Source organism: Eptatretus burgeri, chromosome 17 (assembly GCF_056783735.1).
Source record: "Eptatretus burgeri isolate ZD-2024b chromosome 17, Ebu_testis_v1, whole genome shotgun sequence".
NCBI lineage: Eukaryota > Metazoa > Chordata > Myxini > Myxiniformes > Myxinidae > Eptatretus > Eptatretus burgeri.
In genome coordinates, this window is record NC_140977.1 from 38,512,592 (window position 1) to 38,584,680 (window position 72,089).

General features: G+C 44.2%; 1 long non-coding RNA gene across 2 annotated transcripts; it reads left to right on the plus strand.

The window, feature by feature from the left end:
* The first annotated feature begins 35,918 nt into the window (after positions 1-35,918).
* Positions 35,919-60,153, plus strand: LOC147009807 (uncharacterized). 2 transcript variants are annotated; one of them, XR_015053097.1, is made up of 4 exons: positions 35,919-36,038; positions 53,412-53,569; positions 53,684-54,047; positions 59,431-60,153. It is a non-coding gene; the product is annotated as an uncharacterized LOC147009807 (long non-coding RNA). The 2 variants fall into 2 exon arrangements; XR_015053096.1 differs by lacking the exon at positions 59,431-60,153 and having other exon boundaries at positions 53,684-54,543.
* The last annotated feature ends 11,936 nt before the right edge of the window (positions 60,154-72,089 follow it).

Here is a 72,089-nt window from a genome sequence, read left to right on the forward strand (position 1 = left end):
TTGTGCCTTGTTCCCCCAGAGAGACTGCCTATCAATAGCGTCTGCCAGATCTGTGTCTATATTTTCGGAGGTTTTGTGAGTTGCTCTACAGGGAATCAAAGCAAATCTGTTAATAAATGGACGTTTTGAAAAAAGTTATAACGTTTGCGCGGATCCCAAACTGATGTACCATGTGACGTGTGCACAGTTGAGCAGGCAAGATGGCGGGTTATCTGCAATGCTTATTTCACGGGCGATTTAAATTTGCGATGTCTCCTGGGTTGTTCTGCATTAAGCTGCAATTCTTTTGTGGATAAAGTCAATATTTGAACAAATTCATTTTATTTCATTAACTGCTGCATGCATGGTGAAGACTGGCTTTAAAGTTAAAGGGATCCTCTCAGATATGCAGTGACAGCTTGGCCAACCGTTCCTTATCAACCATTTAATTGGATTGCTTGCATAAGTGCTTAAGCCACTTGTCGAATGCCTTGCAGTTGATAGCGGAACTGTGCTATGTCCTTCAAAGCGCATCATTCACTCACTGCGGACACTTTTGCCTGCTACATCACCCTGAGCAAATGGTTCATGTTCCATCACCCTGAGCGAGTGGTTCGTGCTCCGTCGCCTTGAGCGAGTGGTTCATGTTCCATCATCCTGAGCGAGTTATGATAAAACACCCGATTTCCGAGCCGTTTGCTGTATTCGTGTTTTCTAAATTACTGAGACAATTTTTTTTCCTACTCATCACATGCAGCTGTTTTTTTTTGAAGGTTATTGTTTGTGAACATATCCCTGAAATGTCTCCATAAATGCAACGTTGTTTTTCAGTGAAAGCTACTCATGGTTTTTGGGTTGTTGCCGATATCAGCCGTGTGTGTGTGTGTGTGTGTGTGTGTGTGTGTGTGTGTGTGTGTGTGTGTGTGTGTGTGTGTGTGTGTGTGTGTGTGTGTTCATAAAGCACAATTCTCTCTCTCTCTCTCTGTCTGTCCCATCCTTACTCTACCCACTCCCAATACAGTGCAGCACCTCTCTCTCTCTCTCTCTCTCTCTCTCTCTCTCTCTCTCTCTCTCTCTCTCTCTCTCTCTCTCTCTCTCTCTCTCTCTCTCTCTCTCTCTCTCTCTCTCTCTCTCTCTCTCTCTCTCTCTCTCCCTCTCTCTCCCCCCCCTCTGTCTGTCTCTGGACATATCCGGATAGTGGTTATGTCTGGACGGTGTTTGTCTCCAGACGTGTCTGTGCAGGATTTGTCTCTGGACGTGTTCGGGTGGTGTTTATGTCCGGATGGGAGTTTGGCCTGGTGTTTGGCTCCAGACATCTCCGGGTGGTGTTTGTCTCTGGACGCGTCCAGGTGGTAATTCACGCTCCACCGCACGACTGCCTTCCCTTCCTCTCACCGTCTTTCCTTTCCCCCAGCCCTCCTCTCTTTCTCCCCACTCTCTCCCTCAGCCATCTCTCCCTCTTCCCCCATATTTTTCTCCCTCCCCCATGTCATACTTCCATCAGCGAAGCAACGGGTGGTATTTGCTGGTAATAAATAATCTCTGTCTTTTGATATGAGTGGCCGGGCTGAAGTCTCCGGGTTGGAAGTGATGCTTTGATCTGAACATGTGTGGGACTCACGTTCATTGGAGATCGGGTGTGGGAGCATTTCGTCATGCTCCACACATATATATATATATATATATATATATATATATATATATATATATATATATATATATATATATATATATATATATATATATATATATATATATATATATATATATATATATATATATATATATATATATATATATATATATATATATATATATATATATATATATATATATATATATATATATTATACATGCAATAAAAATCCTTCGCAACACTGAAAAAAATTTATATTGCAGATTATAAAGGACTCCTGTTTGATTCACTACCATGGAGAAGTGGACAAATACTGAAGGAGCAAGGATCGTGACAATCTACTTTGAGAAGAGTTCATTTATTCATGCTCGAGGAGATTTCAAAATAATTTACAATGTTATATAATGTCCCGCAGGAACATAATCTTCTCATCTGCCAAAACGTTTGGTGAAACTGGCATTGCACAGGCTTTGCCCCCTCAAGGACCACCCAGAAGCGTCTATCTGCCGAACAAGTTACAATATTGTAGTCGTGCATGTAGCTGTTCATCGTAGTTAGACAAAAAAAACTGTCTCAGGCATTGAACATAAAGATGTCAAGGATGACTTGCATGTTTCCATACAAAATTTAAGTGGTTTACGAACTTAGTGATGTTGATATAACGAAGCAAGATGGCATTTTGTGAAACGTTTCTTCGGATGAGCGAGGATGATGACAGATTTACTGAGAGACTCATCATGTCAGATGAAGCTCATTTCCAACTCTCAGGTTATGACATCAAAGGAAACATCCGATTTTTCGCAGAAGAAAATTCTAGGCAGTTCCACCAACAACCTTTACACAATGAACTTGTCACAGGTGTGATGTGGCATTTCTTAGGTCATCGTCACAGGGCCAAAAAGCATTGTTTTCAACATCTAGGTTGCTGATGTAATCCAATGAGACTGTCGTTTCTCAGGATTTTTTTTGTATACCTTGTCGAGGCTCGTATGAGAGCTAACACACAAGGCACAGCAATGGGGGCAAGAGACAAGAGTGGCAGGAGTGGGAAGGACAAAACAGTGTGGAAAAGAGACATTAGGAGATCTGTGGAAGGGAGAAGGATGGGGCAGGGAACATGGGGAATACAAGATGGACATTACAGGGACTTTCAGGAAGGAAAGCAGGGAATTTGAAAGAGGTGGGTTTGAAGTGGATTAACGGGGGTAGAAAAGATCGAGGATTTGGATGGGGGACGATAAGAGGTGGTGGTGAACAGCAACTTTGAAGACCTGGAGGGAAGAATGGGATTGAACAGAGTGAGAGAGTTTTTCCCTTGCCCCTTTACACAGGGACTGGCAGATATGCTAAATATACGATATGCTAATATTCTCATTTTCTGTTAGAAGGCTCTTTTTACGTTATGAATAAATATGTCAAGTATTCATTTTCCACCTTGTCTAAAGACTCAGAAACTTTGTGGTTAGTGTCTGCACTGAGAGTTGGAGGTAAGTGGTTCAGTTTTTGATCATTGGCCCTATTTCATATGCTTCCCATATGTTCAAATCCCATTCACTACATGTATTTGTCCATTTTCTCCAAATTTTCTTGTAATTAAAAGTACACCGACGTCTACGCTCGTCTATCCTGCACGTGATTTATGTACAAGCATCTCTATGAACCTTCGATCACCATACAAAATACAATTTTGTACTAAACCTTTATTGAATACCGCATTAACCCTTGTAACGTTTGTAAATGATAGTCAGTTATAGTGAGACATATCCAACAAACCACACCAAAGTGGAGACAAAAGCTGCATAAAACCATGTATTTAATTATTTTCTCAACAAGAATGAGGTTCATGCGAGAGCAAGGTTAAATCGACAGGGGAATATTGGGGCAACAATTGAGTATAACCATGCGCAAGGTAATAAATGGACAGGAAAGGAAGTGGAAAAGAGAAAATGAGTTGAAGCACTGAAATCAGGAAGTAAGAGGGTTTGGGACAGGAAAGGTTAATGGGGGTAATAAATTTCATGGGTCAGGATGGGGGGTGACATGAGGTGGTGGTGCACTTTCTGCTTGAAACGCTGGAGGAAAGAAGGAGACAGAACGGCCTCTGAAAGACAGGTCCGTAGATGGGAGACACAAGAGCAAAGAATAAAGCAGTTGAGGTGTGCAGTTAGCTTGGATTTTGGAAGTTTGCCCAGGAGGGGGTTACTGGAATAATGTGCGCATCCTGGAGTTGCTGGAGAGGGTCGAAGGACTTTTCGAGCAGAGGGGAGCAATATCGGCAAATAAATGGTAGAGAACATATTGCAAATTTTCCAAATGTTTATTACTATTACTATAATTATGTAGCACAATTTGAAAACGTTCACACAAATGCATTCAACTTTCAATTGTTGTAACAGAAGCTCAAAACTCAAACCTCAAAAACCTTTAAAAATAACCGTTGATCTGGTGATTATCGAGCATTTCCCTTCACATTCTTATGATACAGGAGCTTTCTTGCTTTGGTGATTCTTGATCGGTTGAAAGGTGCATATATATTTATGTCACGTGTCCTCCGCAACCAATCAGAGTTCCTCAATGGCCGTCTCTGCAGAAATTTATTTGAACAATAACTAAAGCAAAAATATAGCATTTTATTAGAGGGGAGGGGGGAGAAAGATTATTTGCTTTTGTTCACTCATCGACATAATGTGTTTGATTAAGGACCAGGTGAACCTTTAAAGGCTTCCAAAAGACCTTTCCATATTTCGAGGCAAAGCACATCATATAATGATTGCAACACCTGTAGTTCATGGCATATTCACAAGAATCATCATCACAATCCATCCTCTTCACCTTGTTCATGCTGTTACCATGACCACCAATCTAATATCTCATCCAAACACAGTCTGTCAGTGAATGCTCGTATCTTTGATTTTTTCCACAGTAACCTATCTTTGCTATCCCACCCCAGCAGACGAAGAAACTTTGCTCATTTTCTTTGTTCGGGAGGATGGTCTTGTTCGCTAAGTCTTTGCAAATGTCACCTGAAGGAAGGCAATGGAAACATCTGAGATATTGTAGTTAAAAATTGTGAAAAAATAGTAATAAATGTTGCAATACGGCACTTTCGAAATGATGTAATCTGCCCCCAAAATGTTCGGTGCGCATACGTAGAAACCCCAGGAAGCTGTAGAGTTCGGGCTGCACAACCTCCCTGACAGATTGCTACCAGTGAATGGACTGTGTATCGACATTAGGTGCTTCTGAACACTGATGGGAAACACATTTCTGGGGCTTGTGTTTGTACAGGGTAAGTTTAAAATTATGACATTTAATATTAATCATGTTGACAGGAGTGGATGGGTGGGGGGAAGTAGGGGAGCTACGGGAGCTGTGAGGGCTGATATATATATATATATATATATATATATATATATATATATATATATATATATATATATATATATATATATATATATATATATATATATATATATATATATATATATATATATATATATATATATATATATATATATTGGTTCTGGCGCCACATGAGAAATTATACTACATTTTTTTTGCATCTATTGCTGAAAGGTGAAGTGTGTGTGTGTGTGTGTGTGTGTGTGTGTGTGTGTGTGTGTGTGTGTGTGTGTGTGTGTGTGTGTGTGTGTGTGTGTGTGTGTTTTATCCACAGCTGATGCTAGAACGTACCAACAGTAAATGGTACGATCCCGACACCTCTCAATCAAGGATATTTCTCGTATTCCTATATTTCCGTGAGTCCGATTTGCATTCAGGAACAGAACAATTATGTTTAACCACTTTGAAATTTCTACTCTTAAGTCTAAATGCTAAAAGAAATTGTGTTTAAATGACGATTTGAAATACAGATTTCATGCCGGTATCGGCAGGTTAAAAGTGCCGGTGAACAGAACCAAGTTAGTGTGAACACACATACACACACACACACACACACACACACACACACACACACACACACACACACACACACACACACACACACAAAAGACCTCATTTGGCACTCATACATCATTTCGAAAGTCTCGTACAGTATTATTGATGAAAGCTGCACAAGCTTACCTGCATCTGCATCTTGTTGCTGAAACAAAAAGGTAAAAACAGAGCTTGCATGAATAGCTTATAAGAAGGGCATTCGGAAAGTTTATAGTTTAACATAGAAAGCAACATCATTTGATTTCATTTGGTTTGTTTATTTTTCAACATACTATCAGTAGTCTTTGCCCAGCACTGATGCAAACCTGACTACACCTGTTTTTAGAGACTTCCTTGTCCTGCTTATCTCTCGAAACTACTTGACTGATGCGATCATGTGATCACTGTCGTCATCATCATGGATGCTTTTCCCCAATAAGATTTTTCTTCACCTTCAGTCCTGGGGCTGGTCGTGCAAGAAGGAGTGCAGAGCGTCGCACCGTTGGTGGGAAGATTGACAAAGCGCGACTCATTTTAGTGTCAACGTTAACTCAGGTGTGACAATATGCCAGCCCAATGCCACTCCAGCCTCATCGACAATAAGCACCTGTTAACTCCTTCTATATCATTAATTTGTTGTTTTGCTTCGTGAAATCCCCAAAACCCTCAGTTATGTACAAATTTGCAACAATATGCGAGGTTTTATTTTCAGTGACTATTTAAGTGCATGTTTCGACTCGTCTTTAGTTGAGGTCCATCATATAGTTTACTTGATGACCCGTGAACCCGTTGGGTTCCCATTGTGACAGCGGTTGATTAAAAAAAATCATTTCAAGAAAAAAAAAAGATAGCTCCATCAAACTATACAGCTGAGGTTGTTTGCATTGATCAAATTCTCCTGAAGAGAACTTGACTGAATCGGGAATTTATTTTTAAATAATTTTTTTTGTTGCCCAATTTGAACGAAACGTGATACTGCACACTGCAGGCGAATGGTGAGTAAGGTGGCACTAAATTTTTTGCGCTATCGTGTACCGTTTTGGCTGTATTTCGGGAACATACAAGATGAGAGTTTTAGTGGCATACATACAAGATGAGAGTTTTAGTAATATATTGATTATAGTCTTGTAGAAAGACACGCAAAATTTTGCGAAGTGTAAAAATGCACACCAGCAAGGTTTTTGGGGGGCTGAAATGATGCTTCATGATGTCCCCTTTCAGATTTTTATGTGTGCCCAGCTGGCAAGGTTGAGCATTTGTTTCTGTAGACAAAATAAAATATGTACTTTTTACATATTTACCCCATGCATATGAAGCGAAAAGTGGAGCTAAGTAATTGATTCATGTCCATCCGTCTGTCATGAGTTATCACAATTTGTCACTTAACATCACAAGTGGTCATCCGTGTTCTGGGAGCAGATTTTCAGACCTGCATGCTGCAGATACTCGATATCACCATGACTGCTATGCATCAATCACAGGAAGACGTGTAATATTTTCTCAGCTGCAAAGTCATCTGCAGACAGAACTCCTTCACGAATTGATGTTATTATCAAAAACCTTGCATCTGCTATTACCAATGACCCCCAAAGAATATAGAACTCAGTTGAGCGGGATGAGTTGTTTTCTCAGATGTCTTTGCAGAATATAGATACCTCTGATTCGAGTGCATTAAGCTTGGGGTTGGCGTAGCGGTTAGGGTGGCTGGCTTGGGATCCTAGGGTCATGAGTTCAAGCCCTGGTGGCTGCTGAATTAAAACCACATGGGGTTGTCTCAGCCTGTCATCCTTCTAAAGGCCGTGTCACACCTTGACGATTTAGCCAGCGTATGCCGACGTATGAAAAATTTGTCTAAAACGCTGGCACACATCGAATACGTTATGGGTAAGTTTTGTATACGTTAAGAGCACGCTGGTATACATCGTAGTACGCTGGCATACGTCGTAGTATGCCGAGCTCGTCGACAAATTTTAACATGCTTGAAATTTTTCGACGTATGCCAGTGTATGACTCACACATTCCGCATACACTGGCCATAAGTTGTAGGCACGTTACGCAATCGTTGACACACGTCGACACACGTTACTTATAAGTTACTCATAAGTCGAAACACGTCGAGGTAATGTTTCGCATACCCGAAACTTATGAGTAACGTGTTGTAGGCACGTTACGCGATCATTGACACACGTCGACACGCGTTACTTGTAAGTTACTCATAAGTCGAAACACGTTGAGGTAATGTTTAGCATATCCGAAACTTATTTCTAACCTATGAGTAACGTGTTGTAGGCACATTACGCGATCGTTGACACACATTACTTGTAAGTTACTCATAAGTCGAAACACGTCGAGGTAATGTTTAGCATACCCGAAACTTATTTCTAACCTTTGAGTTACGTGTTGTAGGCACGTTACGCGATCGTTGACACACGTCGACACACATTACTTGTAAGTTACTCATAAGTCAAAACACGTCGAGGTAATGTTTAGTGTCAGTGTTCCAGACTCCCTGTTTTTTTTTTGTTTTGTTTTTTCCGGCATAACGATGATGTTGACACTTCGATTTCTAGTGTGGTTATAATATAATATAATTAATAGGCTGCCGCTCAACGATTTAAATCATAACCGCACTAGAAATCGAAGTGTCAACATCACCATCATGCCGAAGAAAAATAAATAAATAAATAAATTAAAAAAAACAGGGAGTCTGGAACACTGATGCTAAACATTACCTCGACGTGTTTCGACTTATGAGTAACTTACAAGTAATGTGTGTCAACGATCGCGTAATGTGCCTACAACTTATGGCCAGCGTATGCGGCACGTGTGTCATATGCTGGCATACGTCGAAAAATTTCAACATACTGAAAATTTGTCGATGTAATCGGCATACCACAACGTATGCCAGCGTGCTTCAGCGTGCTTCAGCGTGCTCTTAACGTATGCAAAACTTACCCATAACGTATTCGACGTATGCCAGCGTATTCGGCAAATTTTTCATACGTCGGCATACGCTGGCTAAAACGTCAACGTGTGACAGCGGCTTGACACTTTGTCTCGTGCGGTTATGATTTGAATCGTCGAGCCGCAGCCTTTTAATCGACTACGCCATGTGATCGTCGGTGATACGCTGCCATGCGCTATGCATAAGTTAGACTATCGTTGGGCATAGGTTGTGACCGCCGACAACACGCTCAGCATTCGTTGACAAAAGTTATCTATATGTTATCGAAACGTTCTGTGTACATTTCCAATAAGTTATGCATACGTCTAACTCGTTATGAATACGTCCAAAACTGGAAAAAAAACATTAATAGTTCAGCGTATGCCAGCGTTTTACATACATTTTGATACCTTGCCATACGCTGGCTAAAACGTCAAGGTATGACAGGGCCCTTAAGGTCAGCAAAATGAGTACTGATAATACTCGGAGCATAAGCTGCATCCCTAACCAATGCTGCAATTAGGAGAGAGACACAGAGACAGAGAGACAGACAGACAGACAGACAGACAGACAGACAGACAGACAGACAGACAGACAGACAGACAGAGAGAGACACAGAGAGAGGCACACACAGACAGAGAGAGATAGTTAAGTGACATTGTTGACTCACCAAGATGTCTAGATATGAGTAACCAATGGGAAGAGCAAACAAAATCACATATTTATCACCAGTCCTTTTCATACACATGCTTGAAAGACATTTTGGAGAGAGTGTATTTGTGTTGAGAGTATGTGGATGCACTTCTATACTTTGTTTGCAGAAGTATATGACAAATACTTTGAAATTAGTTGCAGCAAATGACAGTGACCTTGTCTTTGATGTCATAAAGACCATTTCAGAAGAGGTGCAATGAAAGGAAAAATCAAGTTATGACACCTATGATGTCAGCGACTTCACTTTTGAGAAGGCACTTGAAGCTCCAAGCAGTTCACTTTTCTGTTTTATAAGTGGACTGGTTTCATGAGACTCTGTCACAAGGGAATCTCTCATTCTGGCCCAGGCAATCCAAAGGTTAATGATGAGAACCTTCAACCAACCCAAAATTGGGCTATCTGTAAAACTTCATCATCAATTTGGATGAAGAGAGCTGATTGACATTCTCCATGGCAGTGAATAGATACATTAACTCCTATGATGAAGTTCGTAGGTTCAGAAAGTCTGCTGCTATGGTTACTGCCCAAGACATAAATGCTTCCAAGGATCTGTTGAACATCAGAGGTCGAATCACTACATGGTTTGACAATTTTGATCTTTAAGCATTCACTCCCAATGGAAACAGAGAAACTCACTGCATGGCTGTGGAATTCACCCAACACTCAACTGGTATGCATGTTATAAATGCTTCCACACATTCAGCTGTCTGTATATTTACATTTTCATACTCCTTGATAATGGCTTTTATATTAACATTTAGTAACTTGGATTTATAGGATTTCCTCCCTTCTGCCAAGATGCCACATCTCTTCAAACAAGAGATGAACTCACTGAAACTGAAGGATCTTGCCCCGACAGTTTCATCACTTCATTGGCGAGAAGCAGCCCAATGCCCCTGCACTTGAGATCCATAGAGGTCTTCCACACCATCTTGTCATGCGACTGGAGAACAGTATCAGAGCTGCTCAATAATCTGATGTTGTATGGCTGGAAGCTGTCATTGAACACACACAAGATGATGACCCAAAGCCTGGTTTCATGGCTGGAACTGCAGAGAGAGGAGATATATATATATATATATATATATATATATATATATATATATATATATATATATATATATATATATATATAGAGAGAGATAGAGATAGAGATAGAGATATTGAGGTGTTGAGCAACGGAAGGCAACAAAATATGTTTGGTGGTTTGTCCACCTTTCCATCATGCATTGTTCTGACGACACTCATCCACCTCAAAAGGTCCATGCAACAACGTAGTGCAGAATATATTAATGTGAGTGCTGATGCGCAGCTGTACAAAGTAATGATGCAAGTTAAGTGGTCCTTTCCTGAAAGATGGAAGCATCTGATGCATATTTTGACATGCATATGTCCGTCCAAGAGACATGCATATTTCGATGTCCTTGTTGGATGCATTGGCACTCTAATGTGTCGCAGTGGCCTGGAGGAGATTAAGCTGAGCTGATATCAAAGCTGAGAGAGGGTGATTGGCTGCTCCATCTGTGTAATCTGCAAAGAATGTTACCATACCTTTTTGCAGCAGGTCACTGGAACTATGCTCACTACACTGAACAGCATCTTCTGAACATGACATCCCCTTTACCAAATAGACGTTTATTGGAGGCTTTTCGAAGAGGAGAACATGTTTGCTGCCATACTGATGGGGTGTGGAATCCTCTATTATTGGAAAAATTTGGAGAGCAGACATGCATATGCTATGGGAAAGCCAAAGGTGGACTTGTGGGAAAGGCCCTCTCTCAGGAACAAGTAGCTGGATGGACCCTGTCTCAAAGATCTTTTGCCTCTTAATGCCCAAACCGAGTAACTCGTTATCATACCAAATGGTAAAGAAAAGGTCATTGCTGCTAAGCTGCTCCGTCAGACAGATCTCAATCTGGAGCAACTGTGTGATGTCGATGGCCACGATGAAGACATTTTGAAAGCTGGCACTACTTTTATGCATCACCTGTATGGTGGCGAACCAACAAATGACCTCAACAATCTCAGGTATCAGGCTGATAGTAAAAATAAGGAACCCACCAAAATTTAATCGCTTCGGTCCACAAATGACTCTGCTGCAAACCACATCAAAAGAGCACATCTTCAGATACTGATGTGTTGTACAGCTGACAAGAGAGGTCAGGTATGGCAGCATGTGCTAGAATAGAGCATCGCTGCGTCCACATTCCGCGGGTACTCCAGTGGCCTCCGTTTGGCCATCCCCCAGACAGATGCTTGGCCCATCTCCATCTCTTTGAGATGCCGATCAACCTGCTGCAACCATGAAGCATGTGGTCGGCTTCTTGGCCCCCTCACCCTCACTGAAAGAATCAGGTCCATATTGTCCATAAGAAACATGTCCATATTGCTGCAGCTGATGCTCACGGACTATGCAGGTAACAAATCTCATCTGAGTCTCAGCAACCGCTCGTTGGACACAACATCCAATTGTGGTGAGATCATGGCAGATTGCTACACCTACTATTGGTCTGGTCACTTTTATGGTTACCATACCCTCAGAGTGGCTGGAGCTGGTGAGATGAAACCAACAAGCAATGAAACCAGTCTGACAGCTGAGGGGGTGTGCAGCATTGGGATTCTCATGTCTGTACTATTTGTGAACATCTTTGCAGCTGTGGAGGAACTCTGGCAAGGTTTTTGAAACAGCGAATGGCTTACCTTGGGGAGCTCTTTCATGGTTGCTTTATGCAGCTTTTTTGGTTAGAAGAGCATGGGAGGAGTTGATTTATAAATATAATTCTAGCCAGCTGGATTTAATTAATTAGGTGAGAGCTGATTGGTTATTCCCTCCATCCATAGGTGAGAGACGTGGGTGAGTACGTTTTCATTTATATATTAACTTGTATTGTTGTTTACATGAGGTAAGTGTTTGAGAGCCTCTGGTATGCATTTTTGTCTGCGCCGTCACTGAGTCACCAACAAGCAATGAAACTGGCCCGGCAGCTGAGGAGGTGTGTATCATTGGAATTCTCATGTCTGTACTATTTGTGAACGTCTTTACAGCTATGGAGGGACTCTGGGAAGGGTTTGAAACAGCGAATGGCTTACCTATCATAGTTGCTCATAGCTCTTTCATAGTTGCTTTATGCAGCTTCTTCGGCGAGAAGAGCATTCGAGGAGGCGATTTGTATGTATGTATATATATATATATATATATATATATATATATATATATATATATATATATATATATATATATATATATATATATATATATATATATATATATATATATATATATATATATATATATATATATATATATATATATATATATATATATATACACACACAGAGGAGGAAAGTGTGGGGGAATGTCGGGAGGAGAGTGTGTGGGGGAGGGGACTTGGTGGGGGGACTGTGGGGAAGAAAGTGTGGGGGGGGAACTGTGAGGGGGAATGTGGGGGGTGGGACTGTGGTGAAGAATGTGTGGGGGGACTGTGGGGAGGAAAGTTTGGGGGGAACTGTGGGGAGGAATGTGTGCAAGGGACTGTGGGGAAGAATGTGTGGGGCGGACTGTGATGAGGAATGTATGCGGGGTACTGTGGGGAGGAATGTGAGGGGGGACTGTGGGGAGGAATGTGTGGGGTGGGGCACCATGGGGAGGAATGTGGGGGGTACTGTGGGGAGGAATGTGAGGGGGACTGTGGTGAGGAATGTATGGGGGGGACTGTGGAGAGGAATGTGTGGGGTGGGGCACCATGGGGAGGAATGTGGGGGGTACTGTGGTGAAGAATGTGTGAGGCGGACTGTGGTGAGGAATGTATGGGGGGACTGTGGAGAGGAATGTGTGGGGTGGGGAGGAATATGGGGGGGGGTACTGTGGGGAGGAATGAGTGGGGTGGGGGCACTGTGAGGAGGAATGTGGGGGGGTACTGAAGGGAGGAATGTGTGGGGTGGGTTACTGTGGGGAGGAATGAGTGGGGTGGGGGCACTGTGGGGAGGAATGAGTGGGGTGGAGAGACTGCATGCATGCAGGCCTTCACCAAATAGCATTAGTTTTGATTTTTATGTTACCTCCTGGTTTTATATCGCACACATGGGTGAGAGGGAAAACGCTGCTGTTTGGACGTGTTTTATCGCCCGGTAATGCCCTGGTTCCATCCCTTCCCAACCCCTCCCCTCCCCTCATGCCATCTTACCATTCCCTCCACTCCTCTTGCGCCTCTTCCTCACACTCCTTATGCTGCATTCCCTCACCCCTCGCGCCGCTTTCCCTTCCCTTCTCGCACGCTATCCTCCTCCACCATACAACTCTCTGGAGGTCGAGGAGAGGAAAGAGTCAAGGAATGTGCCTATTGGCCAAATTAAAGTGTTTTTTTTGCAGTCAAAACTGCTGCTCGGATCAATTCAGTTTTCATAAAGCAATGAATCACCAGATCATGGCAGGATTTTGGAGAAGTACGAATGTTCACACTTATCTGTCTCACCTGGGTTCGTATCCAGACTCAGCTATAAACTGTCATCCCAGTGTTTCACAGGTAGGATGATTCATTAATGTGTGTACCATCTTTCGGATGGATGTTCAGCTGGGCGTCACACCTGCCGGAATCCCCCTTCCTCCTATTCCTCCCTTCACTCCCCCCTCTCTCACCCTTCTCTCATCCTTCTGCCTCTCTCACCCCTCTATCACCCTTCTGCCTCTCTCACCCTTGTGCCCCTCTCACTCCTCTCACCCTCTCACTCCTCTCACCCTCTGCCCCTCTGCCCCTCTGCCCCTCTGCCCCTCTCACCCTCCACCCTTCTCTTTTTTTTTTTTTTTTTTTTTCCTCTCTCTCTCTCTCTCTCTCTCTCTCTCTCTCTCTCTCTCTCTCTCTCTCTCTCTCTCTCTCTCTCTCTCTCTCTCTCTCTCTCTCTCTCTCTCTCTCTCTCTCTCTCTCTCTCTCTCTCTCTCTCTCTCTCTCTCTCTCTCTCTCTCTCTCTCTCTCTCTCTCTCTCTCTCTCTCTCTCTCTCTCTCTCTCTCTCTCTCTCTCTCTCTCTCTCTCTCTCTCTCTCTCTCTCTCTCTCTCTCTCCCTCTCTCCCCCGAATATTCCCGGCAGCGAAGCGACGGGTTGTATTTGAACATATATATATATATATATATATATATATATATATATATATATATATATATATATATATATATATATATATATATTTCTTCATTTCTATAAATATATATTTCTTCATTTCTATAAATATATATTTCTTCATTTCTATAAATATATATTTCTTCATTTCTATAAATATATATTTCTATGTGTGTGTGGTATAAGCGCTGGAATTGTGTCCCATATAGCGTTTGATGCACATCCTGGGAGCGCTAAGCCCCTCCTGCCACGCAGAAACATTATCTCTCGTTTCAACACCCATACCTGGTGTCATTAATTGTGTGTATCTACATATATATTTATATTTGTATATATATTTATATTTGTATATATATATATATATATATATATATATATATATATATATATATATATATATATATATATATATATATATATATATATATATATATATATATATATATAGTTGCGGTGCCGGTGCGTCAACCGCGAGCCCACCACTCTGACGGAGCCGCAAGTCGAGTCGGCCCGACCGATCACCCGGAATATAGATCGCCGCCCGGATAACTCCGAGGCCAACGGATCCTTGTGCAAGAAACGAAATACGCCAATGGGCAGACCACGTGGGGTAGGGTCGATTGCCAATCTTCAATTTACTTAACTACCCACGTGATCCAACTACCGGGGTATTCCACCCTCGACGGAACTCGTACGAAACAAACTGCTTAAGCGAGCCTGTCCCGTGCGCGATTCCGAGCGGCTTAATCGCTGAGAACCGTCGGTCCGAATGTCCCCCTTTTACGGCAAACCAAAGGCTTTCTAACTCCCAACACACGAAATGCTTAGTCAATGAAAGAATCGACGCGACGAGCTGAAAATATTTAACAATTGGGGTATTTATTAATAATAATGGGGAACTCGGGAAGCACGTAAGAGCAGAACTATACAGACTATACGAAATGCAATACAATCATTTACAGCACACAAAGCACTTAACAGTTTCCTACTGATTAGACGGGCCCACGGACACATGTACACACACACAGACACACACACACACACACACACACACACACACACACACACACACACACACACACACACACACACAAGAAATGGTGGCTGATGCCTTTAATAACGGACTCCAGCTTGGAGGACAGATGAGCTGAAACCCAGAACCTATCTCGAACCTCTCCACCTCGTGTGGTCTTCAAGCTTGCTCGAACCCGGGCTCCAGCGAGGGCGAGCTGGATCCAATTGCCGTGAGCTGTGATCCTTCCCGAACTCCAGCGAATCCTCTCGCGCTTCCGAACATGTGCTGGTGAGACAAGGCACTGATCCTTCCCGTCGATGCGTCGCTATCTCAAAGAACCACCTCCAAGATGAGGCCGATGAGTCGCACCAAGCCGGGAGCCAAGCGGAGAACAAAGAGCTCCACAAACCAAGAAGAGCCAGCCAAGCAACCAGCTCAACTCTCTTCCAATGAACAAAGCCTCTCACAACATGAACCAAGAACTCCGAGCCGAGCAACCAGCTCAACTCTCTTCCGATGAACAAAGCCGACTCTCTTCGACGAACCAAGCCATAGCCCAAAAAGCGAACCGAGCTAAGCAGAACCCGAAGGTCTGCTGAAAAGCCAAGCCGAAGCAAAAAGCCTTCAAAAAACCTCCTCCCTAACCCAAGCCAAGCAGAACCTGAAGGCCTACTACTGAAAGCCGACCCGAACAAAGCAGAGGATTTCTTCTTTATTCTTATCGGCCCCCTCCCCCGCTCCTGGCGTGACTCATGCCCTCGTGCTCCATCCCCTGCTCAACCATGGGTGGGAGGGAGTTGTGACTTCATGAATCACGGGACGGGAGGGCTCTTCTTCCTCTTCGCAGAAGAGGGGGACGGGCGTCTCCATTGTGTTATGATCACTCCCTAACTATTAAATTGAATCTCGCAGCAAACTTCATCGATTTCTGCCCATTAAACAATGGAAGGTGAACTATCTCGGGAACAAGCACTTATCGACATAACTGACTAAAGGAACCTGAATGTTGTGTGCAATCGAATTCCCAAATTCGTAACAATATATATATTTTTTATATATATATATATATATATATACATATATATATATATATATATATATATATATGTATATGTATATATATATATATATGTATATATGTATATATATATATATATGTATATATATATATAGATATATATATATCGTACCTGTTTATCAATTTGGGTCCTTTGCATACTCCATTGTACTTTCTCTGGTAGGAAGTTCAACACCTGGAATAAAGAAATAATATGGTATTTCTGGATCAAGGAATAAACATTAAATATCTAAGTTTTGCTTTATTGTGTGATATATTGTGTGCTAAATTTATCTCTTTTACTCTAAATTTCTTTCTTTGTTTCTCTTTCTTTTTCTTTTTGTTTTGTCTTTGTTTCTCTTCTTTTTCTCTTTCCTTTGCTGTATGTGGTCTTTTGTTTGATTATCATCAGTTACATTCCAAATATATCTCAGAAAGAAGATCACACTTTAAATCATCGATTTCATCTCCACCTCAGTGTTAGCTTGTGATTGTAAATTCCTTTTGACCCCTTGATTCCAAAACGTGCAAGATGTGTAATGTATCCTTACCTGCTGGGTAAGAGTGACAGCAGTAAAAAGGATGCATGAGGTCACCACGACCGAGGACACCATCTTCATCTCAGGATCAAGATCGTCCTGGAAGCTTCGTCCTGAAATGGATGATTCCTCTGCACCAGAACCCCCTCTTTATACCCACAGCTTTGGGATTACACCAAATCGGTTAAAGGTTTTCACTAAAGACGAGCGAATATTATGTTGTTGATCTGATAAGTTCGTTCCTCTCATGGTTGCTTCACTGTTTTTTTTTTTTTTTCCAAACTTTTGTTTTTTATTTTTACAAAGAACATTCAGTTCAATCGGAGTTTACTTTAGTAATCTTTGCAATTCAAGGTTCTCTGGCAATCCCAACAGATATATTTATCTCATTGTCCTGCACTTACAATGGTACCTTGTTCCACTTCACATGCAGTATTTCCTTGACATCTATTTTTAAATAGTTAGTTTCATTGATGTGTTCTCGAAAACAGTGTACATTTTTGGTATATTTTTTATTTTATTTTATTAGGCATGCTTCCCGTTGCTTCGCTGATGGGTTTAATAAAAACTAGGACCAGGCATCCTGAAACTCACCAGGATCAGGAGCAACAGTCATCAAACCACCTGCAGACCCCCTTAGGCGCCCATCTTTTAATGCCGTGAACAAACTTTGGCACATCATGGGTGATGGAACTTTGATTAAGTTTCACTGAAATTGTGTGTCATTTCGGAGAAGAGAGCAAATACCTATTTTGGGAGGCTCAACCCCCCTCCATCCCCCCCTTCCCAAACCCACCTAGATCCTGATGGGTTTTTTTCAATGCCATGAACAAACTTTGGTACATCATGAAGGTTGTGGTTAAGTTTCATTAAAATTGTCTGTGTAGTTTCCACGAAGAGACCCTTAATGAGTGTGGATTATAATTTGGTCAATACGCTTTGGTCCATCATGGGTGATGAAGGTTGTGGTAAAGGTTCATCGAAATTGTGTGTATAGTTTTGGAGAAGAGAGCAAATACCTATTTTGGGGATTCAACCACCCCCACCATACACCCCCTTAATGAGTGCAGATTTTTTTTGCAGTCGATATACTTTGGGACATTATGGGCGATGAAGGTTATGGTCAAGTTTCATGGAAATTGTGTGTGTAGTTTGAGAGATGATAGCAAATGCATATTTTAGGGGCCGGGGTCAAAAAAACCTGAGAGACCCTGTTAATGAGTGGAGATTTTGATCTGGTCAATAAACCTTCGTTATGCCTCAGATATGAAGCCTGTGGCCAAGGTTCATCAAAAACGTGTATTTGGTTCAAGCGATATTGACTGAAATATTTACGGACTGACTGACTCACTCACCGACGAACACTGCTCAATTGCATAAGCTCACCTGACTAAAGTCCAGGTGAGTTCATAATACGTTGATGAATTCAATGAGAACATATGCAAATCTTCTTCAAATTTGAAGTGAATCAGATGAAAATTGAGGATTTTAGAAATTGCACATAAGTTGTTGACCTTTTGCCCTATGTTACCTTCAAAAAATAATTGGTTGAATTCATTGACCATGTTGTTGTAGCCCAATTCATGTTGTAGTCAAGATTAATTGAAATTGCGTGTGTAGTTTTGGAGAAGAGAGCAAATACCTATTTTAGGGAGTCAACCCTCTCCCCCCCCCCACCCCCATAAACCCCTTTAGTGAGCGCAGATTTTGATATGGTCGATATACTTTGGTACATCATGGGTGATGAAGGTTGTGGTCAAGTTTCACCGAAACTGTACGTGTAGTTTCGGAAAACAAAGCAAATACCTATTTTGGGGCATCACTCCCCCCTCCTCCCCTTGTCGACCCCATTAATGAGCACAGATTTTGATGCGGTCGATAAACTTTGGTCCATTACGGGTGATGATGGTTGTGGTCAAGTTTTGTCGAAATTATGTGTGTAGTTTTGGAGAAGTGAGCAAATACCTATTTTTTCTAGGGGGGGTGATAACCCCCCCCCCCCATAGATCCCCTTCATGAGCACAGATTTTGATGTGGTCAATACACCTTCATTTGGCATCAGATATGAAGCTTGAGGACAAGTTTCATCAAAATCGTGTGTTTAGTTCAAGTGATAATGACTGGAGTGTTAACAGACTGACTCTCTCACTCACCGACGGACACTGCTCCATCGCATAAGCTCACCTGACTGAAGTACAGGTGAGCTAAAAAGACAGCATATTGTGCTACACCAACATTGCATGTCTATGAAGATGTAAAATTAAGTAAAACGTGCAAAAAGGGACATTTTATATAACACGCAATTGTTGTTGGCATGACTGTGATTGTTGCTTTTGTGCTCCCTCAGTGTACTTATATTTTTCTATTACTTCGAGAAGTATTACTATATTTCCTTTTGTGTGCTCTTCCTATTGGTTCACGAGTCAGTAAGTGACCACTATATTCGTTATTGGTGTATGTCTGTTGGGTAGTCGATGTCGTCGAAAAGTTTTTTTTTTTTTTTTGAGAAATTACTTCCACCCTTATTATCTCTTCTTCTTCTTTTGGCTGCTCCCCTTAGGGGTCGCCACAGCGGATCATCCGTATGATCCGCATAGTGATTTGGCACATGTTTTACGCTGGATGCCCTTCCTGACGCAACCCTGGTCACCTCTTACGACACAGGGATATGGTACACCTATTTTAACCAGGGTATACACCAGCTCAGTATACTGGTACTCATTTCGCCGACCTCGGAAGGATGACAGGCCGAGTTAACCCCCTGGTGTATTAAATCAGTGGCCCAACGGGGCTTGAACTCAGGACCTTTTGGATCCCAAGCCGCTGCCCTAACCACTGCGCCAACACCAGGCCAACTTCCACCCTTATTATCAGTATTTAAAATAGCGATTTCAGCTAATACAATGGCGATTTCGATGAAACTTAGTTGGTAGGTTCATACCATGACCAAGTTGTGTGCAAATGAGAACCGTTGCTATGGACACCACCGTTGCCGAGCAACAGGACTTTGAAATTTTTGAAAATTCATAAAAAAATTATTTTTTCGAAAATCAAAAATCGGGCCACGAGGGACTGTGGGCAGTACATTCAGCCATATTGTCAAAAATTTCCAGCCGGATCCTATGAAAACTGTCGGAGAAGATAGACTTTGAATGAACCCTGGTCGAAAACAATAAAAAAACGAAGTTCGTTATATCTCAGAGACTATGAGTCAGATATACATGAAACTGGTATGGTAGGTTCATGGTATGTCCTAGTTATGTGTGAGAAAGAACCGTTGCTATGGACCCCTCCCTTGCCTAGCAACGGCCGAAAAACCTCTAAATGTGGGGGTATTTTAACGAAAAAACAATTTGCAGCATTGATCCTTGAAGCTAAAATCATGAATTTTCTTGTGCTTAATCCTCAGGTCATTCCCCATCGAACGGGCCCATCGTGTCAGGTTCTATTTGGTAGTCGACTACCCATGTCCGTCTACCGGCTTGTCTGTCTGTCCTTCTGTCTCGAGCATAGCTCCGTGGGTTTTGATCCGATGCTGATAAAATTTGGGTGGGAGGTTTATATCATGATCTAGTTGTGTGTTCCTGAGAATGGGCGTGCTGCGCCCATTATGGGTGGAGCCACGCCCAAAAAACGTGTTTTTAGGGGGTAGCCGATTTCAATTTACATCTTCTCCGAGGGGGTTTGTCGAATCTGGCAGGGGTTTTGGTATTTGGTTAGCCCAATGGCACCTGCATAGCCCCACAGAGCTCGATTTTTCATTTTCGTCACAAGGTCACGAACTTAGAAAATTTCGAATTTTGACATAAAAATCAGACGACCGCACAAACTTTGAGAGGTTGGATGACAATATTTTTTATGCATAATCTTGAGGTCATTCCCCACCTAAAGTCTTGAAACCATTTTGCTCTATCTTGAACACCTTGCCCATGGCGCCACCTTCAAGTTTGTTTCTACGCTGATTTCATCAAAGTATGGATAATCTGAGGAGTGCGAAATGCCATATAGAAAATATGACGTTATATTGTTCCTGGAATGTTCCGGAGGAAGTTTTGCACCAAAGGTCATAATCCTTGACCTTTGACCTTTAAAGTTCACAAAGGTCAAATTTTCAAAGTTGTGGGAATCGAACCGGGTTTTCGACCTTCTTCGATGAACTAACTCCAATAAGCTATAGCACGTATCCTGTTTCCTTATTTTAATGTCCACAACATTGTTTTGTGACCTTTCAAGGTTATGCAAAGGTCAAATTTTTTAAGTTGTTGAACGAAACCGGGTTTTCAACATTTTGCAGCTAATAACCTGTCACTCGTACCACATCATGTTGATCATTTTTATAACTTGGTCAAAATTATCACATTGTCTCATCCTTGACTTCTGAAACAATCTACATCGTCAAATACTGCTCGTGAACCATCGTTGTCTCCAGACTTTTGTCCTTGTAAAGTGTTCCTGCTTTGGAAGAATAATAAATGTTACCGTTGGAACCGCTGTGTTAAAGCTTGAGGTCCTGCTTCCTCTTCCTCAATGGTGGAAACACGAGCTTTTAAAAGAGCCAAGTTTCTGAATAAAGGAACGAATTTTGTTCCATGTAAATCGATTGGTACCTTTGCAACAATACCAGTTGTATTATTCTAAGACAGCAGAAACTCTTTAGAACTAGAACGGCACAAGGTAGAACACATTCTCGCCTCGCACACTCATTCTGAGCAAAAATACCATCGGTACCTGAACACGGTACTATTATGATCCACTGATATTATGGCCCATTTACCTGTATCATCCATGCATCCTATTATGTCATCTAAATTGCTATCATTGGTTTGCAGGCACCAGCAGTGACCACTATTTTCGTTGTGTCTGTGTGTCTCTCTGTCTGTTTGTGACTCTCTCCAGAGCATAGCTCCGTGACGTTTGATGCGATCTTAATGAAACTTGGACACAAGCTATATATCATGGTCTAGTTGTGTCTTTTTGGATGAGGGGCGTCCCACACCCCTTGTGGGCGGAGCCACGCCCACTTGAACCTTTTATTTCTTTTTTATTTTTTTCTCGATTTTTTTTTTCTCACAATTTCATTTCCTAGAAGCTGTGCGTGATGTACATAAGTACAACACATAAAAAATCCGATTTGATTTGGTCAATTTTGACGGAAGAGATAGGTTTTTACGGTAGGGCTTCCTCAAAAGCTTCCACTAACTCAATTGTACCTATCGTGGCATTGTTCAATAATGCCCACGAACCGTCGTCGCCTCCCGGCTTGTCCATAGCTTTATTGATAATTCATAATTGATTGATTATTAGGATAGTTACCAACCACTTTTGTGCACTTTAAAACTAAACAAGTCTGGAGACTGCGATGATTCACAAGCAATGTACACGGTTCACCTTTTTATTTTTTGACCTTCGAGTGGACGCCACGGGAAAACTGGCAAGAATCAGGAAAAACGTAAATGATGAAAGTTGTCGTACTCGAAGAGCACTACTTGCTTACCAACTTACATTCGAAACAGTTGAAAACCCTAGGAGCTCGATGCACAATTTATTGATTTTTTGGACATTTTCTAAGTTTGTGACCTTGTGACCTTGACCTTGGGACGAAAATGAAAAATCGAGCTCCATGGGGCTATGCAGGTGCCATTGGGCTAACCAAATACCGAAACCCCTGCCAGATTCGACTAACTCCTTGGAGAAGATGGATTTTGATGTCGAAATTCGCAATTTTCGAAGTTCGTGACCTTGTGACCTTGACCTTGGGACGAAAATGAAAAATCGAGCTCCGTGGGGCTATGCAGGTGCCATTGGGCTAACTAAATCCCGAAACCCCTGCCAGATTCAACAAACCCCCTAGGAGAATATGCAAATTGAAATCGGCCGCCCCCTAAAAACACAATTCGCAATTTTCGAAGTTCGTGACCTTGTGACCTTGACCTTCGGACGAAAATGAAAAATCGAGCTCTGTGGGGCTATGCAGGTGCCTTGGGCTAACCAAATACCGAAACCCCTGCCAGATTCGACTAACTCCTCGGAGAAGATGGATTTTGATGTCGAAATTCGCAATTTTCGAAGTTCGTGACCTTGTGACCTTGACCTTGGGACGAAAATGAAAAATCGAGCTCTGTGGGGCTATGCAGGTGCCATTGGGCTAATAAAATACTGAAACCCCTGCCAGATTCGACAAACCCCCTAGGAGAAGATGCAAATTGAAATCGGCTACCCGCTAAAAACACAATTCGCAATTTTCTAAGTTCATGACCTTGTGACCTTGACCTCGGGACGAAAATTAAAAATCGAGATCCGTGGGGCTATGCAGGTGCCATTGGGCTAACCAAATACCGAAACCCCTGTCAGTTAAAACAAACCCCCTAGGAGAAGATTCAAATTGAAAATGGCTACCCCCTAAAAACACATGTTTCTTGGGCGTGGCTCCGCCCACAATGGGCACACCATGTCCATTCTGAGAAAAACACAACTAAATCATGATATAAACCTCCCACCAAAATTTTATCAGGATCGGTTCAAAACCCACGGATCTATGCTCGGGACAGACAGACAGACAGACAGACATATAGACAGACAGACAGACAGACACAGACAGACAGACAGACACACAACAATAACGAATATAGTGGTCACTTATTTTTTTCGTGAAAATATTTTTTCGTGAACCAACAACAATGAATACCATGAATGATCGGGTGTCAAATAAAAGTCGATTACTATATGATGTTGATGATACTTGTGCAGCCGATAATTACCAGACAATACAAGCAGAATACCATGAATGATCGCGAGGTCAAATAAAAGCCGATTACTAAATGATGTTGATAATACTTTCATCGCCGATTACCAAACATAACAAGATGGCGACTATGCGCGACCCCCCACCCCTTGTATGTCATGACATCGATTTCTTCCATAAAATAAATGTTGATACAAATTTCTGTCAGCTTGACTACACAATGTAAGGTGACATTGCAGTTTAAGATGACAGAAACACAAATCTATCCATATCTTAACGAAGAAATGTCCTTTGTACATACTGACTGACCAAGACAGAGTTAGGCCTGGGCGTGGCCTAACTCTATGATTGACAGGAGCTCTGAAGCGCTCGAGCTGTGATTGGTTACTGATCTCGTGGACGGTCTGATGACCAATCACAGCAATGACGTAAATGTGAGCACGATGAGGAGGAGAAAACAATTTGAAAATCCCTCCTATTGACAGAGTCAAACATCGGGGTAATTAATACGATATTCCCCGTGGCTTGTTAATCACATGTATGAAGTTTTGCATTGATCTGTAAAGCGATTTTGGAGAAGAAATTTTTTTACATTTTTTTTTTCAATCCAATATGGCCACCAAACCATGTCACCGATGATGTCATACATTTAATTCTTCACTCACGTTGAGATGTAGATCACATTTGTTGAGTTTCAGATTTTTAGGATAAGGATACCACTTCACCAATGATGTCATCGCTATCGCCCTATATACCCCATGAAGAGTTTAAAACATATGCCAAGTTAAAAACAAAATTTCATTCCACAGTTTTGGAGAAAAACGTCCAAATTTTTTCCTTTATAATCCATTATGGCTGCCATACCATGTGACTTGTGACATCAAAGTTATCAACACAATATCCTCCATGGGGAGTCCCTCCTATGTTTAAAGTTTCATATCAATCGGACAAGCGGTTGCAAAAAAAAAGTTTTAAAGTGAAAATACACACACACACACACACACACACACACACACACACACACACACACACACACACACACACACACACACACACACACACACACACACACACACACACACACACACACACACACACACACACACACACACACACACACACTGCAATAGTCTTGCAACCCCTTTGGGTGAGACAAATAAAATGTCATGGATGGAGAAACTCGGCTCCTTTTATATATGGTACGAGAAACACGCGCTCCCTCTGGGAGCAACCAGGGCTGATTATGGTAATATCCTTTTTATGATTCTTCTAGCAGATGTGACTCATTCACATTGGTAGGCAACTTGTCGAGGAGAAGGAAACTGTGAATCCAAATCCACTGATGTTTTGCGTTAGGTTGAGGTTTCAAAACTTGAACCAAAGGCTTTAATGGGGTGAAGGCAGCAATCCTTTTAAAGGCACTGGCCTTTGCATTCGTTAACCCATGGGACACCCTTGGGCAAGGTGTACTACACCATGTTAGCTTCCTGATCAGACAGGGGGTAGGTTGTGGATACTGGATAGCCAGTAATGGCAGGGTGCCAGCACATATTGCCAGTAATGGCTGTATGGCCATGATGCCAGGCAGAGGATTCTCTTATGGAGAACAATGGCTAAGATCATCCGTCTTGTCTAAACACTGCCCAGAACAAGGCAATGGCAAACCACTTATTTTCATGCCAAGAACACAGGTCAGATCAGGTATGGGAGCATGTGCCGGAGCAGTGCGTCTCTGCGTCCACTTTTCTCCGGGACTCCATCTGGCCATTCCCCAGGCCAATCCCCATCTTGAGATGCTGATGAAACTGCTGCAACCACGAGGCACGTGGTCGACCCGTTAGCCTCCTCCATTCACGAGACTCCCTCGCTGAGAGAATCTGGTGAGCAGAATCAGCATCAGGAAAATGAGCCATGTGTCCATACTGCCGCAACTGATGCTCACGGACTATGCAGGTAACAAACCTCATTTGAGTCTCTCTCGGCAACCACTCGTTCGGCACAAAGTCCGACCAGTGACAGCCAAAGATTCTCCGAAGAGACCTGGTAGTGAAGGAGTTAAGTCTCCATCTCAGATCCTTGGTCAGAGTCCAAGTATCACATCCGTAGAGCAAGAATGGAAGGACCAAGGACTTACAGACTCGGATTTCATCCTCCTGCATAGGTACCGACGGCATCACACCCTATGATCCAGTGAATACATGACTCCGTCGGCCCGATCCAGACGTCTATCTTACTCTGGCTCACAACATACAGAGACATGAATATCATTGCCAAGGGAAGTGAATCTCTCTGTGACCTCAATATCCTTGCCACAGACAGGCACCGATAAGATAGCAGCATCCAAAATGTCATTGATGGCTTGAATCTTAGTTTTGACCCAGTATTCCTGAAATTCCAGTGGCTCTGACTCCTCATTCAGCACCTCAAGGGCCCCATAAGGATATCCAGTGTCTCCACAAAGATGACTGCATCGTATGTGAAATGAAAGTGAGAGATCTTGACATTCCCAAGCGATGCACCACAGCTAGATCTCTTTGACATCCTCCCCAGAATCCAGTCCAAACAAGCACTAAAAAGTGTGGGGGCCACCGATGAACCCCAGTAACAACTGGAAATAAGTCAGAGATGGAACCACTAAATCTCACAGCACTCAGTTCCAGAGTACAGTTCAGTTGTGGATTATGTGGAAGGTTCATGAAACTCTAGCACATGATAGAGGTGTCCACGCATCACCTTAAAAAGTATTCACTCAACATTGCGGAATTTACATGTTTGCAGATATGATAGAAAATGTGCCCATTTTAGGTGCACCGAGATCAAGTATGTGGTGAATTGAAGGACGTGACGTGTGATCACATGTCGCGCGACGCGCACACGGGATAGATAAAGCCAAGTCTCCGCACGGACGGGGTGATTGTCCCAGGGGCATTGTCATTTACGGCGGCGGTCCACTTGGTGCTCGTTGAATGGTTAGAATTGAGAGTATACCGGACTCCGTGCTTATGCTGATTTATTTTGCGGTGATCAATTGCACATGTATACATTGCTGCTTATGTACTCCTAGCTGCACCTGTATTCCCTGATGTGCCCGTAGAAGCGGCTTCAAACAAATGGAATAAAGCCTACACTCTGAAGGTTCTTCTCTCGCTTTCATTTCAATTTATTCCATTTGGTTTTCTCGGCTCTCTCAACCAACGATGGACAAGATCTACAAACCAGAGAGGTTCGACGCTGACCCAAACGCGACTGACTCAGAAATGAAATGGTCGCATTGGTTCCGTTCCTTCTCACACTATCTGACCATCATCGAAGAGGGAGCCGACAAATTGGCCGCCCTTGTGAATCATGTCTCACTCAGTGTATTCAGGCTCTTCTCGGAGTGCGACACCTACGATGCAGCGATCGACGAGCTGCGGGCGCTCTACGTGAAGCGCAAGAACGAGGTATACATACGACATCTTCTCAACACACGCAAGCAAGCAGCCGGGGAGACCATCGATCAGTTCCTGCAAGCTCTGAGGCAGTTGGGAAAAGACTGCAGTTTCCGGGCCGTAACCGCCGAGGAACACCGAGATGAAGCGACCAGAGAAGCGTTCATCCAAGGGCTCAGATCAGCCCACATACGGCAACGCTTACTGGAGAAAGCGCAACCCACTCTTGAAAAGGTAGCCGACCAGGCTCGAGCAATGGATACGGCTCAGCAGCAATCTGAGTCATATGGGACACCGATGCTGCTAATGAACGCCCCTACGGTGGAAACTCAAGGAACCCCACAGGGCACCCCTGACACAGAGGATGGAGAAAAACCAGAGGAATCGGATACCCAGACCTCGTCAAACTCCTCAGCAACTACTTCGGTTGGTAAATGCTTCTTTTGTGGGTACAAAAGACACCGCCGCCACAAATGCCCCGCCAGAGATGCCACATGCATGAATTGTGACAAGAAAGGGCATTATGCCAGGGTATGTAAATCTACTCTAAGGAGAAATAAACCCACTTCTGCGGCTCTCTACTCACAGAAGAAACTAACTGCAGCCTCACCGGGGAATCTATCCAAGGCTATCATCAACGTACGAATTAACGGGCATATGGCTGAAGCTCTGATTGATACCGGTAGCTCTGAGAGTTTCGTCAACAGCTCACTAGCGAAGGGCAGGAAATGGAAGATCCACCTGACAGACAATACGGTATGCATGGCCGCCACATCACTACAGTCCCGTGTACGAGGGTACTGCAATGTTGAATTGGACGTAAAAGGGTACACGCATCGGGATGTAAGGGTACTGGTGCTTCGTGATTTATGCGCAGATGTAATTCTGGGTCATAATGTCCTCAAGCAGCACACGAGCGTCGAAATACCCTTTGGAGGAAGCAAACCTCATCTAATTTTAAATGCTCTGACCACCGCAGAGGTAACATCCCCCCTGCTGTTTGCTAACTTGTCGCCGGACTGTAAACCGATAGCGATCAAATCGCGACGATATACCACTGCTGATATGAACTTCATCACTCCAGAGACCAAGCGATTACTGGAAGAAGGATTTATAGAACCGAGCGATTCGCCATGGCGCGCACAGGTGTTGGTCACCACCAACCAGAATCATAAGAAACGAATGGTTGTCGATTACTCTCAAACGGTCAATCGTTTCGCCCAACTCGATGCCTACCCTTTGCCGCGCATAGACGAGATGGTCGAACGCGTGGCCAATTATAAAATATTCAGCACCATCGATTTGCGAAGCGCCTATCATCAAATTCCCATCCGAGAGGAAGACAAACCTTACACCGCGTTCCAGGCAGGTAGACGCCTCTACCAATTCAGGAGGATTCCGTTCGGTGTCACGAATGGAGTAGCTTGCTTCCAACGAGTTATGGACGACATCATCTCAGATGAAAACCTCAAAGACACTTTTGTTTACGTGGACAATGTCACGGTGTGCGGTAAGGATCGGGGGGAACATGATATGAATCTGGACAGATTCTTGAGCATTGCTAGAAAATATAATCTGACCCTCAACTACGAGAAATGCGTATTCTCGGCAAGGTCAATTGACCTTCTCGGCTACACAATAGCCGACGGCATGATTAAGCCCGATCCTGAACGATTGCGCCCACTTCGTGAGCTACCCCCACCTCAGGACCTGCAGACAATGCGCCGGGTGATAGGCATGTTCGCTTACTACGCGAGATGGATCTCCCAATACTCCGAGAAAATACATCCCCTAGTGCATTGCAAAAACTTCCCACCAGATGCCGCTGTTGTAAAAGCTTTCCACAGCCTCAAAGATGATATCAGTAATTCCGTGGTATTATCGATCGACAGCTCGGTGCCCTTCGTGGTGGAAACGGATGCTTCTGATCACGCGATAGCTGCGACGCTCAATCAGTCTGGGCGACCCGTCGCGTTCTTCTCGAGAACTCTCTCTGGAAGCGAGCAGAGACACTCAGCAATAGAGAAGGAAGCGTACGCTATTGTCGAAGCCCTACGTAAATGGAGACACTATTTACTGGGAAACCACTTTACGCTCGTCACGGACCAGCGATCCGTTGCATTCATGTTTGATGGGAAAAATAACGGGAAAATTAAGAATGAAAAAATTATGAGATGGCGGATAGACCTAGCTTGCTATAGTTTCGACATTGTTTACCGGCCCGGGAGGGAAAACCCTGCTGCAGATACCTTCTCTCGGGTCTACTGTTCGGCGACAATCAGTCGGGCTTTGCAAGACCTACATGTGTCTCTTTGCCACCCAGGGGTAACCAGAATGGCACATTTCGTGCGCAGACAAAACCTTCCCTATTCTATCGAAGATGTTAAACAAATGAATGCTTCATGCCCTGTTTGTGCTGAACTAAAACCCAGATTCTATGGCGCGGCATCTGGCAGGTTGATCAAGGCCACTTCTCCCTTCGAGAGACTAAACATCGACTTCAAAGGGCCCCTGCCGACCGAGACAGACAACAGATACATATTCACTGTTGTTGATGAATATTCAAGGTTCCCTTTCGCATTTCCGTGCTCGGATATGACCTCGGGCACTCTCGTGAAATGTATCTCTGACCTCTTCGCTATGTTTGGGAAACCTTCGTACATACATTCAGACAGAGGGCCGTGTTTCATGTCGGCCGGGCTAAAACAGTTCCTATTAGAGCACGGCATAGCAACTAGTCGAACGACGGGTTACAACCCACAGGGTAATGGGCAGGTGGAACGGTATAACGGAGTCATTTGGAAAGCCGTAACTCTGGCGTTGAAATCAAGAGGACTGGGCCCCGGGCAATGGGAGGTTACCCTTCTCGACGCTCTGAATTCCATACGCTCTTTGCTCTGCACGTCCACCAATGCAACTCCTCACGAACGAATGTTTACTCACCAGCGACGTTATGTTGACAGCTAAACGGTGCCCAACTGGCTAACCCATCCCGGAACAGTGTTCATGAAACGCCCGGTACGACAAAGCAAGTATGAACCCATGGTGGAGGGGGTCGAACTCATCGATACTAATCCAGAGTATGCTCATGTCAGACTCCCTGATGGCAGGGAGACCACTGTGTCGGTTCGCCATTTGGCTCCCTCAGGTACTCCTCCCGCAGGTACACCACCATCTGGCACTCCTCCCTCTGACATCCCCCCCCAGGAACTCCACCCGGGAACGGTGGCGACGGAGCTGCCGCGTTCCACCCGAGAGCGATCGAGGAGTCATCCCCGGCATGAGTCGAGGCTCACCAAGAGGATCGGAAGCCTCCCTCAAGTGAAACCGCCATTTACTCCCGGAGAGGTCGACGGATAAAACCCCCTCGCCGACTCGATCTGTAAAGGGGATTATCGGCATCCTCGATGCTCATGCTCCTATATGCTCATTATATCATATATCGATGCTCATTACCATGCTCCTACAACTCAAAATAATCCTCACTGCTTGGCATGTATGCTTCTGTAGTTTAAATAGTTCGCGTTGCTTGAAATGTATACTCCTATAGCGCTGAAGTAATCATGGTGCGTTAGTTGGACCTCTAGTTACATTTTAAAGACGGGGAAAATGTGGTGAATTGAAGGTCGTGATGCGTGATCACATGTCGCGCGACGCGCACACGGGATAGATAAAGCCAAGTCTCCGCACAGACGGGGTGATTGTCCCAGGGGCATTGTCATTTACGGCGGCGGTCCACTTGGTGCTCGTTGAATGGTGAGAATTGAGAGTATATCGGACTCCGTGCTTATGCTGATTTATTTTGCGGTGATCAATTGCACATGTATACATTGCTGCTTATGTACTCCTAGCTGCACCTGTATCCCCTGATGTGCCCGTAGAAGCGGCTTCAATCAAATGGAATAAAGCCTACACTCTGAAGGTTCTTCTCTCGCTTTCATTTCAAAGTATATGGCCCATCTATGCCAGGAGCCCATTTCGAAAAGAAACGGTCAATTGTCAAGGTATTCACGCATGTTCAACTTAAAGAATTCTACGTTCGCTTCTCGTATTTATTTTTTCAGATGACATCGTGTTCTAGGCGGTGTAGTTGTCGTTGTGAAGGTAATGTTGGGGATTTTTTTTTTTTCAAATGAGATCCTGTTCTAGGCGGTGTAGTTGTTGTTGTGAAGGTAATGTTGAGGAAATAGGTAAAGTCAGAAGCGAATGTAAGAAGAATTCTACGTTCGCTTCTAGGCTTTGCCAATTCCATATTACTAGATGACCTGTTAACCCGTTGGGTTCCCGTTGTGACAGCGGTTGATAAAAAAAATAATTTCAAAAAAAAAACAAAGATAGCTCCAGCGAACTATACCGCTGAGGTTGTTTGCATTGCTCAAATAATCCCGAAGAGTACTTGACTGAATCGGGGATTGAGTTTTTAAATAATTTCTTCATTTCCCGATTTGAATGAAACTTGATATTGCACGTCAATGTGAAAAAAAACGGAGAAAAGAAAGTCGAAGAAATTATTGTGCGTAATTTTCTAAACACAATTTTATTTATTAATGAACACGGACGTCTTCGATCAAAATGGCGATGTTTATTTTATGCTTAAAAATAAATTGTTCTTTGTCTATACTAAATGTTTGAAATTTTTAAATAAATCATTTCAAGAAAATAAAAAAGATAGCTGCAGCGAACTATACTGCTGAGGTTGTTTGAATTGATCACATTCTCCCGAAGAGTACTTGACTGAATCGGGAATTGATTTTTAAAAAAAATTTTCATTGCCCAATTTTAACGAAACTTGACACTGCACACCACAGGAGAATGGTGAGTAAGGTGGGCCGAAAATTTTTGCGCTATCGTGTACCGTTTTGACTATTTTGGGAACATACATGCATGCATACATATGTACATACATACATACATATATACAAGATGAGAGTTTGAGTAATATATAGATGTAACTGCTTTTGGCGTTTACATGTGGTACATGATTGGGAGGCTTGGACTGCATTTCTGCCTGTGCTGTCGCTGATGATTCACCAAAAAGCGATAAAACCGGTCCGGCACCTGAGGGTGTGTGTATCATTGGAATTCTCATGTTTGTACTATGTGTTAACGTCTTTATAGTTACTGAGGACCTCTGGGAAGGGTTTGAAACAGCAAAGGGCTTACTTTGTGTAGCCTGTCATGGTTGCTTTATGCAGGTTTCTTTGGATCAAAGGGCAAGGGAGGAGTATATATTGTTGCTGCCCGGGGGTCGGTGGCGAGAACGACCACGAGGTGGGGGAGGTTTGTCGTCTCCCACCAGATTCCTCTGAATTGTAGGCCGTCGCTCCGGATAATTCCGTGATGTGGTGGGTTGCTTAAACGACCGTGGATGCCAATATCTCAACCACGTAGCGTAGGGTCTATTTGTCTATAACCAATTTACCTAATTAACGATGTGGTTTCGACTACCGGAGAAACCACGCCCTCGGCACGTCTTGCTCGAACCGGGTCACTCTGCCGACTGCCGTAGAGTTCCAACGACCGACTACCAACTCCGGTTCGGGTGCAGCAGAGTGGAAACTGCCAAAGCCGTGCCGGCTGGAATGAACGGATTACCAGCGATAAAACCCCACCTAAACTCAGATCCGAACCATGCTGGACCAATTCAAGAAAGGACGGAAACGAACTGGGAGCATTTCTAACAAGTTTTATTTACAGTAAATGAAGACACAAAGCAAGACTTAACGCGAATATGCAAGAAGTATTTACAATGATCCAAAAACACTTATTCAGTTCTACTTTAAGAGGAGCGCACACGCAGACACACACACAAATGAAAAGAAACCCAGAGTCTTTACTGGACCCTCACAGCCGTGGAGAGAGACAAGCTGGGGGCCAGAGTTCGGTGGTGTACCTGACCGTCAGAGGAAGGGCGTGTTCCACGATCCGGCACCTGACAATGGCCGCTGGTTTGGTCCCCAGTCGCACGTGTGGGACTCGAGGTTCGTGGTAGAGCTCGGGTGGTGAATGGCCAGGGTCCACAGAGGGGGACCGGGGTCGCTCTCCCCTTCCTCGTAGAGGGCCAGCAGAGACAGGTGCGCCGCCTCGACGCCCACCAAAAACTCTTCAAAAGAACTTTTAAAAGACTCTCCAAGACCCCAAAAAGACTCTCCAAGACCTCAAAAAGACCCTCCAAGACCTCAAAAAGACCACATGCCTCAGAGAGCGCTCAGGAATTTATGGACCTCCCTCAGCAGGGAGGGCCTTGGTGAACACACATCGCTGTCCGCCTCTGATTGGACAGATCCGATGGCCCACCTTTCCGGGCGGGGCCTTGGCCCCTGCCGGGAAACCCCAGCCACTCCACCATGCGGGCCCACACTCGACGAGCAACAGTATCAACACTGCAACGGCCCCTGCCAAGAAACCCCAGCCAGTCTTCCACGCGGGTTCATACTTGACGAGTAACAGTATCAATGTTGCACAGGCGGTCGTGCAAGAATTACAATGTTTGTGGAAGGAATATTGGTGGAAGCAGCAAGGAACGGCTGCAAGACCCTGCCTTGGCAAGTCAGAGTGCTTGTAGACAGCGGGTGGGTAGTGGATCGTGATGGGGAATTGGAATGGTTGTTGGTTATTTGTTGGAGGGTTCATTGGATGAAAAGATTTAATAACCGAACAAAAAAGAAATCGCAACGCAAGCCTTTGATTCTCCCACTAGACAAAAGGAAAGGGATATAACTACACACATACTTAACGACATAACTGACTTTTGGGACATCTGTATGTTGAATGCAAATGGATTCCAGATCCGTAACACTATATATATATATATATATATATATATATATATATATATATATATATATATATATATATATATATATATATATATATATATATATATATATATATATATACAGTAAGTCCTCGCTTTTCGCAAGGGTTGCGTTCCTGGAAAACCTTATGATAAGCGAAACTGTGTTAAACAAAACATATTTTCCCATAGAAACCAATGTGTTAAAGGGGGGATGTGTTTTTGGCTCGAAATATTTTGGACATAAACACAAATAAACAAAACACACTCCTCGAGTAGTGGCGACTTACCCCGAGGCTGGAGGAACGGAATTGATTGCGGTGGACAAGTCACACTTGTGGAGTGGCAGAATCGTCCCCCTCTTCACTTGACACTGTGCTGTCACTTTCTTCACCAGTGGGAACGGTCTCTTGACAGCTGGTTGAAGGAGCATCCTGGATGGTGGATGGAGTTGGTGCTGCATCTTTTGGCTTGAAAAATGCATGGAGAGTGGGCTGGATGGCTTTCTTTTTCTTTGCTGCATAAAGTTCCTTGTAGCAACAAAGGGCATCATTAACAACACGGCTAAAATCAGTGCTCCTTTTAAGATTTGGATCATGCTCGATAACAAATTCTATGGCATTTTCAAACGAGCTGAGGATTTGGCTGAGGTTTTTCATGGTGAGATGCTTGGATGAAGGTGTCACAGCATCTTCTTCTTCCTCAAGAGCCCACTGCTGTTCCAACTCCACAAGATCTTCATTGCTTAAGGGTTCTGCATGAGACTCCAGTAAGTCATCCACGTCCTCTTCGTCAACATCTTCAAAAACAGCCTCCTGCGCCAGGTCTACAATTTGACTTGTAATCAACAGAACATCAGCAAACCCCGTGAAATTGTGGACACACTCAGGCCACACTTTCTTCCACACAGCGTTCATTGTGGAGGCACTCACCTCCGCCCATGAATCCTTAATGTTTTCCAAAGCCATTTTTATGTTGTATGTTCGCCAAAACTCCTTGATTGATAGCTTGTCCTTATCAGTTTTTTTGATAAGCTGCAGCATGGTATGCTTAACATAATAGGCTTTAAAAGCAGCAATGACTCCCTGATCCATAGGCTGTAAAAGTGAGGTAGTATTTGGTGGTAAAAATACTACCTGCACGTTTTCACACCAGTCCTCCATTTGCTGAGGATGGGCAGGAGCATTGTCTACAAGCAGCAAAGATTTGTTGTCAATCTTGTTCTCCTTGGAGTACTTCTCAACATGATTGGAGAAGTAATTGATCACGTAATCGTGGGTCAATGCCCCAGTCATCCAAGCCTTTGTATTTGACCGCCATATTACGGGAAGTTGTGGCTTGAGGCAACCCTTTAGCGCTGGTGGGTTTTCAGAAACGTAAACAAGAAGTGGCTTGAGTTTTACATCCCCTTCTGCATTTCCACTGAGTAATCAGGTCAGCCTGTCCTTTGCTGCTTTAAACCCTGGAGCAGTCTTTTCTTCTCGTGCGATGTATCTACGGGAGGGCATTCTTTTCCAAAACAATCCGGTTTCGTCAATATTGTAGACTTGCTTCGGTGAGTAACCCCCCTCCTCAATCATCTTCTTCAACTTTGCTGGAAACTCTGATGCGGCAGCATGGTCCGCACTTGCTGCCTCACCGCTACACTTCAGGTTGTGGAGGTTGGCGCGATGACAAAACCTCATGAACCAGCCTCGGCTAGCTGTGAAGGTCTCTGCGCCTTCACCCTTTCCTTCAGCTTCCTGTTTCTTCTTTAAATCGTTCCACAAACGACGCGCTTTTTCTTGTATCACAGCAAGAGATAAAGGCATGCGACGTTTAGTTTGATCTTCTATCCACACACATAATAAACGCTCCATGTTGTGCATGGCACCATCTCTCATTCTCGTTAGTGTCGTTGCACTCGAACTGGTCGCAATCTGTGATATTTTCTTTATCTTTGCCGAACTTTGGACGATCGAATGTACAGTCGATGCAGCGATTGCTGCGCGCGGCCGATTTCCGTTGTCCCTTCACCTCGTTCATGTCTTTTAATTATATCCAATTTCACCTTCAATGTGACAGCCTTTCGTTGTATCTTGAAACGAGGTGTGCTTGGCAAAAGACTTGCGGGTCGCTTGGGATTCATACTGGAAGGTATGCAGGCGAGCGTGAAGAGAATACGTACAGTACAGCATACAGTACATGCACAGTAAAGTGAAAGTGTGTTTATGCGCATCCTGTGTGATTGTTGTTTTTTGCAAACGGTTTGAAACTTTTTTTTGCTATTTTCCTTGCAATGACATTACGATAGGCATAAAATGTTTGCGATAATTGAAAAATTAGTCATTAAAACTAAATTACGAATAAACAAAACTACGATATGCGAACTTCCGGTTAGCGAGGACTTACTGTATATATATATATATATATATATATATATATATATATATATATATATATATATATATATATATATATATATACATATATATATATATATATATATACATATATATATATATATATATATGTATATATGTATGTATATATATATGTATGTATATATATATGTATATATATATATATATATATATATATATATATATATATATATGTATATATATATATATATATATATATATATATATATATATATATGTATATATATATATATATATATATATATATATATATATATATATATATATATATATATATATGTATGTATATATATATATATATATATATATATATATATATATATATATATATATATATATATATATATATGTATATATATATATATATGTATATATATATATATATATATATATATATATATATATATATATATATATATATATATATATATATATATATATATATATATATGTATGTATATATATATGTATGTATATATATATATATATATATATATGTATGTATATATATATATATATATATATATATATATATATATATATGTATGTATATATATATATATATATGTATGTATATATATATATATATATATGTATGTATATATATATATATATATATATATATATGTATATGTATGTATATATATATATATATATATATATATATATATATATATATATATATATATATATATATATATATATATGTATATGTATATATATATATATATATATATATATATATATATATATATATATATATATATATGTATATATATATATATATATATATATATATATGTATATATATATATATATATATATATATGTATATATATATATATATATATATGTATATATATATATATATATGTATATATATATATATATGTATATATATGTATATATGTATATATATATATATGTATATATATGTATATATATATATATTGTTGTGGTTGACGAAATTCGCAAACCACCATTCAGGTCCCTTAGGTGAGATATCTCTGTAAGTATATGTGTAGTAAGGCCCAAACCCGTTGTTTAGAGGGAATAAATGTCATTCATTCGGGCTGCGACCCTTCTAGATAGCCGTTTTTCTTTTACTATCTTTATTTTGGACCAGCCGCCATTACTACTATTACTACCACCACCAACCATGTCTCAACAGCCATCACACAACAACCACCAACCGCAACGCCGCTTCACAACCACAGCCACGACCCTTGCCGTCACATCTCGCTCTCGCAACAATCGCATCACCGCCATTCCCGCACCGCTTGTGGACACCGATCCTGGACTCGTGCAGGGCGCGCGCCGAGCGGCGGGTGCAAAAACACCAGCCTTTCCGAAGAAATCGGATCAAAAACGATTCACGCCCACTTCTGTTCCGTCCTATCAGTGAGCATGGGGCGATTTGGCCCCGCCTCCAGGTGCGTCGGAGTATAATCGCTACATGCAGATTCGCGGATCAAAAAGCATTCACGCCCACTTTTCCTCTGTCCAATGGGGAGCCAGCCAGAGGTAAAGGGTCGAAGGTGAAGGAGCGAAGCCACGGGGGCTATGAAGGGCCGCGTTCGCTCGCCAAAAAGAGTTGAGTTGGGAAGAAGAAGGAGTTGAGTTGGGAGTTGGTGGAGTCCAGTTGAGTTGGGACGAGTCGAGTCGAGTCAAGTTGAGTTGGAAAGAGTCAGTCAAGGAGAGTTGAGAAGAGAAGAGTTGGAGAAAGCAGTTGGATGGAGCTGTGGAGAGTGGGAGAGTTGCAGAGGTGGCGGCGGCGAAGGCAGTCGGGAGGGCACTCGTGTCAGAGTCGGGGAGCTGCGGAGAGGGGAGGCCGATAACGCGACCGAGGTCGCGGTGGAGACGCTCGTCGCGGGACCCGAGCCAGCGAGATATCCTCATCCCCCCGAGCATCAACAACCCCTCCTGTTTCCCCCCGCGCTGAGATAGTGTGAGAATGGGGCCCCGTTCCCACCCCATTTCCAGGCAGTGCCAGCGAGGCCCGCGGAGTCAGGGCGCCACCGCCATTTTGCGGCTCATCACCAGACGGGTAGGCTCGACGCGGTCTCGGCCCCAGGCCCGTCTGCCCCCCTCATCGTTGAGGGTGGTCCCTTTTTCTTTTGCTTTGAGTATATGTGTTGTCGGCGCCGTCTGTGAAGTAAAACTGTATAAGTGTTGCCGTGTGCCCGGTAGTCGGTTGTAGATCTGCATTGTGTTTCTCTTTTACATTTGCTTTTTGTGCATTATTGTGGTGTTTCTTCTTTTACATTTGCTTTTGGTGTATAATTGTATATGTGTGCTTTCCGTTTGCCGCGGAATAAATGTGCTTTATGTTGAACTGTTTCTCCCGTTTCGCTTCGTCTTTTCTCTAATTGAATCTCCATCTTACTTCACGTAAAGGGTTGGTCGTGGGCTAAATACGCCCGAGAATTAATCGGAACCGTCGAGGCCGACGATAACACCGCTCGGTTATCCCGATAGTACGGAACGGGTCGCTTGAAGTGGCCCGTGTCCGCAGTCGACCTGCGGCGAGGTGCGATCGCCCGGTCTACCCTCCGTGTGGGTACTTAGGTAGGTCGAATTTGGCGAGCAACCCTATCCCACGCGGGGGGCCGATTGGCACGATCGTGGTGAGGCCGAAAGGCCCACCCGTGACTAGTTCCCGGCGTTAGTCCGAGAGGGTCACGACGGGATTGTCCGTCCGGTGGGCGATGTGCCGCGATTCGAGTTACGTGGCCGCTCGCACGCCGGCGGGCGCGAATCCGCAACACTGGTGTCAGGAGTGGGATATAAACTCATCGCCCTCCTCGCGGAACTGGTATCGGAGAACGGGAAAACGGGCTCTCCTGTCTCCAGCTAAATTCACGGGAATCGGTCCAGGGGTGAGAGGAGCGACCCCCGATTCCCTCCAAATTACGAGCGAGCTAAATTAACCCTTTACGAGAAATAAGATGGCGTCTCAAGGCGAGCGGGAGCCGGGGGTATTAGAAATGTATATGTGTAGTAATGTAGGATCCATGGTCCAGGATGAAATCCCCATGCAGGAAATGTTGGTTGTGCAGGAACACGAACTCGCCCAACTGAACCCAGAGCCGAAATAGGTGCGGCGGCGGCCGCGGTGTATGACACCTCCCCTCCCCCTCTCCGCCAAAACCCCCCGATCCTTGCCGAATCGGCTCAGCTGAGTGCACCCGACATGGCCCAGCTATACGCCATGCTGGCAGGAATCAGTGGGGAAATGCACGAAATGACAGCGAGGATGGATACAAACACACATGAAATTATAAACGAAATAAAAGGCATGAACGAAAAGATGGATGCGAATACACAGCAAATGAAGGAAGAAACGAAAAAGCTGCGGGGTGAGACGCAGAACATGGGCCGAAGCCTGCAGGCGGGCATGAAGGCAGTAACCGGGGAGCTCAAAATGGCGACGCCACGTGTGGGAGCGAACGAGCTGGGAGGGAGTGCAACGGCTGTCGGGCCCGCGGTGGAGGCGGGTGAAAAAATAATTCGGGGGACGTGTTGGGCGAGGGTCGTGACGGAAAAAGTGATGGTAACCGAGAGGGACAAACTAATTGGGGTGACGGAGACGTGCACGAGGGAGATAACAAGGGAAGAGACGGAAATAATAGTTGAGACAAGGGAGGTAAAGGGTGAAGAGGTGACTGAGTTGGCAGAGACACGGGAGATGGGAACGATAGAGGGAAGACTACACGATGAAGACGGGGATAGAGACGCACACACACACACGGAGGTAGTGGAGGACAATGGGGGTGAGCTGGTGGACTGGGTGGAGACCCAGTGCGAGCAGCTGGATGGCCTCCTCCACGAACGAGGGGAGGGAGTATGCCCCCTTGAGGCGAGTCACGACCAGGTGGGTTCAGTCGTGCTTTGCGAGGTCGAGGGGAGGAGTGCTGTGGACAGGTGCACGGAGAGCTTGGGGGGTATAGAGGCCCCGGAGACCCTTGTGGGGACACAAATCCCCAGTGTGGTTGTCCCGGTGTGTGTGGTGCAAGGTGTGAGTGCATCCCCGTGTGTGACAAAGACCCCGTGTGTGGAAGCGACCCCGTGTGTGAGTGGTGTGGTGGTAAGTGTGCAGAAGATCGTGCTTCCCAGCATGCCGTGTGTGGATGAAGCACCGTGTGTGAGTGTCGCCGTGTGTGTGAGTGAAACGGCCAATATGAGTGAGGCACCGCGGATGAGTGCCCCCGCGTGTGTGAGTAGTATGGTTTGTGTGAGGGAATGGCATGCGTGAGTGAGCGGCCGAGTGTGAGAGAGACAGCGTGTGCAAGGTCGCTGTGTGTAAGGGAGATGTCGGTCGGCATGTGTGAACATGCAGCCGCGTCTCCCGGTGTGAGTTTAATGGTGAGGTGTGTTAGCGTCGTAACACGCGGGAGTGCGTGTGTTGAATGGCGACGGCGACAGAGGAAAGAAAGCCGAGTAGCGGCTGTAGTTGTTTCGGGGACCGTGCCGGGTTCACCCAGCAGCGAGGTCCGTGCTGTGCAACGCACGAGGCCCCCACGTGCTCGCTTGCGAGAGTGAAGTCCCGGTCCGGAAACGCACGCGGTGGATTTGCCGATCCCGCGGACGGACAAAGTTTAGGCAGGATTACGGATTTGGACCGGACGGGTTCTCCACGCGGCGGGTGTGTTAAGCTCCAACGGGCAGAGCACATGTGTTCGCGTGGGGAATCCCTCGAGACGTGGGGCTTGTGATTTTTTTTTTTTTATATGCGCACGGTGACGTCATGGCTGCACGTGGGGTTGGAATCCGGCAGGAGGGGTATCCCTGCCGGATGGTACCGTCCAAGGAGGGACGAGGTACACGTGCAGCTGCATGACGTCACGGGCAGGCGCAAAGTGCGCGAGCTGTGAGTTGCCGCGCTGGTGCTGCGTATGTGGAAAAAAAAAAGAACAGCAAGCCTCACATCCGGGAGCACAGGATTCCTGGGCAAGGGGTGGAAGACCCCCTTGACCAGGGCACAGGATGGAAACTAGTTAGGGGGAAGGGTTAGCTTAGTTAGACCGACTTCATGGGGCAGGGTAAGTCCTCATGGAGTCCGTGGAATGGATTAGTTAGAGGGATTGTAGCGAGATTTAGGTTGGGAAATTGATTAATGGGATTATTTGGAGACAGTGACAGACTTGTGGATGTGTAGCGGGGACGTAGCTTAGCTACGTAGTGTTAAAAGGAACGTGCTGTAGTTTAAGGGACGACGTGGGAGCACGAGTTAGTTAGGGGATGTAGTTAGGAGGATGGCAGAGTTCAGCGGTGTGTGTGTTGGTGAGTTGTGAAGTGAGTACTTGTTGAGTGAGTGAGGCCAGCGGGTCTGTGTGAGTGGAGCGAATGGGGAATGCATGGTGCGATGAGTGATTGGGGGGAGGAGTGACTCCCGCCCAAGGGACCCCCAGGGTCAGTGTAGAGTGAGTCAGGGGGTTAGTCAAATTTACAAAATGGAGGTCGTTTTGTTGTTGGTGGGGAAGTAGGCTCGAAACCCGTTTGGAGGGGTGCAGGAGCCCTGTTGACGGGCTGGGAGCGTGGCTGCGAAAAGTGAGTATCGCTGAGTGGGTTCCCCGGGCACCAGGCTAGTCGGCCGTGGTAGGCCAAGGGCCCATGGGGGGCCGGGATAGCGTAGTGGGCACGGGTGCGCCTGCTTGGTGCGGGGGCCCGGGGCGCCATTAGCCGCGTGGGCAGTGTTGTGGGCATGGGTGACCCTCGGAAAGGGGCCTGGGAAGCCAGCCTGCCACGTGTGCGTTTCAGGGGAGGTGCCATGGGGGGCACTCCCCGGTGTTTAGGGAGCTGGTAGGCTCGGAGGCAGTGTAGTGCCCGGGGGTGCCATCGTCGGAGAATCGGCAGAGGGTCGTGCCTGCCAAAGGGAGCCACGCGTCCCAGCCATGAGACCGTGTGAGGGCACGGAGAGAAAATTGGGGGGCGAGGCCCGAAATTGTGAGGACACCAACACAGGCGACGGGAATCTGGGTTGTTAGAACCAATAGTTTAAGCGAGAGGCGCTTGTTGAAAGCCCCGGGGTAGTTTAACAGGTTAAATGGTTAGGGTAGATAGGAAGTGTACCCCTCCGCACCATCCATCCCCTCGCTCTCGTTGTGGGCCACTGGACCCACTTTGGTTATAGATCGCTGAACTCTGGGGAGGCCATTCTGAGGCTTGGATTGGGCCTCGGCACAGGACGCCAGCTCTCCCTTGTTCCCCTCCGGGAAGGGAACGTAGGGGTTGGGAGTAGGCTAGGTGACAGGATAGGTTAGCCGAACAAGGACAGTACAGGGGGTTAGGGGGGGGACTAAATTGGGGTTTGACAAATTAAGGGAGTGGGTATAGACAATGACAGGCAAAGGCGATAGGTGGGAGGGAGACAGGTAGGTAGGTCTGAGCCCGCCTTCCGAGTGGCCAGCACCACCGCACTCACTCCACCAACCTCCACTGAACGGCAAAGGCTGGCCAGCTTCATCTGCTGGCTGCGTTGCTGCAAGGCAGAGGCCGGCCCACTTTATCGGCAGCTGTTGTTTTGCTGCAAGGCCTGTGCCGGCTGGATCGTCTGCAGCTGCTGTGCTGCAAGGCCTGTGCCGGTCGGATTGTCTGCAGCTGCTGTGCTGCAAGGCCTGTGCCGGTCAGATTGTCTGCAGCTGCTGTGCTTCAAGGCCTGTGCCGGCCAGTTCGTCTGCCGGCTGTGTTTGCCTGCAGCGGCCTTCTTCTGCGGGCTGTGTTTGCCTGCTGCCTTTGCCATGCCATGCCCACTGCCCCTGTTCACCAGCCCCGTTCAATTTTTGCGTTCCCCCCCCCCCCTTGTTCATTGCCATGTGCGCCAGGATCAAGGCAACAGTTTGCAAGCTGCGAGAACTGCCCTGTTGGCAGCTACAACACGGGCCTGCAGTGGCGGCCCGTGCACCGTGTTTGCGTCCATCCATTCATCCATCCATTCGTTGTGTTCATTGCGTGTGCCACTTGAGCTGGCACGGAGACTGGGTTTGTGCAGCCCATGCACCGTTGTGGTTCACTGCGTTCAGTTAAAAAGGGAAGGCCTTGGACTGCGAGTGAGCAGCCGGCCACGTTCCCTGTCACCTGCATTGTTTGAGTCAGAGACTGCATGCGAGCAGCCTGGCTCCCTGCAAACTGCTTTCTTTTTGCAGAGACCATTGATCCTGGGCCATGGTTTAGTGTAAAATTTGTAAGTTAAGGTTAAGATGTACTGTAAATATGAGTGCGCCCCCGGCATGTCTGTCTTAGTGCCGGCAATTTTATTTAAGTCGTCCGTGTGAGTGAGTTTGTTTAGGTAGTTACTCAGCCCTCAGGTTATTTATTTTGGGGACACGAATACCATGAATGTCGCACTCAGGGATCCGTAGGTAAAATGTACTAGGGGAAAACTACACATGATGGCACACGAAAATTTGACGACTCGGGACGAGTCTGTAAAAAGGGGAGGGGGTAGTGTTGTGGTTGACGAAATTCGCAAACCACCATTCAGGTGCCTTAGGTGAGATATCTCTGTAAGTATATGTGTAGTTAAGCCCAAACCTGTTGTTTAGAGGGAATAAATGTCATTCATTCGGGCTGCGACCCTTCTAGATAGCCGTTTTTCTTTTACTATCTTTATTTTGGACCAGCCGCCATTACTACTATTACTACCACCACCAACCACGTCTCAACAGCCATCACACAACAACCACCAACCGCAACGCCACTTCACAACCACAGCCACGACCCTTGCCGTCACATCTCGCTCTCGCAACAATCGCATCACCGCCATTCCCGCGCCGCTTGTGGACACCGATCCTGGACTCGTGCAGGGCGCGCGCCGAGCGGCGGGTGCAAAAACACCAGCCTTTCCGAAGAAATCGGATCAAAAACGATTCACGCCCACTTCTGTTCCGTCCTATCAGTGAGCAGGGGCGATTTGGCCCCGCCTCCAGGTGCGTCGGAGTATAATCGCTATATGCAGATTCGCGGATCAAAAAGCATTCACGCCCACTTTTCCTCTGTCCAATGGGGAGCCAGCCAGAGGTAAAGGGTCGAAGGTGAAGGAGCGAAGCCACGGGGGCTATAAAGGGCCGCGTTCGCTCGCCAAAAAGAGTTGAGTTGGGAAGAAGAAGGAGTTGAGTTGGGAGTTGGTGGAGTCCAGTTGAGTTGGGACGAGTCGAGTCGAGTCAAGTTGAGTTGGAAAGAGTCAGTCAAGGAGAGTTGAGAAGAGAAGAGTCGGAGAAAGCAGTTGGACGGAGCTGTGGAGAGTGGGAGAGTTTGAGAGGTGGCGGCGGCGAAGGCAGTCGGGAGGGCGCTCGTGTCAGAGTCGGGGAGCTGCGGAGAGGGGAGGCCGATAACGCGACCGAGGTCGCGGTGGAGACGCTCGTCGCGGGACCCGAGCCAGTGAGATATCCTCATCCCCCCGAGCATCATCAACCCCCTCCTGTTTCCCGCCGCGCTGAGATAGTGTGAGAAGGGGGCCCCGTTCCCACCCCATTTCCAGGCAGTGCCAGCGAGGCCCGCGGAGTCGGGGCGCCACCGCCATTTTGCGGCTCATCACCAGATGGGTAGGCTCGACGCGGTCTCGGCCCCAGGCCCGTCTGCCACCCTCATCGTTGAGGGTGGTCCCTTTTTCTTTTGCTTTGAGTATATGTGTTGTCGGCGCCGTCTGTGAAGTAAAACTGTATAAGTGTTGCCGTGTGCCCGGTAGTCGGTTGTAGATCTGCATTGTGTTTCTCTTTTACATTTGCTTTTTGTGCATTATTGTGGTGTTTCTTCTTTTACATTTGCTTTTGGTGTATAATTGTATATGTGTGCTTTCCGTTTGCCGCGGAATAAATGTGCTTTATGTTGAACTGTTTCTCCCGTTTCGCTTCGTCTTTTCTCTAATTGAATCTCCATCTTACTTCACGTAAAGGGTTGGTCGTGGGCTAAATACGCCCGATAATTAATCGGAACCGTCGAGGCCGACGATAACACCGCTCGGTTATCCCGATAGTACGGAACGGGTCGCTTGAAGTGGCCCGTGTCCGCAGTCGACCTGCGGCGAGGTGCGATCGCCCGGTCGACCCTCCGTGTGGGTATTAGGTAGGTCGAATTTGGCGAGCAACCCTATCCCACGCGGGGGGCCGATTGGCACGATCGTGGTGAGGCCGAAAGGCCCACCCGTGACTAGTTCCCGGCGTTAGTCCGAGAGGGTCACGACGGGATTGTCCGTCCGGTGGGCGACGTGCCGCGATTCGAGTTACGTGGCCGCTCGCACGCCGGCGGGCGCGAATCCGCAACAATATGTATATATATATATATATATATATATATATATATATATATATATATATATATATATATATATATATATGTATATATATGCATATATATATATTGTTGTGAATTCGCGCCCGCCGGCGTGCGGACGGCCACGTAACTCGAATCGATCATGCCAATCGGCCCCCTGCGTGGGATAGGGTTGTTCGCCAAATTCGACCTACCTAAGTACCCACACGGAGGGTAGACCGGGCGATCGCACCTCGCCGCAGGTCGACTTCGGACACGGGCCACTTTAAGCGACCCGTTCCGTACTATCGGGATAACCGAGCGGAGTTATCGTCAACCTCGACGGTTCCGAATAATTCTCGGGCGTATTTAGCCCACTACCAACCCTTTACGTGAAGTAAGATGGAGATTCAATTAAAGAAAAGACGAAGCGAAACGGGAAAAACAGTTCAACATGAGGCACATTTATTCCGCGGCAATCGGAAAGCACACATATACAATTACAACAATTATGCACCAAAAGCAAATGTAAAAGAAACACAACAATTATGCACCAAAAGCAATTGCAACAAAAGAAACACAATGCAGATCTACTACCGACTACGCGAGCACACGGCAACACTTACACAATTTTACTTTACAGACGGCGCCAACAACACATATACTCAAAAGCAAAAGAAAAAGGGACCACCCTCAACTACAAGGGGGCAGACGTGGTCTGTGGGCGCGAGACCGGGCAGAGCCTACCCGTCTTGTGATGAGCTGCAAAATGGCGGCGGCGCCCCGACTCCGCGCTCCTCCGCGGGCCTCGCTGGCACTGCCTGGAATGGGGTGGGAACGGGGCCCCCTTTTCGCACTATCTCAGCGCGGGGGGGGGAAACAGGGGGGGGTTGTTGATGCTCTGGGGAAAGAGGATAGCTGGCTTGCTTGGGTCCCGCGACGAGCGACTCCACTGCGCCCTCGACCGCGTTCCCGGCTTCTCCTCTCTGCAGCTCCCCGACAGACTCCGAACCCCGACAGACCGACTCTCCTCCAGACCCGTCTTGACTGCTGCTGCCACACTTCGCCGCCGCCACAACTCGCCCGTGCCCGAAACAGAAACTCTCCACTCGCCCCGTGCTCGGCGCTTTATAGTGCGACAGGAGAACCCATATGCAGATTTCCGGATCAGGATGGGCTCGGGAGCGGAGCCACGCTCGCCCATTGGACGGAGGAAAAGTGGGCGTGAATCATTCCTGATCCTCGAATTTGCATATAGCGATTCTACTCCGACGCGCCTGGAGGCGGGGCCAAATCGCCCCGCGCTTAATGATTGGACGGATCGGAAGTGGGCGTGAATCATTCCTGATCCGACTTCCCCTCGGAAAGGCCGCTTTTTGCAACCGCTGCTCGGCGCGTGCCTTGTACGAGTCCAGGATCGGTGCCCACAAGCGGTGCGGGAATGGCGGCAGAAGGAGAGGCGAAGATGGTGGAGGGTTTATTGTGGCGGTGATGGCCATGGCGACGCTTGGAATGGCGGTGATGCGATGGTTGCGAGAGCGAGTTGCGAAGGTAAAGGTCGTGGCTGTTGGCGTTGTTGTTGTTGTGAAGTGGCGTTGCGGTCGGTGGTTGTTGTGTGATGGAGGTTGAGACGTGGTTGGTTCAAAATAAAGATAGAACAGAAAAACGGCTATCTTAAAGGGTCGCAGCCCGAATGAATCACATTTATTCCCTCCAAACAACGGGTTTGGGGCTAACTACACATGTACTTACAGAGATATCTCACCTACAGGACCTGAATGGTGGATTGCAAATTTCCTCAACCACAACAATATATATATATATATATATATATATATATATATATATATATATATATATATATATATATATATATATATATATTGTTGCGAATTCATGCCCGCCGGCGTGCGAACGGCCACGTAACTCGGATCGCGGCACGTCACCCACCAGATGGACAATTCAGTCATGACCCTCCGGGAACTATCGCCCGGAGCCAGTCACGGGTGGGCCCTTCGACCTTACCACAATCGTGCCAATCGGCCACCCGCGTAGGATAGGGTTGTTCACCAAACTCGACCTACCTAAGTACCCACGCGGATGGTAAACCAGGCGATCGTACTTCGCCGCAGGTCGACTCCGGACACGAGCCGCTTGGGCGGCCCGTTCCGTACTATCGGGATAACCTGCGGTGTTATCGTCGACCTCAACGGGTCAGATTATTTACTGGGCGTTTTGCACCCACTACGAACCCTTTACGTGAAGCAGGATGGAGATTCAATTTGGAAAAGACAAAGCGAAACGGGAAAAGAGTTCACACAATGCACATTTATTTCCCGGCACACGGAAAGCACGTATATACAGCCATACAGTCAAAATGCACATAAAGCAACCAAAACAATAAAAGCAACAATGACGCAGAGTTAATCCCGACTACGCGCACACACGGCAACACTTATACAGCTTTACTTCACAGACGGCGCCAACACACATTTACACAATAGCAAAGGAAAGAAGCCACCCTCAGACAAGGAGGCAGACAGACCTGTATGCCAAATATGCGCGGGACCTAGAGGAGCGGCCAGGTCCGCGAGACCGGGGGGGTCCTACCCGCGTCCTCGTGACGCGTTGGCGGGCGAGCCGCAAATGTGGCCGTGCGGCTGTGCCCCGACTCCGTGCTCCTTGGCGGGTTTCGTTGGCACCACATGTGGGGGGGGGTGGGAACGGGGCCCCCTTTTGCACTATCTCAGCGTGGGGGAAAGGGAGATTGTTGATGCCCTGGGGGAGGGGAGTGGCTGGCTGGCTTGGGTCCCGTGACGAGACGAGCGATCCCCCACACCGTAACCTCGTCGCCGACCGCCGTCCTTCTCGCCTCGGACCCGAGCTCCCTTGCCTGCAGTTCCACCACGCACTCGCCTCAACTTCACCAACGCAACGCAACGCGTCCCCAACAGCCACTTCTCGACAACCCTCTTCAGGCAACTCCAGAACTCAACTCTTACTGCAACTCTTCTCAGTTCCGCACTCTCCTCACCCGACCGACTTGACTCTGCCTCTCTTTTCGCCTTGCGCTTGCCTTTTTATAGGCGGGCAGGAGAAGCCAATATGCAAATTTTAGGATCAGAACGCGATTGGAGGCGGGGCCACGCCACCCCCCCGGTCAGCCATTGGTTGGGCAAAAATGGGCGTGAACCTCTCTTGATCCTAAAATTTGCATATACGGACTTCACATACACACGCTTGAAGGTGGGGCCAAGCCGCCCCGCGCTCGCTAATTGGACGGAGAAGTGGGCGTGTATCATTTTTCATCCGAATTTTCCCTCGGAAAGGCCGCTATTCGCGCTCGCGGCTCGGCGCGTTCGGCACCAATCGCCGAACAGGCCCGAGACAGCCCGACGTTCAGTGTTCACAGGTGGTGCGGTTGTTGGTTGTGAAGGAGAGAGGCGAAGGTGGTGGAGGGTTTTCGGTGTTGGTTTGATGGTTATGGTGTCGTTTGGGAATGGCGGTGATGCGATGATGTGGGAGCGTAGATGGTGGCGGTGGCGTGGTTGTTGTGTGATGGCGGTTGAGACATGGTTGGTTCAAAATAAAGATAGAACAGAAAAAATGGCTTACTCAAATCGTCGCAGCCCGGATGAATCACATAAATTCCCTCTATACGACGGGTTTGGGCTAACTACACATGTACTGAGAGATATCTCACCTACGGGCCCTTTATGGTGTAATGCGAATTTCCACAGCCGTAACAATATATATATATATATATATATATATATATATATATATATATATATATATATATATATATATATATATATATATATATATATATATATATATACTCTACCAGTCAAAAGTTTGAACACATCTACTCATTCAAGGCTTTTTCTTTATTTTACAATTCTCTATATTGTTGAATAATAGTGAAGACATAAAAATATGAAATAACACATTTCAAATTATGTGGTAACCAAAAAAGTGTTAAACAAATCAAAATATATTTTAGATTTTAGATTCTTCAAAGTAGCCACCCTTTGTCTTGAGGGCAGCTTTGTACACTCTTGGCATTCTTTCAACCAGCTTCATGAGGTAGTCACCTGGAATATTTTTCCAACAGTCTTGAAGGAGTTTCCACATATGCTGAGCACTTGTTAGCTGCATTTCCTTCACTCCGCGGTCCAACTCATCCCAAACCATCTCAATTGGGCTTAGGTCGGGTGATTGTGGAGGCCAGGTTGTCTGATTCAGCACTCCATCACTCTCCTTATTGGTCAAATAGCCCTTACACAGACAGCCTGTAGGTGTGTTTTGGGTTATTGGCCTGTTGAAAAACAAATGATGGTCCCACTAAGTGCAAACCAGATGGGATGGCGTATCGCTGCAGAATGCTGTGGTAACCATGCTGGTTAAGTGTGCCTTGAACTCTAAATAAATCGCCGACAGTGTTACCAGCAAAGCGCCTCCACACCATCACACCTCCTACTCCATGCTTCACGGTGGGAACCACACATGCAGAGATCATCTGTTCACCTTCTCTGCGTCTCACAAAGACATGGTGGTTGGAACCAAAAATCTCAAATTTGGACTCGTCAGACCAAAGGACAGATTTCCACCGGTCCAATGTCCATTGTTCGTGTTTCTTGGCTCAATCAAGTCTCTTTTTCTTAATGGTCTCCTTCAGTAGCGGTTTTCTTTGCAGCAATCCGATCATGAAGGCCTGATTCATGCAGTCTCCTCTGAACAGTTGATGTTGAGATGTGTCTGCTACTTGAACTCTGTGAAGCATATACTTGGGCTGCAATCTGAGGTGCAGTTAATTAGCAGATTCTGAGGCTGGTAACTCTAATAAACTTATCCTCTGCAGTGGAGGTAACTCTGGGTCTTCCTTTCTTGTGGCAGTCCCCATGAGAGCCAGTTTCATCAGAGCGCTTGATGGTTTTTGTGACTCCACTTGAAGAAACTGTCAAAGTTCTTGAAATTTCCCGGATTGACTGACCTTCATGTCTTAAAGTAATGATGGACTGTCATTTCTCTTTGCTTAGTTAAGTTGTTCTTGCCATAATATGGACGACTACAGTACAGACAATATAATGGACTTTTACCAAATAGGGCTATTTACTATATATTGGTTCACGAGTCAGTAAGTGACCACTATATTCGTTATGTGTGTGTATCTGTCTGTCTGTCCCGAGTATAGCTCCGTGGGTTTTGATCCGATCGTAATAAAATTTTGGTGGGAGGTTTATATCGTGATTTAGTTGTGTTTTCCTGAGAATGGGCATGCTGCGCCCATTATGGGCGGAGCCACGCCCAAAAAACATGTGTTTTTAGGGGGTAGCCGATTTCAAGTTACATCTTCTCCTAGGGGGTTTGTCGAATCTGGCAGGGGTTTTGGTATTTGGTTAGCCCAATGGCACCTGCATAGCTCTATTTTTCATTTTCGTCCCAAGGTCAAGGTCACAAGGTCAAAAACTTAGAAAATTGTGAATTTTGACATAAAAATCATACGACCGCCCAAACTTTGAGAGCTGGGATGACAATATTTTTTATGCATAATCTTGAGGTCATTCCCCACCGAAAGTCTTGAAACCATTTTGCTCTATCTCGAACACCTTGCCTGTGGCACCCCCTTCAAGTTTGTTTTTATGCTGATTTCATCAAAGTATGGATAATCCGAGGAGTGCGAAATGCCATATAGCCTATATGACGTTATATTGTTCCTGGAATGTTCCAGAGGAAGTTTTGCACCAAAGGTCATAATCCTTGACCTTTGACCTTTAAAGTTCACAAAGGTCAAATTTTCAAAGTTGTGGAAATCTAACCGGGTTTTCGACCTTCTTCGACGAACTAGCTCCAATAAGCTATAGCACGTATCCCATTTCCATATTTTAATGTCCACAACATTGTTTTGTGACCTTTAAAGGTTATGCAAAGGTCAAATTTTTAAAGTTGTTGAACGAAACCGGGTTTTCGACATTTTGCAGCTAATAACCTGTCAATCGTACCACATCATGTTGATCATTTTTATAACTTGGTCAAGCATTATCACATTGTCTCATCCTTGACTTCTGAAACAATCTACATCGTCAAATACCGCTCGTGAACCATCGTCGTCTTCAGACTTGTCAACCTTACCTTGTCACAACACAACTGATTGCCTCAAACGCATTAAGAAGGAAAGAAATTCCACAAATTAACTTTGAACAAGGCACACCTGTTAATGTAAAAGCATTCCAGGTGACTACCGCATGAAGCTGGTTGAGAGAATGCCAAGAGTGTGCAAAGCTGCCATCAAGACAAAGGGTGGCTACTTTGAAGAATCTAAAATCTAAAATATATTTTGATTTGTTTAACACTTTTTTGGTCACTACATAATTCCGAATGTGTTATTTCATGGTTTTTATGTCTTCACTATTATTGTACAATGTCGAAAAGAGTAAAAAATATGGAAAAACCCTTGAATGAGTCGGTTAATCCAAACTGTTGACTGGTACTGTGTGTACATATGTACGTACATATATATATATATATATATATATATATATATATATATATATATATATATAATATATATATATAATATGTATGTATATATATATATTTTAAAAAGAAGAAGAAGGCGCTTCAAACCAAAAGTAAAAAACGAGATCGACTCTGCTAATTTGAGCAAAAATGCAAGAGCAGACGAAATCGCAGGCAATGTTCCGCCAGCTTCGCAGCCGGCGAAACGTTGCTTGAGACCGCGTCTGCTGTTAGGAGACTGCTTCGGCAGCACAAACGCTCTGCACAGAGTATGGTCCCAATCTCCTCCTCTCCTTCCCCATTGTTTCGGGTCACTCACCTGCGTTTTTTTCATTTTTTTTTCAATTATTTATATTTTCATTTGTGGATGTCCGATTCTGTGATTTTTTCCCGGTGTACTGGCTTTGATGTCCATTGGCATGCAAAATTTTAGCTTTCCACGTCACCCAGAAGGCACTGATCTTTAATATCAGTCAGTGAGTCAGACAGTCAGTGGCGAGAAAGAGCTTTATATTTTAGATTATATCTTTTAATAGTATCTGTACTAATAAATGTCAGTGTGTGTGTCTTCTCCATAACTCCAAAAGCATAAAACCTAGCAGCCTGAAATTTTGCATGCATACTAAGAAAACACCAAGTAAGTGCATGACTAGAAATTTGGTGTTTGGGTTAAATAAAACACCCCTTTTGAAGATGATTAACAGGCTTATTTAATTATAGCCTTTACTAGGCACATCCTCGGTCACCACTCTCTGTGGGGTCTTAAAGCGTATCCTTGGTAGCCTCGCTGGGGTCTGAAGCCACCATGTTTTTGGCCTGCTGAACCTTACCTTGACTTGGAACAGGCCACAATGATTTCTTAACAATAAAGTTTTTTTTTCAATTTCCTCACTCATTATCAAATGCCTGTTCATCATACCTACGAATCGCTGGGTGCATTACAATGCTTATAAACACTTGGAGACATCAGCATTTTTTGCTTCCTTAAGAAGCTTTCTGGGCCATTTTAGGTAATAATCCTTATCTCGCACATACAATATACATTATGGTGCCCCAAACATCACCATTTATGGGGGTTTCTGCACATGTGCACTGGGAATTCTGAGATATATTACATCATTTTGAATGGTGCGTATTGAGCAAGCAGCTCACAGAATTTATCCCCTCTTATAGTGCAAGACCCTATATGCTTGCCAGTGGCAGTTTTGAACTGGTAATATCATGTAACAACTCAGCGTATTCACCCATCTTTACTATCATGCTGACTAATAACCATGTGAGCGGTAATTTTTGAACTGCAAGCTTTCTTCAACAGGTTTCAAATTTTGCTTTGAGTCATCACATGGCTTGATGTCTTCACTCATGTTGAAGGGAAGGCTATTATGCCGATGAAGACAAACATGCTGGTGTTGCCTGCCTTCTTCCCAGCTACAACTTTGAGATCATGCTCCACAAACTCCAAACTCTTGTCGGGTTGGTAACGTGACATCATTTTCTTTATTAGGCAGGACACATTGAAAAGCATTTGAATCAATCATCAAAAAAAAAAAACATTTGAGAATCACACGGTTCCCTTTCCCTTTACAGTGCCGGGTCTTGTTATCGAGGATGCCTTTGGAGACTGGTCCCTCCTTCGAAATTTTATAAACCTAACCACAATGACAGTGCAAAAGTACAATTTTCTGATAACAACAAAGGCAACACAAGGTCATGCTTGTTGCGAGGGGTCGGTGTGTGCCCTGCATTATCTTCGCGTGTGATAGAATCCACAATAAGTGTAGTAGAGGGGCCTCTCGCAACTCTTCGATTTCTCGACGAAAACCTCGTCGTAGTTGCAGTAGAACTTGATGGGTTGTCCGTGGAAACAGTAATAGTAAACACGGATGTTTTTGGGATTGGCATATAAACCGTTGTCTCTCCCGCGACAGGTGAAATGCCCTTCAACGCACAGGTAAGCACAATAAACATTTTCTGTGATGTAAAAACCCCAAAAGAGGAGAATATACAAATTTACGGTGATTGTGAATGGACCTTGGATTAAGAGACTAATAACCAGGTGAGCGATAAAGGAATTTAAAATTGTATGATAAAAACTCACGTTTATCCATAATGTTTTCCTGTAATGACAAATGGCGTCAGTTAAGCATCAACGAAAATGTAAACGAAAACAATTGTATAATAAAGAGTCCATAGAACACTATACCCTAGGCATTGTTAAATTATATACTTCAATTTTCATGAAAAGATCATTTTAAAAATCTGGAAGTTTAGCTATATTAAAGCAATCTTATACACCACCATGTAGAGCATGTGTTCTGCAAAACTGAGGGTTCTTGGCAGTACTAAGAAGGTGATTTGTGTTCAATGTTCAAGTATGTAATTCAATGTAAATAAAATAAAGAATGTAAAAATCATATTAATAAATTAATTCCGGAAGTTTACCGCTATTGACACAGTGTCTATTACATCACCTCATCTAACACATTACATTAGTTATTTGTGCCTGTTGTTTGTGTCCTTTACGACGTCCTTAAAAACAGTAAGTTCTCTGTTTGGAATTATTTTCAAATTTGTTTGACTACCAGACAGACAGAGCGGAAATATTATAATAATATAATATATTATCTCACTCCTCTCTGTCCATGTGTGATCGGGCCAAATTCAAAGCCAAAGTACTGGAAAACACCAGATTTGTCTTCCGATTCATGTTCTGATTTGTGTTCAAAATATAACATTCAATTTAAACAAGCTGTTCCTCCATCATAAAATGATCAGACGGAAGGACATGAACCAATTGCTTAACCCCATTTTCCACTTCGCTTGGGTGGGGTAATAAGCTTGTGCAGCACTCGCCAAGTGGCTTAAGCACTCAAGCAAGCACTCCAATTAATTGGTTGGTAAGGAACGGCTGGCTTGGAAAGTGATAGCAAGCTTATTGATGTAATGAAACACACCCCAGGTATTGGTAAACATATGGTCACACACTATCATCTGTCAGAATATGGCAACTGAAGACTTTCACAATCCTGTTACAGATCATTTAGACGTACACACCATGTTCTTTTAAAATGTTGATGAGTTCAGAATTATCAAATCTTTACCATTGAATGTCGACTTCAAAGAAGTAACACCACAAGTACTCCTGGACAACATTTGGCATTGTGGTATAAATGTTGTTATCAGAAATGTAACAATCGAATGTTGGAACTGAGAACATGCTTGAGCAAAAAGACACACACAAGGAGACACAAGGAAATTAGACACAGGTGAACAGCATTCAGCCCATCATGCCTGTGCTTCATAAGCACCACACTAATTTATCAACACAAGATCAAAATAAGAAAATGAACAATGATTTTGTTTTTTTCAAATGGTGTTTTCTGTGGGTTTTTTTTGTAGTTTTTGTATTTTTTTTCCCAGGGGAGAAGGCATGGGCTTCGGTAAAAAAAAACATACGACCCCCCTTGATGAGACCCTCACCAACAGCACTCGTACACATGCACACAATCACCCATCAATACTCAAGCTACCTAAAAGTCCTGCCAACATCACTATACCCCTCTCTCTCCATAACTTCCAGGTACCTATCTAATTCTAATTTAAACTTATCTACTGTTTCTGCTGTCACTACCTTTCCAGGGAGGCCATTCCATGCATTAACTACTCTCTGAGTAAAAGACCCCTGCCTTGCTACCGTCTTAACTCTCCTCTTCTTTACTCTCACGACGCACGATGACCCCTGGTCCTATCACTGTTTACGCTGCTGAATAATTACTCTGCACTTATTTTATGTTGTTGTTTGTCTTTTGGCTGCTCCCGTTAGGGGTCGCCACAGCAGATCATGATCCGCATACTGATTTGGCATAGGTTTTACGCTGGATGCCCTTCCTGACGCAACCCTGGTCGCCTCTTACGACACAGGGATAAGGATTGGGTTTCACCATGATTCCAGGGTGCCCTACACTCTCTCATAGCGCGGCCCAGCGCAGAGCTCCCGTCCTCAAGCAATCATCCAACCCAAGCCTCAGAGTAGCCGGATTACAGGCGCACGTCACTACGCCCGGTTATTCTGCACTTATTTTATCTATACCTTTAATTATCTTAAACATCTCCATCATATCTCCTCGTAACCACCTCCTTTCTAGTGTATATGGCCCTGTCTCCTTCAGCTGCTCCTCATAACTGAGTCTAGCTTGGCCTGGAGTCAATCTAGTAGCCCTGCGCTGAACCCTCTCTTTGTCATATATGTCCTTCCTGAGTTGTGGTGAGCAAAATTGCACACAATATTCTAGAAGTGGCCCTCACTAAATTTCTATATAATGTTAACACCACCTCTTTTGATTTATAAATTACCCCCCTCCGAATATAACCTAAAACCCTGTCTGTTTTACCTATAGCTGCCTGGCACTTACCTCCCATATCTATTACCACCCCCAAATCCTTCTCCTGTGTGACACGCTCCAAAATTACCCATCATGTAATCTCTATTTTCATTGTTCTTTCCATCATGTAATTACCCATCATGTAATCTCTATTTTCATTGTTCTTTCCCATCCCCAACACCTTACACATGCTCAGGTTTAATTACATCTGCTAATCTTTTGCCCAATCTATGCAAATATCAATACTTTCCTGAATCTGATCACCACCCCCTCTGCTATCCACCTCACCTCCAAACTTTGTATCATCTGCAAATTTGAAAAGCCTACCCTCACCCCACAATCCAAATCATTGATGTAAATAATGAATAGTAATGGTCCGAGTACTGATCCCTGAGGTACCCACTACTTACATCCTTCCAGAAAGACATCCTCCCACTCACAGCCACTCTTTGCTTCCTATCACGAAGCCAGTTTGCAATCCAATTACCCACCTGGCCAGCCACTCCACAAGCCCTCACTTTGGCTAACAACCTCCGATGTGGTACCTTATCAACTGCCTTTTTAAAGTCTAGATATACAATGACCACTGCCTTTCCCTCATCCACCCAATCAGACACTGCTTCAAAGAACTCTAAAAGATTTGTTCGATAGGAACTACCTTTGGTAAACCCAAACTGACTACCTTTAATTGGTTTGTAAAACTTCCCTTGGTACATTTCCGTGTATTCCCTTGGTACGTTTCTCCCTGACCTTAGACAAAAGGAATCAGCAGAATGGATGATCAGTGTTGTCCAAAGTGTCGGATGTCTGCAGTGAGCACGAACCTGTGTATTTTCTTTGAGAAGGATAGTGCTGAAAGACTTCATGAAATGACTGTTTTCAACGCAGATAAGTCTGAATAAAATGGCCACTGATATTTTAGAGCGACTGACCAAAATTTTTGGTGGTGATCTTATGGATATAGAAGACAAATACCACTTGACAAAGTACCACAACCAATATCAAAGCTAGAAAGAAAACAAGCACCTCTAGGTCATGGTCATGCAAATACGATCGAGACAGATAAGTAAATGTTCAAGGCTCATGGTTTTGCCGATGTGACATATTTGGAAACTGCCATTGAGGAGGGAAACGATATTTTCAAGCTGGATGATGATCATTGAGATTATGAAGAATGCCTCGAAGCGGTTTGGATATCGCTATCCAAAAAAACTCGTCTGATAAATGAGTTGTTTAAATATTTGTAACAGTGCGGCAGCCAAGAGCGATGAAATAACAAAAACGTTGTGCTTCTGTTTCCAGAAGGCATGCGAAAGATTGAAATTATGATTAAAAAAAAAAACTTTTTGGAGGGGGGGGCATTGGTTTAGGATTACCAATCCCAAGCCCTACAGATGGCCAACATTGCTAATGTGTGAAGGTGAGGTAATTCCATTTTCAGGGTGCTTCCCAGCAAACTTTCAGAACAAATTGGTGGAATGTATTCTCATGATGCATCGATGATACTAACTGGACCTGACTTAAGAAATGACATTATGGACTCCCATGCTTGCTTGACCATCGTGCAATCAATACTGCTCAACTCTAAGAAGGTATCAGAAAAGGAGAAGAATGTCCGACATGCTTGATAGCGAGAGCCTCCTCTTCCAGTCGACAGCAGTTTGAACATCCACTCATGGAAAATAAATAAACTACTGATTGAACAGCCCAACACTCTGAGAATTTCAATATCCTACGATGGCGTCATCCAGCTGGGAAACAAGTTTGACTTTTTCGATGTGCAAGCGCTTTCAGGTTGATGGTGCTGTTTAGCCTACAAACTTGTGAAAATAACTCTTTGTTGGTGCTATGGACAAGTTTGACCATAATCCGGCCTCTACATCTGCACAGTCATCTTTCCATGGTATGGGTATAACTCTAATTCATTCACCAACAATACTGTAGATAATCCTGGAACCATAAGGGAGCCCCTTTTGTTTATTACAGACATTCAATCTACAAAATCACACCTTCTAGATTCATACTCCACTGTACCTACTGTAGCTCTAACACCAACAATAACCTCTGTGTTTTAAAATAAAATTTCAGGAATTATCTGGCAGCACCACTGAAGGTAATATAACGAGAAAGAAGAGTTCTGGCTTCAAGAATCCTTGGAATTGGTAGAGCGGTTAGAGAGGGGCCAGGTGTTAACAAGGGCTGCAATCCATGCCAGTCTCCAACCCAATATGACAGACCGACCTGCCCTGGCAACACTCCTTCCACTATTCTATGAGAAAGCAGATTCACCTGTAATGATCGAACATGCCATGAGTGAAATCAAATTCAGACAGATTCCGGTTATGGCATGTGATTGCCCAATCGTTGTGAAGGCCAAATATATTCAGTAGACACTTAAGAAGAAGATAAATTTGTCGTTGTGCTGTGGGGCTTATACCAGGAAATGGCCATATGGAATGTACTCGGAGATTACATGGAAGTATCTGGCTGGATTGAAAGTTCGAGGCTGGGGAGGAAGGAGGGGGTGACTCTCTCAGGGTAAACAATTTTGCTATCAGTGGATTCAACAAGTGGAAACTATTTTTACGACACCTCTGCGTCCAATCCTAGTATCAAATACAAACTAAATTCCGTTATTTTTTTTTTCCAAAAGTATCATCTCATGTCGTCAATCAGTCAATTTCTCCATTTTCTACGATGATTACTTTATTTCAAATTCATTACAGTTTTTTGAAAGACTGACTGGCGTCGTCAGTTGGGAAAATTTAACGTCATCCCTGAACTTTGAGATGAAAAATTGGAAGGGAATGTTTATAAAAGGCAAACTTTGGGGGGCACCTTCATTTTGAATTTATGCATGATGCTCTGCTTATTGCATCGTGAAAATACAATGAAGGTCTGCCTTTAGTTATTACTTGGAAAGTGGCAGCCGTTGATCTTTTGTCATTTCAGACCCATGGAGAAAAGTACGATAGTGGAGCAGACTCTCTCCACCACCAACAACACCACCTTCCTCCGTCTCTCAGTCAGAAAGGGTTAAAAAAATCAAACATCCTATCAGGAATTAAGTTGTAGCCATTGGTTTTCATACTCTTAGAACTTCAATAAATAATCGTGGATAAAAATCACACTTTTGTTTGACAGGTCACAATCTTTGTGGTTTAAAAATTATTTTTTTTGCTCTAAGCCACCTCACTACCAGTCGAATGTCAGACTTGACCAGCTGTTTTGTGAAAAACCTTCCTCTGCCAACACCACAAGAAGATCTTTTATTTAGTGTGCAGCACGAGGCTGCTGGTTTGCATCATTGCTGGGAGGGTGGGTGGCTGTGCCACTGATAGAGTGCTCCCTGTAGATTAGAGCAGGAATGTAGATTAGATAATTTGTAATTCGTTTAGCGTGCCGGTGATAGCTCGACTACTTTTCACCAAAGACACCGTGGGATCTTTAACGTCCATCAAATAATGCTGACAGATGGGACGTCGAGTTTAACGTCCATCTGTGCACATTGCAGAATCAAATTGCCCGCGGAACACCGGGATGACATTTTATAGCTGGGTCGAGATTCAAACCCAGGTTAGACTGCTTAGAAGTGGGTGTGTGCACCTCTTAGGCCATCCCGCCCGCTCATGCAGTTGTTATAGAGGGGACAAGAGGTGGGCCTGCCCAAAATAAATATACAGCACTGAAAATGGTCTCCTGTCTGAATTTATTTTATTTATTTATTTTATTATATACTGTGTGTGTGTGTGTGTGTGTGTGTGTGTGTGTGTGTGTGTGTGTGTGTGTGTGTGTGTGTGTGTGTGTGTGTGTGTGTGTGTGTGTGTGTGTGTGTTGCTAATACTATATTTAAAGAAGAAAGCTTGTTTGTGTATTTATTTGTTATGCATTCACACCCTGCAGAAACCAGTGCAACCAAACTTTGCATGGTTTCTTCTTTCATCCAGAGTAAGTATGGCACTTACATACTGCCGAGATCAAGTAATATGTATTGTGAAGTTCGTATGTTGTGGTCATATGATGTATGCAAGGTAATAACGGAAACTGTTTATTCCCTTGGTACGTTTCTCCCCATCTCTGTAAGATCCATCTTACACTTCTTTAACTTAAATATACTGCATCATGAAGATCGGCACGGTAAGATTCCTGCCGGAGCATGTCGAACTCCCACATGAACACTTCTGTTAAGAGATATATATATCTTAACCTGCAATACCTTCCTTGCATTATAAATACTGGCAAGTGCCAAATTCCATCAAAAGACCCCCTGATGGGTAGATACAAACAGATGCAAAGAGAAAGGATGTATACAGGTCACTTGAGACTCAAGAGCACACACAGGCTCGGGTTGAGCATCAACATGCAAGACAAGCAGCCTCCACGTCAGCAGAGACTACAGAGCAGACACAGGCTCAGGTTGAGGATGAGCGTGCAAGACAAACAGCATGTTGGGCATCCTTGGAAGGTGAAGCATTTTGATAAAAGTGCATTTTGCAATGCTCATTATTGGTAATTCATACAAAATCATAAGGCCAACATTCCCCAGTTTATCATCCAGGAAATATTTCAATACATATTGCATTAAATTACCCCGGACAATGCTGGGTACTTCAGCTCGTATATATAAACTCCCATGCTCTTCTAGCCAAAGAAAGCTGCATAAAACAATGAAGAAAAGCTACACAAGGTAAGGTTTTGCTGTTTCAAACCCCACCTGGTTTCCTCTACAGCTGCAGACATTCACAAGTAGCACATACATGAGAATCCCAATGCTACATGCCCTCAGCCACCGTACTGGCTTAATCACTTGTTGGCGAATCATCAGCGACAGTGTAGACAGAAACGCGCACCACCGAGCCTCTCAAGCATGTGCATCTCAATTGCAGTTGACACATAAATAACAACATCCAATCATGTTTCTCACCCGTAACTGGAAGGAATAATCAACCAGCTCTCACCCAATCAATTGCCCCAAGAGGCTATGATTAGTGAATCAGTGGTTAGAAGATCTTTGAGTATTAAATGTATTGTCACGTGGACAGTCCTGGATAATGCCAACAGCCAAGCCAAGATTTAATCTCGAGGATGAACCGATTTGATCAACAGCCGGCAAAAGTGGGTCACTGTCTCTTTGTCGCTGTTATTTATGTTTCTACAATGGGAAGATGCCCCTCGTGTAACGATCTGAGCCTCATCCAAGGTGCCAATTAATTACCGAAATGGTTTCCCACCTGTGAGAGATGGCGGACACGTTCTTATAAACACAACGAGCTGATACTCCAGGTCCTCTGCCTTTTGGGTGGTATGCGGAATAGATCTGTGTAAAATAAAAGCTAAATCTTGAACATTATTTTTGTATATCGCATGCACAAGCCAAGATATTGAGATGGTTGCCATGGCAACATAATTCAGCCAATCACAGCCATGATGTATTCAGGTTGAGATAATTTCATGAGGAATTGATATCTGCAATATGAAAGCTAAATGTTCAACGGTTTTTGAAATATCGCGTACACAAAAGTACATGGACGGATGATCAGTTGGTCAGTCGGATGAGCTCATTTTAATGTCTGACCTTGTTGGAGGGCAGGGGATAAAAATTATTGAATACAACCAATAATGATTAGATTGGCGAGGAGGGTCAGGACAATGAAACTCAGACAAATCCAGTGCAGAGACAACGTAAAAGGGGAGGAATGACACAAACTTATTTTACAAAACTATACCCCGATGGCGCCAACACACACACTCGTACTGAAACAATGAGAAATAGGCAAGGATTTTGGGAGGTGTTATGCAGCCTTCGCTTTTGGTTCTCGTTCTATATCCGCACTATTCTGTGCCCTCCATGGGAGTGATTGTTTCCCTCAGGGAGCTATCGTGCCCATGCAAGATCACGTGACACCCCATTGTCTTGGGTCACGTGAGTTGCCGTGAGCGGAGTGAGGCTGCACTGTCCAATTTTATTTGTGTATATTTTCATTTATGGATACATATTTTCCAATTGACTTGTGATTTTTTCTCTCTCTGAGATATTGGCTTTGAGTTGTGCAGTATCAGTTTGCAAAATTTCAGCTTTCTACTCCACCGAGAGAGTACTAGGCACATATTAGTGAGCGAGTTAGTCAGTCAGTGGTTTCAAATATATATATATATAAGGTGAACATAGAATAAAGTTGAGCTTTTCAATATTATTAGTAAATTGTTCTCAGAACTCTTTAAACGCTCCTCGTGTAACTCAGAACGATTTCAAGCAGGCATTCTTTTTCAGGTGAAAAAATAAATCCAGAGAGCAATATAAATTTCCAAGATTAGTCTGTTATTTTATTTATTTCCTCCCCAATGACGTGTTATAGGAAGATTATTTGAACAGTTGAAATATGCATCCTGAACAGTTCAGATATAGACAAGTATTTTAGGGAACGTGTTCATTCCAAAACGTGCACGAGATGTATCCTTACCTGCTGGGTAAGAGTGACAGCGGTAAAAAGGATGCTTGCGGTCACCATGATCAGGGACACCATCTTCATCTCAGGATCAAGATCGTCCTGGAAGCTTCGTCCTGAAATGGATGATTCCTCTGCATCAGAACCCCCTCTTTATACCCACAGCTTGGAGATTACACCAAATCGGATTAAGGTTTCATAAACTAAAAACAACTTCAACATTTCTTTGTGATAGCTCCAAAAAAGGGTTGTTTCGCTCATGCTTAACAATTGCTAATGTTTTGCAATACGTAATTCAAGGCTCTTGGAAGAACGATTAATAAAGCTGCATTTTCGTTGGCAGCAGTTACAGTACAAAGTGATCTAAAAGCTCTCAGGAAACTTAATGTTACCTGATTATCGTTTTGTGTTCAAAAGAGTGGGATCTTTTGTTACTTTCTATTTTTACCTCTGCCACCGAAAGTGAAGGAGGCTTTGTTTTCACCCCTTTCTGTTTGTTTGTCTGTTTGTGTACACGTACAGGATATCCTAAAAAGTTTGAGGCGGATCCGGATTAAATTTTGTGGACAGGTTGGGTATGTGACAAGGATCAACTGATTCGATTTGGTGAAGATCCGGATCCGACTACTAAAATTTTAAATGTAATTCTTCACCATTGAGAGATAGGGCCAAAAACGATATATAACACGATATCTCAAAAGGTTGTGGACGGATTCAGACGAAACTTGGTGGACATGTTGGGTGCATGACAAGGAAGAATTGATTCAATTTTGGTGAAGATCCGGATCTGACAATTTTTTCAGTTATTCTTCACCATTGAGAGATAGATAGGGCCAAAAACGATATAGCATGATATTTCAAAAATGTATTGGGCGTCATATGTTCTCATGGATCAGGCATTATGTGGCGGAGGTATGCGCTCTACTGAGTGCCCTTCTAGTTATACTGTGTTGTCCAGTTTGATTGTTTTGTTTTATTTTTTAATGGTTCTAAGTTTTTTGGAGTATCTGGTACAGGCAGACATGAGACAGCACTGGACTTGATTTCAGAACATGGTGGAAGTGGCCTAACTTCCCAGGGCATTCTGGGTACTGGTGAGCTATGTCTCTTTTCTTGCTGTTTTTTTTTCAATGTGCCATTTAAGGAGAAATCTCCTCCACCATTCTCCTCCTGGATTCCAACCCATGGGGTTTGTGCATGTTCTATCCTCGAAATGCTGAGTGTCAAGCGGCAAATTAGCACGTACCATTTTAACGTCTTTGATGGAGCCTGGTGTGTTGGCGCAGTGGTTAGAGCAGCGGCTTGGGATCCAAAAGGTCCTGAGTTCAAGCCCCGTTGGGCACTGAATTAATACACCGGGGGGTTGACTCAGCCTGTCATCCTTCCGAGGTCGGCGAAATGAGTACCAGTATACTGGGCCGGTGTATACCCCGGTTAAAATAGGTGTACCGTATCCCTGTGTCGTAAGAGGCGACCAGGGTTGCGTCAGGAAGGGAATCCGGCGTAAAACATGTGCCAAATCACTATGCGGATCATAGGGATGATCCGCTGTGGCGACCCCTAACGGGAGCAGCCGAAAGAAGAAGAAGATTTTAACGTCTTTGATATTACTCGGCCGAGATCGGAATGGAACTGCCGACCGAGAGGTTGCACGAATCACAATGAGTGGTTGCACTTATCATAATGCCACCGAGGCTGGCACTTATTGAGCATTTTTAATGATTTTTTTGGTTCTCTCTCTCTTCAAATTTTTGGGTGGTCGCTCGACTCCCGTTATTCTCAGGTTTTCCATCTGTTTGTATGTATGTAATGGACAGCTCTGGAGACCAGAGGAGTCAACCGATTTTTGATGAAACTTGACTGGTACATTCATACCAGGATCTAGTTGTATGCATTTGAGCACTGTTGCTATGGACGCCACCGTTGCTTAGCAACGGGACTTTGAAATTTTTGAAAAAAATCCGAAAAATATTTTTATATTTTTTTTTCGAAAATCAAAAATCGGCTTCCGCGCTTTTATGCGCACTATAATCAACCTCTTTGCCAAAAACTTCAGCCCGATCCGTCAAAAACTGTATGACTAGTATGCAATTATATAGCGACCACCCACGTCGCCGACCGGCTTGTTTTATTCAAACCTAAACTATCCCACCTGTGCAAGTTGTCATCTTTTCCCCTTAATTATTTGTTCCATCACTCATTACCTCCACCAACAAAGGTGGATGGAGGTTATGTTTTCACCCCTGTATGTTTATCTGTGAGTAGGATATATCAAAAAGTTATGGACAGATTATGGCAAAACATGATGTACGAGTTGGGTAGATGACAAAAACTAGCTGATTCGACTTTAGTGTGTAACAAGGACAAATGGTCTTAATGCAGATCTGACTTATCAATGGGATACAAAACGTAAGCTGTTCTGCATGGTGGATGTAAATGCTCTTCCGAGTACCACTCTAGTTCCTTCTTAAATTATCCTTTTTCTCAATGTTGACTTTCCTGGAACATCTGCATTGTTCTTGATGACATTTTTTGAACTGGTTCATAAAAGTCCATTTATTGTATACAGAGTCGAGGCTTGTCGAAGAGCAGGAACCCAGATGGGATCTGGATTCAACAGCATAAAAGGAACAGCAGAGAAAGGTTGGGAGGAAGGGGTATGGAGGGGGAACACCAACATTTAAAATAGTCCAATGGAATTTGGCCATTGTGCCAGCAATGGCTCACATACTCTGTGAAGGACACAATGGGATCTTCAATGTCCACCAACAAATGCTTCAAGACAGGACATCTGTTTCACATCTATCCAAGGGATGGCACACACATTGATGAATCACCTGCCTGTGACACACTGAACTGACAGTTTATACTTCATTGCTGGGTCAGGAATCAAACCCAGGCTAGACAGCTTAGAGTTGAATGTGCATACCTCGAGGCCATCCTTCCAGCCCATATTAGCTGTTTACTACAGTTAAAAAAAATGAGATCCATGAGCTTTGTAATCTATGACGACAATTACTCAACAACTCAACTACTCATATAGCATGAATAGAGGCAAGGCAATAGTAAAAGTTAATGGGTTGTTATTAAAATAACAAGAATGACCGCACTGTAGTCACAACCTGCGACAAATTTGGTGAACAGCACGATTGCGAAACACACATTCAATGCACTATTAAAAGATCAACTCAACAGCTCTCATCCATGTCAGCCTCCACCACGGTTATATCAGAACAAGCCGATTCTCACAGAGTCACAGATTGTTTCACCACAATATGGGGCCATTCAAAAATTACTTAATGCGATTATTATTATTATTTTTTGATTTGGGGAGGTGCTTGCTGATGGACTTGATTGAACCTTACTAATAATTTTTATTCGATATTGATTAGATTTTTTTGGGGGGTCCATCATCGTGAGTAACATTCGACCCAAGCAAAGCCAATGAAAATCTGACGCAACAAATGCGGACAGTGCATAATCAGCAGAGGCCGACAGACATGAAGTCTTTGCGTGACCCACCAGAAAACCAAGATGGCGACCATATTAGTTTGACTGGGTGCCATCGTGGTGGAGTCGAGTGACAAATGTCAGTGGGGTCCGGCAGCAGTCCGACCAATGGGTGCACATTTCAAAAATCGACCCGCAACAACAATCACAAAAACAGCAACAACAATCATGCAAAGCTCTTGTGTACCTGCGACACCACAGCAAATCATCAATAAACAACAAACAATTTTCTCCCAAATTGCCCATAATGTGATCCCAAGCGACGCACATTTCTATACGGATACCTCTGCCAGGCGAGAACGCATACCTCCATCAGGCTGAACAGTTTACGTTTTGTATCCTCCTGATGAGCCGGATCTGAATCTGAACCTGAAGCAAAATCGAATCGGCTTCTTTTTGTCACCAAACCAACTCATCCCCAAAGTTTTGTCAGAACTCATCCACAACTTTTTGACCTATCATGCTATACGCATATCGTTTGTACCCCTATCGCTTAATGCTGAAGAATCACTTTTAAAATTCTCGGATCTGAATTTTGATCTTCACCAAAATCGAATAAATTCTTCCTTCACACATGCCCAACTTGTCCACAAAGTTTCCTGCGAATCATTCCATAACCTTTTGAGATATCGTGCAACATAGTTGTTTAGCTTGACCTCACGATGGTGAAGGATCACTTAAAAATAAAAATAAACAGATGTTTGGTAAGACAGAACTTTAATATGGATACAAGCAAACAAACACAACATAATAGTGACGTAGGTCTCAATAAGGTAGACGCTGATTGGTTTAACCGTAATGACGTCACGGTTAATCCGAACGCCCATTGGTCGGCTCATCATCTTCACCTCAAGCTCCCATTGGCTGGAGTAGAGTTCGTCGATGATTGATGTTTGCAACGGCATCCTGGAGAGAGGGGGGATGGGTTTCCCCAAAGGTCCATTCACCATTTGTCACCGTACTTCCCTTGATCTTTCCATGCTGAAAGAGACACAGAGATCGTACAAATTCCTTTTGACGACATAACATTGGATCGGTGGTAAGGATGAAGGTTGCTTCCAACATCCGGAAATGAAACGAGCTCCGACCTCGGCTCAATATCCTGAACATATCTGCATTGTACTGGTCTGCACAGATAGGGTTGGTAACCAGGTGCTGTGCAATGGCAGATGAAGCAGATACAGTGGCCGGTGGTTGCTGGATATTTCTACGTGCTCACACTGTGCTGTGTTCTAATCTTTCGTTGAATCGCCAAGGGGACGTGTTGTTTGATCCGATCAGCCAATCTTGGTGTTGTGCGGCCCACGTACCGAGATTCACGTCGGCACTTAAACTCATAAATAACATTGCTGGTTTGTGAGGTGGGTAGCACATCCTTGTTGACTGACGTCAGCAAACGGCGAGAGGTAAAGATTACTCGGGGTTGCACAGCCAGAAACGTGTTGGACACAATATGTTTGATTTGTACTTCAAACCTTCGTGATGATTGTCCTTTCCAGGGCATCCTGATATAGGCTGGACATTTGTCTGGACCAATCTTCCGATCTCTTGTCGTGTTTAGAAACTTGTGCACGTATCTCTTAACGATATGCTCAGAATAACCATTCTCACCGAGTATATTCATGATTTTGTCAATTTCAGCAGGAAGATTACAAGGTGAACAAATCCTCTGTGCTCTGTTAACCAGGATATTGGTCAGTGCAATTTTGTTTCTAATGGAGCTGTCAGGAGTCCCACCGAGTATACTGCCCTGTGAAAGTCGGCTTCCGGTAGATGGATATTGTGAAACCAAGGTTGGATCTATCAACCAACACGTCCAAAAACGGTTACGTGTTTGACGATTCCAGCTCCGTGATAAACCTCAGCGCTGGCTGGAGAGTGTTGCCGTCCGCCCATCCGCTTCGGTCACTATTATGTCATGTTTGTTTGTATCCATATTAATAATAAAAAATAAATTATCCGATTCAGATGCGGATCATGACCAAAAATGTGTTGCAGATTGCAGTGCTTGGCTGGTCACCTACATTCACAACGATTGCTTGAAAACTGTGGTCAAATATCAGGAGTACTGTATAGAGTACATGCATTAATAATAGAAATGGGACATAAAATCATTTTTTAATAATGTAGTACTGAACTAACACCAGGGGTCGAAAATATCGTTATTTTTGCTGCAGAACCTTTAGTTTCTGAGATATCGGCCAAAATATGGTTAAAATGTAATTGTGTTGCCTGGCAAACATTCAAGTCCATACAACTAGGAAATCCATGGTTGGTGTTGGCTAAATGGTGAGGGTAGTGGGCTTGGGATCCTCGGGTCCTGAGTTCAAATCCTGGTCTACCATTTAATTAATACCAGGTGGGGTTGGCTGATCAGATCATCTCTTCTGTGGTTGGTAAAATGAGTACCAGCTTGCTGGGATGATTGAGCCATTTGAGTATCCTGTGTTGGAGTAGTGATCTGTCAAGGACTGTGCCCAAGAGCCCAGGAGACTTCTTTGGCAGCACCAATGCTCTGTGCAGAGTCTGGTCCTGATGGATGGAAGCATGGATGGATGAACTAGCAAATCTGTTGGTTGTTTGTCATAAGTTCAAATTACAAAGTTGTTGGGAATTGAATGGAGAGCATTTTGGTATTAACAGGAAGTGAACACAACTTCAGGTTTCAGAATTATCACCCAAAATGTGTTTTCCGTTTTTGCAACGTCATGACACAACGAAATGTTGTCGGAGGCCATCACAGTGACGGTGCTGACAATCTGCATAAGTTTCAGAATGATCGGCTGAGTGGTTTGAGCTGAAGATGAGCAGACAGACAAACAAACAAAGAAAGACATGGTGCAGAGCATGATACTTGCAAAATCGCTAAAACAAATTTGTACTTTAAAAATGCATAGGACCACGTGTCCTGAAGCTCACCTGCATCAGGATCAACATTCACTGAAACTTCCCACTTTTTTACACCCTACCCTTCGACTTCCCACGCCCTACCCTTCGACCCTGACTTTTTATGCCATGAACAAAGTTTCGGACATCACTGGTGATGAAAGTTGTGGTCAAGTTTCATTGAAATTGTTTATATAGTTTTGAAGAAGAGAACAAATACCTATGTTTTTTTTTGGGGGGGGGTGGTCAACCCCCCACCCCCGTAGGCCGCTTTAATGGGTGTAGATTTTGATGCGGCCGATATACTTTGGGACATTATGGGCGATGAAGGTTATGGTCAAGTTTCATGGAAATCGTGTGTGTAGTTTGAGAGATGATAGCAAATGCATATTTTGGGGGCCAGGGTGAAAAAAACCCGAGAGACCCTGTTCATGAGTGGAGATTTAGATCTGGTCAATAAACCTTCGTTATGCCTCAGATATGAAGCTTGTGGCCAAGGTTCATCAAAAACGTGTATTTGGTTCAAGCGATATTGACTGAAGTAGTTACAGACTGACTGACTGACTGACTGACTCACCTATGGACACTGCTCAATTGCATAAGCTCACCTGACTAAAGTCCAGGTGAGTTCATAATAAGTTGATGAATTCAATGAGCAAATATGCAAATCTTCTTCAAATTTGAAGTGAATCAGATGAAAATTGAGGATTTTAGAAATTGCACATAAGTTGTTGACCTTTGGCCTTTTGCCCTATGTTGACTTCAAAAAATAATTGGTTGAATTAATTGGCCAAATATGCATTTCCGATTCAAATTTCAACTCAATCGAATGAATTCAACTCCTCAATCGGAGGATTTTACAAATTTGACAAAGTTGTTGACCTTTGGCCTATGTTGGCCTTCTTGCTAACCCTACCAGGTGGTGAAGTTTCGTGAAGATCGGTATAAAATTGTGACTTGTAATGGATTGACATAAAAACAGACACAGACAGACAGAATAACAACACGCGAACAACCAATATACTTGAAAAATGCTCGATTTTCCCAATTGACAAATGTAATAAAATAAATCACTCAAAGAGCAACACTTGGCAAAACAGAATAAAATAGAACGGCACTCGGTAGAGCGCATACCTCCGCCAGGCTGAACAGGTTACGTTTTGTACTCCACTGATAGGCTGGATCTGAACCAAAATCGAATCGGCTTGTTCTTGTCACCTTACCAACTCACACAGTTATTTTTTGTCATAACTCGTCCACACAACTTTTTGAGATATCATGATATTGATGTATATTGTTACGGTTGTGGAAATTCACAGGACACCATATAGGTCCTTAGATCAGTTATGTCGATAAGTCTGTGTTCAGATAGATTTCCCCACCGATGTTTAAAGGGATTTATTCGTGTAACCGGGCTGTGAATCTTCAGTGAGCCGTTTTTCTTTTGCTATCTTTATTTTGGACCCACCGCCTCTCAACCGCCACAACCACCACCAACCGCATCTCAACAACCACAGCCACCTTCTCCACAACCACCTTCACAACAACCACCTTAACCACAACCGCCCAACCACACCACCATCACGACCACCACAAAACGCCAGCCACGCCACCATTACCACAACCACCGTAACCACAACCGCCACAACCACCACCGCGTTTCCACCTCGGCACACGGTTGCGAGAAGCCTGACATTCGTCGATGGAGAACGGACGACGGCCTCACCCCCTCCCCCCAACGAATAACCCTGCGAGAGGAACAAAAACCAACGAAAGCTATGAAAAAAAATTACCCCCATGCGGGAGTGACGGTCATCTCTGCGAGAAATAATACCACAAGTTCTCAATGTTCAGTTATGACTGAAGACTACTGCGCAGTTCTACTGTGCAGCTCCACTACGCAGCTCGAACTGCGCAGTTTGGTTAAAGATGACTCGGCATTTTGGCGCGTGTGCACGAAATTATATTTTGAAAATAAATGCCGAAGTTTACATTTCGGGTTTTGAAACTTTTGCACTTTCGGCGGAAAATGTATAAATATAAAATACACCCGTGCGGGAGTGACGGTCATCTCTGCGAGAAAATATATAGCCTCCTGAAGGTAGGCCAGTTTTTGCAAACTTTGAAGTCACGTGACACGAAAACGAAAGCAAAATTCGAAAATCCGGCCTGACAAAATTTAGATCTTGTCCCATAGATTCATATGCCACAATCAAATTCAAGATCGCTTGAGAAATGTAGGAGGAGATAGATTTTGAAAATCGTCATTTTCGCATTTTTTGCCAACTTTGAAGTCATGTGACATGAAAGCGAATATCGAAAATCCGGCCTGACCAAATTTAGATATTGTCCCATAGATTAATTTGCTACAATCAAATTCAAGATTGCTTGAGAAATGTAGGAGGAGATAGATTTTGAAAATCGTCATTTTCGCATTTTTTGCCAACTTTGAAGTCACGTGACACGAAAACGAAAGCGAATATCGAAAATCCGGTCCGATCAAAATTTAGATATTGTCCCATAGATTCATATGCCACAATCAAATTGAAGATCGCTTGAGAAATGGCAGAGGAGATAGAATTTGAAAATCGTTATTTTCGCAACTTCAAAGGCTTCGTGACCTTGACCTTGACCTTCGGTGACCTTGAAAGTCATACCATCATGTACGTCTCATCGACCTCTATCAGGATCACTAATGACCAGATCTTTCACCCATATTATTAGGTCATGCTCGAAGAGATGACCCAAAAAGGCAAAAGAAAGGCCCCG